This window comes from Amblyomma americanum, chromosome 1 (genome assembly GCF_052857255.1).
Source record: "Amblyomma americanum isolate KBUSLIRL-KWMA chromosome 1, ASM5285725v1, whole genome shotgun sequence".
Lineage (NCBI taxonomy): Eukaryota > Metazoa > Arthropoda > Arachnida > Ixodida > Ixodidae > Amblyomma > Amblyomma americanum.
The window spans coordinates 321,478,420-321,533,964 of NC_135497.1; the positions used below are offsets into that span (position 1 = coordinate 321,478,420).

Sequence of the window (55,545 nt, forward strand, 5' to 3'; positions counted from 1 at the left end):
AGAGTATGTGTATACTTTAATACTTAGGTGTGGGGTGCCACTAGAGAGGAGCGTAACAACCGCTTTAGGAAAGCCCTGGAAAGAGCTCAACTTATGGCCTGTCTCTTAATTCGAAGAAATGTAGCCTTTGCATGCAAGAACTCACTTTACTGGGTGACCAGGCCAATGAACAGGGTGTCAGTCCACATCAAAGCATATTAAAAAGTATTTTAACGATGTCTGAACCTCAGGTTTAAACGAGATGGTCAGCGAGCGGTAACCGTGTTTACGTACTCGGGAAAGTACCTTCCCATGCTGGCTTTGGGAACTGCTGAAAACCAGGGCGGAGTTCGCTTGGAACAGCAGCCTCTCCAACGTCTGGAAGGAACTCACTGGGGAATTTGCGAAGGCACAATTTCTGCCCTTTAACGACCCAAAGCTGGAAACACAGGTGTCTACCGATACATCTAGCTTTGACCTGGTGCCGCCCTCCTTCGGTGTCACAGTCAGGAGTGGAGATCTGCTGCTTATGCATCCCGAGCTTTGAGCGACAATGCCCACGGATAGAACGAGACTCGTTAGGCTGTGTAAACGGGTGAGAACATTTCGACGAGTTTCTTTATGGAAAGCCCGTTTCAATGAAAAGTGACCATCAGCCACTTATTTCAATACCGAAAAAGAATATAGGCGACATGCCTCCACACTTCCATAATGTTTATTCTTCGTGTCATAAAGACTAGCTACGCCTTTAAGTACGTTCTTGGTTGTGCTCGTGCATGCTTTTTCTCGAGCACCTGTGACTGCTTCATCAGCCCCATCACCACATGAAGACGCCGAGGTTCACGCTGCCTCAGTCTATTTTGATATGGTCACAGAGACGACATATTATCGACCATCGCCTGAAACGGCAAAAGGCTCAATCACCCCTTCGGTGATGAAATGTGTTCGGTATAATGAGGCTGCGCAAAGAGTGTTCGAGCTATACGAGTCGGAACTGAATGCTGTGAAAGTTGTGCGCTCCAGGGGCTGTAAAGTCGTTTTATCCTTTAAAACCTTCGGACAGAAATGCTGGCTGAATTGCTTGCCAGCCATATAGGAATGAAAAAATGCACGCAGAAAGCACGCCTGTTCGTGTTTTTGCCTGGGATTGCAGTAGACATTGAAGACATGATGAAAAGGCGCCAACCTGTAAGGATTATGCCTACCGCCAGCCTGCTGAAACATTCATGATGACACCGCCGCCAGGACATCCCTGGTTTCGGGTAGGTGTATATATGTTCCAGTACGCCGACAAATTATACGTCGTCGTGTTTTACGCATTGTTCACCCTACCCAGAAGTTGAATACTTGGAGGATGGCAGTTCTCGAACAGTGCATTTTTGCGCGTCAGGGGATTCTAGTTGAAATTTGCTTTGACAATGGGCCCCAGTCCACTTCCAACTTGTTCATAGCAATTTCAAGAGATTTTAACCATATCACATCTAGCCTGAACATTCCACGTTCTAACGGTCTCGCCAAAAAGGGCATCCGATTTCTAAAATGCATCCTAAAAAAACACAAAGTGCTCTAATGAAACCATATTTTTGGTTCTCTTGAACTACAGAGCTTCTACTACAGTTGATGCGAAATCAACCAATGAGCTGCTCCTGGGCCGACGACAGCGCACTTGTCTTTCAGGCTTCAGTGCCGTGCGAAACGACCAAAGAAAGTTCGAAGGCGTGAGCCAGCCCATTGTGAATCGCCTCTGACTGCACTGCGTCCTGCATACTGTGTCCACATCAGGGATAACGGCTTATGGCACGCCAACGTACAGGTTCAAAGCATGGTCGCGCAACGCTCATACTATGTCGCAGACGATGGCAGGGAACTTCGCAGAAATCGACATCTTCTGCCTTTACAGGAGAGGCATCAGCCAGAACAAGTTCCAGAAGAGACTTAAATTGTCCCGGAAAATACTGGCACAGCAGCGAGTGAATCAGCACTATTGTCCGCACAATCCGAAGCTCCAGATCCTAGACAGCCAATAAATCCACCAGCCAGTGATGCACTATGCCCATTCATGCCACAGTCGGCGCCAGTAGACCCAGGACGTTCAAGGACACGTCGTCACGCCTTGACAACCAGTGTGTGATGTCATTCCTGCAGCCCGCACTGCTGTAGATGATGCACTACACACCAGCTATCAAACACCTCTTATTGAGCAATAAGTCCTTCATTCAGTCATTCATTCCGAAGGTTCCCGGCTTCATTGACTTTGGACCCGCCACCTCTCGCAGTCGCGGCGGGTGGCCTGCCACTGTCGAATGTAACTGCATGTCGAAAAGAAATGGCCACAAAGGGTCACGCACATTAGTAAAAATAAACGACTTAATTTTTGCCGCGAACCAGTGCACTTGTCACATGGCTGTGGAGACGTGGTGTACGAGTGAAGTGGGCGGCTAATTTCGTTTTTGTTATGAAAAAAACATCTGAAATAAAGTGGCCAGCGTCGCGATGGGCACCTGGCCGCCGAGACCTTGACCGCTGCTCGAACCTGAGGCAGAAATAAAGACAGAAAGACAATGTAAGACCTTAACGCACTTTGAAGGAAACTTGAGAGCGGAGTACATGTTCTTTCAGTAACATTCCCGTGGGAACTACTCATCCAAAAAGTGTCGGCTTGTTGCTCGAATCAAGCAGCGTAACTAGCATACAATATATGAGCAGGCTGACCCACAGAAGCATCAGTGGTCGGTGTCTGCAATCTGTAACCTACTTTTGAACGTTTACACTACCTACCTATTTCGTGAGGAATGACTGACGCATGGTAACTGGGGGTCCTTTATACGCCCCTATTACTCTCATTTGGCAAGCATAACTTACCAAAAACATCGTCAGTCCGAATAGCCACGTGCAAATTTAGTCATTGAGCTTGGTGCTTGCTCCACCTGTTCGATTTGCGTATGTATCGTTTACACAACTCCACAGGTCAACGTGCTCGGAGAAAAGGGAGCTCAGCTTGCGCCATAGACAACACAAGCCTCTGTTTGCTGCCTACGCAACTTATTCGAAAACTGACTGGTTGGCGCCAAAAAACATTACCTTCATGAAATAGACTGCGGCTGAGGAGCGAGAAGAAATTGAGAAATAAGAAAGGGGCGATGGGCGAAGAGTACAGTGTCCGCACATGCTGTCCTTTTATCCCTCTTCTGTGCTGGTTTCACGTCTCCTCCGATCGCCACCAAAATGATGTCTGAATCACTACATTTTGACAGAGGAAGAAGCTGAGTGCTTTTTTTTTGTCCCCCTCCATGCAGGGGCGGATTTAAGAGGGCTAGGTTGGGAGGATAGGCAGCTGTTCTCACCAAGCGAGAAATTGAACATGGAAAATGCGAAGTTGGAGAAATTCATTGCGTAAATAGCATTGCTCCGCCCAACCACCCCCTTTCCGAGTTGCCCGTAAATCCGCCACTGTCCGTGCGTGTCATGCACTAAGTCACGGCCAGGGCGAAGTGCTGTACCCGCTCAGTCGAGCAGCTTGATCAGCAGCAGGATGAGCTTGAGGCGCCCCAACGGGGCGTACTGGCCGTCCACGTTGAACTCAGTGGCCTGGTTGGCCAGCGCCGGCACGTTGGGGAAGGCGCGCTCAAAGGCGTCCAGCTCAGCCCTTGCCTCGTCCTGATTTCGAGGGAAGGCCACCGCGATGGTGTTGGTCGTCGGGCCGAATCCCTCGCTCAGGTTCCGCATAAACGGCTGCAGGCTGGTGCTCGGCATGGTGCTGTACATCGCCGCTGAGGTCACCTGGATGTACAAGGAATGGGTGGCTCCGTTCGCACACTCGCCATTAAAAGCGCGAATGGGAACGGCTGCTAAAACTCGACTGGCGGATATTTTCAATTAACAAAGGAGTTCATTATTCAAGACATGCGTAGTTTGCCTCGCGTAGGCGATATAAAATTATCTGTGCACAAGTTTACAGGCAGCGGGTGTAATCGCCGAAACGACTTGAGAACTGACGCACTTAAACAGGTATTATCAGCCTTATTCGACACTATTTCATGAACGTGTCGAAGAGGTTATCCTATTACAGCACATACGCGTTGCGGAGAGTCTGAACTAAATTTGCTATTTGGAGCCTCACAAGTTTCCAACACACTCCCACTACCGTACTATTCGCCTCTAGACCCTGTCAGTACAAAGAAGTCAATCCGCTCAAGCGCTTTTCTTTTTCGCGTCCGCGCACACGTCCATCTCGGCCTACAGAACGCGCCAAAATACAAGCTAACGTACAGTTTTTGGAAGACTTAACAAAGAGGTAAACAATTTTTTTTACAGGAGCTTGTATTTACAAGACTGCAGCGGACTGTGCCAATAGAAGGTGCTTACAGTTCTTACCTCTCAGTTACCTCAGTACTGATCGCTGTTGACCAGATCATATTCATCAAACATAAGGGCCGAAATATTGAGATGCATTCATGCATGCTAAGCTACTCATGAGGAGTGGGTAATAATGAGAGGAGAGGCGCGGGGATACAGCAGGAAAAAACTGGAAATCTGCTGTCAGAAATTCAACTCAAACGAACTAAAAAAAATGGGTACCTGATCTGCAGGTCATTTACGGAGGATAACTTATTCATGACTTTATATTAGGAGCACACCAATTAATACACTCTAATATGGTATGAATGACAGGAGCAATGTACGGACGTGAGCAGGCTTGTTGTCTAGAACGGTAGAGCAATGCGCGCAGTATAGCAACTCCGCTAAGAGCAAGCAGTATTGCTCTTTTGTCGCTTGTGTGTCCATTTTGCCGCAGAGCAATACAATTGCCTGTGAAACACAATAGGTGCTTTAAAAATTCACTTCCTTAGCTCCACAGAAGACTGCTCGAGTGGGATCGACAAGTGTGGCCACACTTCTAGTGTAACACAAGCTTTTACTTTCTTACTTCCTGCAGACGCGGTACAAGAAAACCATCTAGCACAAGTAATTAACCTCTCTTCTGCACGGGACCGTGATATCTGGTTAGATGACCCGATTCTGCAATCCGCAAAAGAATGAGAAAATTACCTTCGTAAAAATTTAATTAGTAGGGCATGGTCTTCTCTGATAAATTGTCCGTTGTTTAGGCTTTGCCTTGCGCAGCAAGCGTCCAATGATGCACGTTCTGCAGACGAGAAATTTAGGCGAAGACGCTTTGTGCGTGGCATTGTCTGAAAAGATTTAAACCGGCCCTGTATTGGACTTATGTTTTGCTTTGGTTTTAAGGGGTCTTACGTCCCAAAGCGACTCGGGCTATGAGGGACGCCGTATTGGAGGGCTCCGGATAATTGCGATCACCGGGCGTTCTTTAACGTGCATTGATACTGCAGAGTACACAGGCCTATGGAATTTCGCCTCCATCGAGATGCGACCGCCGCGGCCGGGACTTCTTTCGCCCCTAACTGCCTTTGAACCCATGCGTAGTTAAGAAGTACTTGCGAAGCTAAAAACCTTCATTTCGGCAGAAAAATTAAAGGAACTTTCTTGGCATTTCAACATGTTCCAAAGTTTTAAAAGCTGGCCACAATTCATTCCTGAACGTACACAATTCCCTACCGGAACGCTCATTGGAGGCTTTTAGCATAACGAAGGTGTACTAGCGTAGACGTATTAACTTTTTCACCGGGCGAGGAGGATGTGGTAACGTCTCTTCCCAGAGCAGCTGCAAAAGCGGTTCCGCTACCGTTTCCACCGCACTAGCGCCAATTGCACACGACCCCCCAGCGAGCAATTTGGAGACGCCCACTGAGCCCTCAACGGAACGGTCTATACCGGCAAACCGGATGCTGGCTGCGCACACGCAGGGGCCCTGCCTGCGGTCCCACCCTTGCCACTAAGCATACGCAGTCGGCGTTAGTACCGGAATGCTAAAAACGTCTGATGGCGCTGAAAGCACACTGTCCGGCCGACACGTTATTCACTACAAAATGTCAGCCTCTGAGTTTTTTTTTCTTGCTTTCACCTATGCGATTATCAAGGGTAATTAATTAGTTTTAGGGAATATGCTGTAATGCTACATATATCTGAAACTTCCTTTATCTCATTTCGTATTGCGAACAGCGAAAATTTTATGCTTTTACAATCGCACTTTTATAGCCTATTTAGCACTGCTTTATTTTCATTCTTATATTTAGAAACTACAATGATCGGTGTTTAGATGTATACCCGGAGTCAAAAGTTTCCAGGACACACGTGTCATTAATGATGGCGATGATGATGATTATGGATTTTTATGGCGCAATTAAGGGCATCTATGGCCAATGAGCTTCATGGCACAAGGTATTTTCGACTTGCCAAGGTGGGTCAGAGACCCATTTCCCAAGCATATCACCCTAAATAAACCGAGCACCAGACCAGGGGAAAGCTTGTACCCATTGTATCACCGGTGAGTACCCAGCGGCGCTGCGGATCGAACCCTGCACCTCCCACATGCGAGGCGGATGCTCAACCACTTGGCCACCGCTTCGGTCACACGTACCGCCTAAAACGCTATTTTCTTGTAGCCTAGGCATTAAGCCTAAAAATGACGGGATCTCTGCTGAGTTCCCAGCCTGAAGGGAGGAAACTTTTGACGCGTAGTGTACAGTATCTTTAGATAATAAAAAAAAATGCACAGGCTATCACACAATGTGATTAGACAAATCTGCGTTATCAGTAATACCCAGAAATTCTCGACAAGCCCATTTTTCAACGAGAAATAGTTTATGGACGCAATTTTTTCACATATCGCGAGAGTACAATATAGCATTATATCGTAGATCTCCGCTCGGCAGGCTTGCATTTTTTTGCTATCGTAGAAAAACGCTCCCCATTGGTTTTCCATTGCAACCTTAACTACGTGATGGGAGAGATACACGAACTTTAATGAAAACATTTTGCTACGCATCCGAGGAATGGCCCTGCAATATTTCCATTAGACTATTTTACAATATTTCACACTAGCCTCACAGTTAAAATCTCCAAAAATGCTCGACTTGTGGAGCTGTGGATTTCGCTCTTCATAGATCGTCTTCCCGTTGCGTCTTTTTATTTGATTTCGCCGTCGCTTTTTCGCTCTGTCGTTCATTGGGCTTCTAGTAGGGTGGAGGCTTCTGGACGATGGCGGTGGGGTAGGTGGTGAGTGAAGGCTTGCATAGAGTGGAGGTGCATTTTTACCGGTGGGTGCCCGGAAAGAACCGCCATCCGCTTGGGGCACACATGCACACAGATGAGCACACACATATGCGCGCGCGCACACACACGCATGCACGCACACGCACTTATCACGGGCTTTTCGCAGAAAGAGGACTGTATATACTGCTGACGCAGTCAAATATTAAACAGTCCTCAGAACCATAGGTGCTCGAAATTAATCCGGACCCTTGGATTCGACACCTGTTTCTATCTCCCTTCTTTAACACAGGAAACGTCATAATTGATTTAATTTCCGGTTTCTTGCGCACCTAGCCTTCTCTTAACGTATATCAGCACGATTTCGCCACCGTCGTTTCTCTGCGTTACCTCAGGCAGTCTGTAGTCGCATACAAGTCAAGACTGAAGCTGTGGGTCTCTCTCAAAAGAGGCCCTCCGGCCAATGGCGTCGCCCGATTTTCATGATGCCATATCACATTCGCAGGTTGAAGGAGATTAACCACGACGTCATGAGAATCGGTCGACGCCATTCGCTGGAGTGCCTCCTCTGAGAGGAATTTGACGCTTTGTTCTTGACTTGTATCCAGCTATACACAGATAGTTAGGAGTATGAGACTGCTGTACTTACGCTCTTAACCGAGATGCCGCAGTCTCAGGGCTGCCGCGATAAATCATTGTCAATGTTGCTTGCTCGGGCCTACTACTTTTGTGTTCGACAAGAGGTCCTGCCACCTAGAAGAGGTATGTGCAGGTAATTGTGATTTACCTCTGCAATTAATCAATGTATCAGGGACGCCGTAATGGACGCCCCTGAATTAATCTCAGCCCCTTGGGTTTGTTCAGCGCTCACTGACATCGCACAGTACATGGACGTCTTTGCATCTTGTCTCCTGCAGAAAATAGGCCCATCCCAGCCGGGATTCAATCCCTTGACCTTGGCCTCAGCTCTTGAACGCCAAAGCCACTGAGCCATGTAGGAGGCCAGTGAGGGTAATGAATGGAAATCGTAGTCCATAAATATTAGAAATGCGGCGTACAAAGGTAATCAAAAGTAAAGCAATACACGGGTCGGACATTTTGACGATAACCGGCCCTTTCACTCGCTCCGAATAGAGAGCGCAGGAAGCGCTTTGCGGCGCGCTTCTGAAGGGTTACAGGATAGTTAAATATAGTGACATGCAGTGCAGTACGCGGAAATATGCGTCCGGCAGCGCTCACATTGCACATGCCTGCACACGATATTTCTCTTGGCAGGTGTTGTTCGATTGTGCAACGCGTTTATTCGTAAATCGAAGCATAAGCGGCTGAGGCGCCAGCTACCGTCCTCCTGATGGAGGTGCCGACGGTGTGAGCGGGGCACATGTAAAGTTTCATGTGTCATGTGGCGTTCTGGTGTTTGGTTTACGCCACTGATTTCCTGTGGCCGTAAACACTCTTCGCCGCTAACACAAGAAGCGTTTTGTAAGTTTCTTTAAACAGCGCTAAAGATGCAGACGAAGACACAAGGGGACCCATACACGGCGCCGACTTTCAAATACGTTGCTAGCAGAAATTACATGCATGTATAACCTACATCGCTTGATGCACGACAGATGGTAAGCAGGCACGATGGAAAAGCAACAAAACTTATGCTAACCGCCTTTCGCACCCCTTTGCCACGTGGGCAACTGCCTTGCCTGATAGCGCAAGGGAAGCGGTGCTGACGCAGAGGTTACCCAGAGCTATGATTCTGTGTGCTTCGATGAATTCCCTTGTGGATGACCTCTGCGTCAGCACCGCTTCCCTTGCGTTATCAGGGAAGGCACTTGCCCACTTGGCAAAGGGGTGCAAAAGGTGATTAGCAAGTCTTCTTTCTCTGGCATAGTACCTGGTCTGGGCATAGTGCATGGTACGGTTACGCGTCTCGAGAAGGCTGGCAAAAATTGCGAATCCAATAATGTCACACGACTGTCAATTAGGTGCAAGCCCTGTCCGAATAATCCTCTTTAAATATTCAGAGACGGCTATCAGTCCGTATTAACTGTTTTTCGAAACGAAATTTCAGGACTTGTGCATATCTGTACTTGTGCAGGCTGAATACCGAATAAGTATACTGAAGCGTATGTCGGTCGGGCGAGGGACGAGCTTTATCGAGCTTGCACAAACGAGAGTCGCGTAAGTAAACTATCACACACTGCAAGCTCCTCGCCACCGCCTTTTCATGAAAACGATGCGTCGGACAGCAGGGCTGCACCTTACACTTTCTCTGTGGGCGCGTTGATTTCATCCAATCAGATCCGGAAGGCATCACACATATTGAGCTCTGCTCAATCGACCACCGACACGCTGTCGCTACCAGCGAAAACTCTGCTTCCTTCCAGTACAAGAGGTCTGCTTCTAAGTCGTGTGTAGCAACCGTGGAAATACCATGTTTCAGAAGGGTAAGGGCGAGAATTCCTCTCATAGTCAAGAGGTTTGCGATGCAGCCGATCTGCAACGAGCCACGCAGCTTGACCGAGAGGCAAACCAGCGTGATGCATCGGCTTTATACCTTTGACGAAGGCTGTACATACGTACCAAGTATATTTTGCTCGCATGGTTACCTGCTAGCTACCACACACTAAATATGCCGCCCACGGCCCCGCAGGTTGAGCGCATGTCCAGGGGACACTGAGTGCAATTCACACAATTGTTGTTCTCAGTAAAATTGATCCCTTGCCTCTTTCTGGGTATGGTGGCGTTTTTCCGGCAGAAAGAGACGCATTCATTGTGGAGAAAATCGGATCTAAAAATTTTCCAGCCAGTCGGTTGAAAGCAGCGACGTCCTTACCGAAAAGAACGTGTTGCTAATGTTTGAAGTGAATGACTTGTTAACATAGCTTCTGAGATCCGTGCCCAAATATCGGTGCCGACGCAGGCTTTTGTTTGCAAAATTGACTGATTATGGCGACGAATGTATTTTGTTTTTTGTTTTGCTGGTATAGCTTATAAGAGCTTCTTTTTCTGTGTGAGAGTGGTCTCTTTCATTACAACGCGGTACCCTACCGGTGCAGGCATTCAGTTTGTCACTAGCTAAGTTGCTTATAGAAATGAAGGGGGCTTTCAGTCATAGAGCTTTCGAGCTAGTGAGAAATATTTCAGTCCCAATATGAGCAGCAACTGTTGCAGCAGCGTAGCCGACAAGGAGTACACGGGTACAGAGGATATTTCACCGCGGCAAGGGGAGTTACTTGGATGGTCTTGCGTGTGGCCTCCTCCATGAAACGAGAGGTGGTTTTGTTTCCCTCTACGCTAGCCTCCGTCACGTGCAACGCCTGGAACATGAGGACGCCAGGTAGCACGTTGTGGAAGACGGCGCCGCCGTTGCTGCCCACGGACGGAAGGCGGGGCCGCGGCCAAACGAGGGGTTCCGGTGCCGCTTCCGCACGGACCAGCTCGCCTGCAGCCGTCTCGGCAGTGGCAGTGGCCGTGGCAGCGGCCGCGGAAGCAGCCGTCGCTGGAGGCTCGTCGTCGTCGGGGCGCCCCTGCAGCTGGGGGGACGACGGTCTGCGCCGGTTTCGCAGCGGTGAAAAACGGGGTTAGCTCACGCAAACGGATGAGTTGAAGCGGGCAAACAATGCAATTGTTACACAATGGAGTAAAGACTCTGCTGGCGCACGTAAAGCGTAAGAGGACATGCCGAACCAAGACGCAATACGGCGCCGACGACAAAAAAATGAACAACACACCTGAGACACACATGAGTATATACGGTATTTAATCGATTCTAACGCCCATCTTTTTTCCGAGAAAAGCGCCTAAAAATGAGTACGAAAATATAACCACGCCGGCAACAGCCTATTGCCATTGGCATCGCAAAATAACGGTTTAGGTTTTCTTGCACAAGGATATTACCGACATCCTCCTAGCCTATATCGCAGTTGTGGATGCCGATAGCCCTCACGAGCGCCTGCAGTGCTCTGTCAGCAAGGCGCCAACTTGGACTTGAGCCAACATGGAAACGTTGGCTTTCAAAGCGCCCTCTAGCTCAGGCGGGCAGCCCAGCGCCGAGCGCACAACTTTTGCCGACGTTCCCGTCCATGCCGCGCAGTGGTTTGGCTCTGCGCCAAGTTCATCAGCGCGTAGCCGCTATCGGAGCTTCCGTCCGAAAACTCGCATAATGCTACCAGAACGCAACATCTTGGCGCGCTGCCCACACTACGGTCACCGACAAATGCGCGAAGATATGGAGGAAGCGAGCGCTATAAATAATGGGATGTTGGTTGTCGAAGCATGAAAATCACGTGCTCATTACAATCGAGTGCGCGGTGCAGTCAAGTAAATACTGCATGTGTTCTTCACGTGTCTTGGTGTTTTCCGTCGTTTTAAATCTTTGTTCATGCGCATTTCTTCCTTCAGATTGGATATTTTCTAAAATGGCGTTTTTTCCAGCAGCTAGGTGGGCTCACTAGGTTAATGGCGATGACGATCGTAACTAACGACGTCACGTGAAGTAGACGGCCTGGCACCTGGCCATCCGTCCAGCTTTAAGGAAGGCGCGGCAAAGGCAATGAACTTTTGACTAACGCTTCGTGTGCCTTTTATGTAGGCGCTTGGTGCATATAGCAACGCTGGTTGAGACGTCACAGGTTCCGTTACCAGTTTCGTCAAACGCGCAGCTTGCAGCAGCAGAAAGCTGAACCCACGAGCTCTCAATTAGAGACCAGTGGATGCTTTCATTTCGCAGGATAGCAATGCATTTTTCTTGAATCGTCTTCCTGTTGCAGGAAAGCAAGGAAGCTGCAGTTTTCTGAAGTTTTCTTGTTGTTTGCTTGAAATATGCGCTTAGGGTAAGCTGAAGACAGTGGTCCTTCGTTCTTCCTTGCACAACTTAATATTTTCCGCGCGTTTCATCAAACTTTCCGTAGCAGCTAGCTCCGGTTCTAACCAATGATGTTCCGTTTTGCTTGACCAATTGCTACTGACTTTCATTCAGAAATTTTATGTATCACGAAAACATAAAAGACAACCACTTCATAAAATATACTTGTGGTGACGGTGGGCTACACGCATTCCGGCTCCAGAGTCGAAATCGTAACCAGTCCAGTCGCGCAGTGCGGCGATGCCTGCGAATGCGGAAAAGGTCACAGACCCGAGAAGCTGCGACGTGTTGAGGTTGAAGATCTCGCCAAGACTATTCCACGAGGTACAAGAGCTGCGAGCGCCTCTCACAGGAAGATACAAAGGAAACTTGAATCAGTGGCATAGGCAGGTGTGCAAGGTAATTATTAAGCGCATCCACCCAAATAAACTGCTGTCACCCTTCTCGCGCCGCCTTTTCGATTTGTTCCTTGACCGCAGTAACTTTGCAAAAGTAAACCGCACCGGTGCAAAGAAACGTCTGCCTACACCATTGTCTCTTCTAGTCCACATAATAGAGTTACGATCGCATTCCAGCCTCCTCCAAAATTCCGCGTAGTACGACTGCAGCAGATTATGCATTCAGGCAGCCCTGAAACGACCCACGCGGCCGAAAGCCGAGAGCTCTGCAATCAACTTGGAAGCTTTGCGACACGCGGCCATCGCACGAAGATCTCAGGCTTCCGGGGAACCGAGACCAGAGGTCGGCCGCTGTCACCGGGGCCCGTACATCGCTCGCTGCAATGCGAACCATGCGCTGCTCGGCTCCTTTGCTTCATCGCCGACGCCAGTACTGAGCGGCCACCGGAGAGCCAGGCGTCGAATGCGGAAAATACCTGCTCACCGAGAGCAGTTTACGCCATAGAGCTGATTCTCCACGTGTCGAATGTTAAGCAGCCAACTACTGGCCAGTTTTATTTTCCTGACCAGCAATGCTCTGTGGCCAGCAAAGTATTTGAAGTATTTGTGTACCATGAAAAGTGAAAAGCGACAGGGTGACCCCGTTTAAACCATGCATTTCTTGCACTTTTTTGGGCAAAAGAAACGGGGTCAGAATATTATTACTGAGCAAAACTTTTCGGTAGGAGGGAGGAGGCGACAGCCTTTCCCCCTCCCCCAAATCCGCCCGGCCTGTGTGGCTGTGCTCCAGTTGTCGAATACAGCTCGACACTGCAATATGCGCCCAGAAAACAGCTGAGTCGGCAGGGCGACTGCTCTCGTACAATGTTCCAGGTTTGGAGCCACGTCTATCGGCAGAAAGATTGGCCAAGCGGCGCGATTTCAGTACATTTTGCTGCCAGTATCAACTACTCACCGAGCTGCTATGGGGGCGTCCGGCGGCTGCTGCTGGCTCTCCGAACCTTCGCTGTCCTCAAGCGAGGGCAGCACTCGAGGGAGCGCTTCGGTGCGGAAGAGGAACTCCCCGAAGACACCCTCGTGCGAGACCGCCTCGCTGTCGGAGTCCGGGCCGCGTACGAGCTCCAATTTGAAGTATACTACCACGCAGTCAGGCGGCAGCAGCTCCCGCAGACACTCCACCACTGCGCGGAATGGGGCAGAAGATGACACGCTATCATCGGCCGTCATTCGGGGGCTGTTATTCCTACAGAATGACCCTCGCTGATTTTTCACTACTTCTTGTTATGGAGAACGTGTGTCTGAATGTTGTAGTCTTTTTTTTCTCCAGAATGCACCGGTACTGGGTAGCTTTAAGGAATGAACTTAAATTACGCGCACCCTTCGGGGTGAAGAGTGCATGTCATAGGCGAAGACTCCTGAGAGATCTTCAGATCCAGTGTGGCCTAATTTTGCAGCTCTTACTGTCTTGTACTTTTCCAACTACCTCTTTTCGGGATGTGTCGGTATGGCTGTAACGGTGCGGTCTACGGGCCATGTAATGAGGTGTGGCCGCACATGAATTCTTCTCTCCAAAAAAAAAATGGCTGCACGTAACCGGCGTTCTGAAGCATGACTTATTTAATGAATTTTTGACGTGGACACCTAGGAGCATTATCGCTCGGAAAATCCGTGACCGTGGGACTGTCGCCCTGACCAATCTATGAACCACAGCCAAACTCTAGCGGGCTCACGCCGCATAGGCGGCACTGGCACAGTCATTAAAAGGCCCGGTATACTGTGATAAAAAATAGAAAATATACCGCGCGATAAAAAGTGAGGATGGTTCGTCGCCCAACGCCGATTTTGCGTCTCAAGCTTTTCACTTTCACCCCGGTGTTTTTGGTTATCCTTGCATGAGGTCTCAAGTGCTAAACGACCTTCCTTCGGGCGTCACTACTTTAATACAGACCTTTCCAAAAAGTGCTTCGTGGGCGTCACCATATTGCCCTTTGGACTGTTGCGTGCACCCATTACGCAAAGACTCAAAAGAAAACATTTGACAGATGTTTGTCTGGTTGAGAAAATTAATTTATTCGAAAGATGACTGACGCCAACCAGGTGAATTTTTGAAAAACACGACGTTTCCGGACCGGCTGGGTCCCTTCTTCACAGGACTGAGGCGCCAAGATGCGCCTCGGTCCCGAAACGTTGTGTTTTTCAAAAATGAATCTGGTTGGCGTCAGCCCTCTTTCTACTAAACCTATAGCGCAAGCACGGATGAAATCGTAGCGCGAGATCTCTGGAGTTGCAGAGCAAGTGCTTTGACGTCTCCGTGTGCCAGTGGAGAGTTCTATAGGTTCCTCGATACCAAGCAACGGATGTACTGGTAACCAACCACACTAACTATATGGCTTAATGTACCATTGTAATGAGAAGACACACATGGCGGAGCGCGTAACAGGCGTTGCAGAGTCAGTGTCGTACAGCTTAATACGCCTAGGCGCCACAGGGCTGAGGGTGAAATGGCATAAACTTTTGTTTGGCGTAAGGTTTAGGGAAGTTTAACGCACCAAAGCTACTCAGGCTATGGAGGAAGCCGTAGTGAAGGGTTCCGGACAATTTCGACCACCTAGGAATCTTTAACGTGCACCGACATCGCACAGTACACGGACCTCTTCAATATTGCGTCCATCGAAATTCGACCGCCGCGGCTTTGATCGCACCCGCTTCTTTCGGGTCAGCAGCCGAGCACTATAACCAGTCACCATCACGGTTGTATTACAGCTGTTGTTGCAGAGACAACCCAGCATTTGTCATTCGTGTGTCTTCGGGCTGCACTCTTTGCCTTGGGTGGCACTCGCGAACGCAACGAACAAAGATCCTAATGGCATGCTAGCTAATTGTTCACTATACTGTACAGGGTGTTTCTCTTAAGACTTTAAACAATTTCTAAAAATAGGGTTGTTGAGTTAGAGGAGCGTTTGTCGACATAGCTTTGCCAGCGGTCGTGACCACTTTTATACAACAGTCTGCAGGCGTACCTCTCTTATCCTCGTTGAGGTCTGCGTGGCACGAAATGAACACTAGGGATGGATGCATGCCGGCCATCCTGGCAATGTTGCGGAATCTGGCGAACTTGGTGCAGAATATATCCACGCATGAGTGCATGCTGGGCTCAGGTGGCATAACGTGCAGCTCTTCCGGGTCCTGCGCACAGAAACACACGTGCATAAGCACAGTACAAGCGACGCTATTCCGAAAACGTCACGCGCATCCAGCATCTTGCGACTGACCGGCACTCGGAACTCGAAGGTTCGCTAACCGTCCCGTCTTTGCGCCATTCGCCCGCCGTCTAGGCGCTTTTGAGGAGAAAAAAAGGCATTTTACAAGGCTCCACAAAGCTCATCTGCCAACCTGCATAAATTTGCCAAAGGTCATCACCAGAGTCCGACTCACATAGTGTCGTGAGCAGAATGCTTAAACAACTGCGTCCTAGACGTAGCACTCCATGTGCAGTATAGTCCCGTGGAAGCCCGCGCCACACAGATACCAGGTCCAAAGTCATGTATGCACACTTCTTGTGCCATCTGACACTGGCAGAAAAAAAAAATCCATGTTCAGAATTAACCCGCCACTGACATTTGAGGGTAACGGGGAATACGATCATCGCTCGTCACACGCATGTCACTTCACGCTGTCCACGTGGAGACGTGCACATAGCACATGAGTACCCCTTCGCGGCGCTGGCTTTGTGTCACATCCGCTGGTACCGCACAGGATGCCGCCCGCGTTCGAACGCGGCGCCTCGTATTTTGATGGAAAAAGCAATGCAAAAAAAGCTCTTGTGAGATTAAGCTCAAGTTAAAGGAGCCTAGGCGACTGGAATTGAGCCCCCTCCCTAAAATGTGGCGTGGCTCAAAGCGACTACCTCGGCTCTAGCGCGGGAAAAGCCATTAATCATATAGGCTGGCGACGAAAACTGGCTACGAAGAGCATGTTGTGTGTAATTAGCGTAGCATCCAGCGTCCATCTTGCATTTGAGATCAAATGGCGCATATATGCGCTGCTGGCACTTGACTGCTTTGCCGCTAAGTGTCAGCTGATAATACTTGATAGGTGCAAGCGAACTGTTTCGTCCTTACAGCTAATTCTTGGAAAAAGCGGCACAGGGAAAGTGTACGCTCCAATCGAGGTTCGCAAAAGAGCCGCCAAAAGCGAAAATTGGTCGCGAAAGCGCGAAAGCAAGGACGGCATTCTTTGGCACTGCTGCACAAGCTACGAGCGCGAGGCGGCGGCTTACACGTTCTCACGCGTTCACAAGTCAACGACAAAAGGCTGCTATTCGAGCTCGCAGCAGTGTCACGTAAGGCTGTACAGCCACAGGTATCTGAAAGGAAGCCACTGAAACAGACATCCTTGTACTTGTTCTCTGGAGCACCAATTCAGCATACATGCTGCTTCAAGCGCTCTAATAACTCTTGCATTGAGAGAGCGACGTTTGGCCACAGTTTAGCCGCTTTAAATTAACGGGGGTCAGTCTGAGGAAGATTTCAAGTAAGACTGTTTCATGACTCTCATAAATGGTTAATGACAGGGCACAAGTGAGAGAAGCCAAAGTGAACAATTTTCATCACCAATCCCCAGTAGTTCTCAGTGGTGATAAAATGCGCGGAAGGAAGCTCATGCTTCTTTGCTTTGTCATGCACAAGAGCTGGCAGAGTTGAGTGCTGGAGAAGCTTCTGTTACGCTTTTACCTGAAAGCATCCTATTTCACATGCACAGGTTCATGTACTTAGCTGCAGTGTGGTTCTCTGGCAAGACGAGATTGCCTACTTAAGGACTATACGCCAGCAGTAGCCTATTCCCTGGGGCGTTACTAATCCACGAGCCCTTCGCCATAAAACCTTGGACACGTACGTACTTTATTCTAGATTGGGCTCGATCAGTAAAGCCTCTCACTGAGCTTTGGACCTCTGTTTTCAATTCATGGTTAGGTACGTAGCAACTAAATCAGCTGGCTTGAAACGGGAACTTAAAGCTTAAATGCTCACCCGCGGCGGTGGCTCAGTGGTTAGGGCGCTCGGCTACTGATCCGGAGCTCCCGGGCTCGAACCCGACCACGGCGGCTGCGTTTTTATGGAAGAAAAACGCTAAGGCGCCCGTGTGCTGTGCGATGTCAGTACACGTTAAAGATCACCAGGTGGTGGAAATTATTCCGGAGCCCTTCACTACGGCACCTGTTTCTTCCTTTCTTCTTACACTCTCTCCTTTATCCCTTGCCTTACGGGGCTGTTCAGGGGTCCAACGATATATGAGACAGATACTGTGCCATTTCCTTTCCGCAAAAACCAAATATTATTATTATTGGCTTAAATGCTCGGCGGGGACCTCTCCTGCCGCCGCAGAAAAGCGCTGTAGTGACAGTCCAAAGAAGACGAGTGGCTCACCCTGGCGCAGCAGACGGATACTGAGATCAGCTTCCTGCGCAACAGTGACAGTGCCACTGACTGCCACTGCCGGCTGACCTCCGCGCACGTGAACAGGTCCTCCGTGTCCAGGTGGTTGAGGACGCTCTCGACCACGAAGTTCTGGGAGACGACGCTGCTGACGTCCATGGTGAGAGCCCGCGGGCCGGTTCCAGCAGGCCTAACCGCAGCGACGGGCTATGGAACGTTCCAGGAGGAGGCCCCCTGACCGCGCCGCTCGTGCACACGCGGTGCTGCGTGCGTCAGCTTGCTTCCTTTTTTCTGCTTCTCTTCCTTGACATAGTGGTCTTAGTGAACTCGACAGAAGTGGACTAAGGAAAAGAATATTTTTAGGCTCATATTCATCCAGTACGTCTCCATCCGGCATGTATAGAAAGGGAATGTTACTGACAAAAATGGGGTTCGTGGGGAACAACGAATGGGGTTCGTGGGGAACACCAAGATGTACTTCAGGTGTCGAGAAGGTTGAGCAAACATTAAGAGAAAAGTTTGATTCTTAGGGAGAACGCAAAAACAGCATATTGGTATATGATTCTGAGCTACTTGGTTTGGCATACAAGTTTGGCATCACAAAGCTTCAACTGTGAACACGAACAAGAAAGAAGAAGAAAGCGCGCTTGTTGCTGCTTTCTTTGCAGAAGAAGAAGAGAAGGGCAATATCAGCTCACTGGGCGGTGACTGTTCGTCCTTTGTGTTTGTCCCTCGCTGCACAGGTTGACGGTCCCATTTTATCAACTTTCTTATCCCTACTTCCTCCGCATTTGAGCCGTGTTCATTTAGTATGGGTTCCCGGCCACAGCAGTGTGACAGTAAATGAGATTGCTGATAATCTCGCAAAGGCTTCCCTCAGCGGCCCCGTGTTGCCAATCATCCCGGCTACAGGCTACATTACAGCATCTAGATTTCGGCGACGTGCCTTTTTAAGCACGCAAGACACATCACTTTTAACATCGGCGGATTATGAGCACCTTAAATATTATTGGAACAGGAAAATTTGTTGCTCTCGGCAGCTTGAAGTATCACTGACGAGGCTGCGCTGCCGCATCCCCCCTCTAAATTTTTTTTTACACAAGTCGGGTTTGGCGCTCTCTCCCCTTTGTGCATTTTGCCGTGAGCCAGAATCTATTGAACCTTTTTGGCTCTATTGTCGCCGATTCAACTCACTGAGAAAAAGGTTGCTGGAGGAGCCCTTGCAGCATCTTGGCCTTAGTTCGAGCAGCCCGCTCTTGCTATCATTTGGCGCCACCACATTTGGGTTCAGCCACAGATCTGTTTGCACCGCTGTTCAACATTTCCTGATAGAATCTCACCGACTGCCTTGCTAAGTGTTCCAACCTTTTCTTTTCTATAAATTATTACATTTTGACTAAATCATTAATATTTAATCCCTCTCTTTATTATTATTCTTAAAACTTTAAAATCAAAACACTCATCCCTTTTCTCTTCATGACGGAAAATTCACCGGTGTTGCGCTCCCACGTGCTTTTCCTTTTTGTTAACTGCGTTCAGGTGAATAGCCACCCGATTCTTGGCCGATCCCCCAGTGTGGGTATGTGCCATCTTTTGATAGGCTAACAACAACAACAACAACGACTGTTCGTATCACTAGCTTCTGATTGCTTGATTGTCTTTCGCTTTTGCAGGGCGCTTGCAGGTCGCTAGGGGCGCATGTCGACGTCCTCTCCTGGCCAGGGGAACTCCCCCTGGTCGGCCAGCCTTCCACCTAACCAACTCCCCCTGGACGCCTTCTTTCGGGGTGGCGTCGGCACTATTCACGTGGCCTTGGTTCCATCGGGTGGTGGCGCCATGCGACTCAATAACCCGGATGCGGTTCAGACTGCGCTACAGGCGATTACGCCTCACTTCTTAAAAATCTGTGATGTCCGGCAGAACGCCAGAGGAGGCGTGGTGCGCAGTTCGGCCGACCAGGCCTGCATCATGGATTTGTTAACGTGCACAGCTTTTGGAAGCCAGTCGGTAAGCGCATTTATACCGCCGCACTTGGCATGCTCTAAAGGTCTGGTGCGAGAGGTTGACCCACGCCTTAGCCCTAAGGAAACGCTAGAAAAACTCTCCTCCGCAGGGGTGATTTCTGTACATCGGTGCACTCGGGTCGTCGAGGAAACAAAACTTCCAACTGAAACGGTAATTGCCACTTTTGCGGGTTTCTCCTGTCCATCTGAGTTGAAGGTGTGGCCCCTGGTTTTCAGGGTCGATCCGTATTCTTCAAGGCCACTTCAATGCCGCAACTGCTGGAGGTTTGGACACAGCGCGAACGCCTGCAAGTCGAGCTCAAGGTGCAGTGTGTGTGGTGGTAATCATGACCGTGAAGGAAGGTGTTCAAAAGATGAGATGTGTTGCTTGTGCAGCGGTAGTCACTCCGCCACATATTCTAATTGTCCTGCAAGGGCTGAGGAGGTTAAGGTGCTGGAAGTGTTAGAAAAGCGCCGGTGCTCAAGGCGCGAGGCTATGGCTATTGTTAAGGAAAGGACGTACGGGTACTCAAGTGTGGCAGCACGGCAGACGACTGCGGTCGTGGATTCAAGCCTGTCAGATGCGATTGCTACAGCGGTTGAAAAGGCAATGGCCAAGGTCATGGATCGGCTAGTGAATTCAGTAACAGAGTGCATATCGCAATTCATGGTGGCGCAAATGACCTCTTCAATAATGACCTACAATGCTGCGTTGAAGTCATCCGTGGATCCTGCAGTACCTACTGAACTCAGTGCGGAGACGCCTTCCCTTGTTTCAATGCAGCCGCAAAAAGAGCGCACGCCTCCAACTTTTGTACCTGAAGTCACGACCGGAGCAATTGATGGGTGTGTTGAGCTGATGGAGCTCGATGCTCGAGTTCAGAAACGTAGCCGGTCTCCTTTGGCCGTTGCTGGTCCGTCTAGCTCCCTTCAATCCAAAACAAAAAAGAGTAATTCAGGAAAAACTGGTCACCACAGCATTTTGGAAAAGGCAGTTGCTGCTGCAGATCTCTCGGCAGAATAGGGTCTCTGAGAGTGCTGCAGTGGAACTGCCGTTCCATTCAATCAGCCTTCACTGATTTAGTAACTCTTTCAAATCAATTTTCTCCTCATGTCATTGCGCTTCAAGAAACCTGGTTGTCGAAAGAGTTTTCATTTCAAATGGAACATTATCGAATTTTTAGAATGGACCGCCCATCAAGGGGGGGGGGGGGGGGGGGTTTGCTTCTGCTGGTTTCATCCAGATTCTGTCACAACGCACGATTGGTGTTTCAGCGTGTGGACGCTCATTGCGAAATTCAGGTAGTGGATCTTTCAGTTCCTGGTTTCCATCCCATTATTGTCGCAAATGTATATTTTTCATCTGGGGTTCATGACACACGGCCATTAGATTCCTTACTCTCTGTCAGCAGATCACATCTGTTGCTTGTTGGGGATTTCAATTCGCATCACTTGACTTGGGGTTATCGAACAGACCAGTGCGGTTTGCGTTTATGGGATTGGGCTTGTGTGAATAACCTAAACTGTCATAACTCGGGTTTTCCGACCTTTCTCCGTGGGCACTCCCGATCAGCATTGGATTTAACGTTTTCAACCCCAGGGGTAGCAGTTTCCTCCTGGACTCCGGTTGACTCTGCAACAAACAGTGACCATTTCCCACTCACTTTTGACATTGTGTGTCCGATGACTTCTATCGGCGGATTCAGTTGCACCCTAGTCGATTACAACAAGTTCAAAAGTTCACTCAGTTCAGAACTACACTCTTTGCCGAATTTGTCTCAGGAGAGCAGGGTGTTAGGCTTATGCTCTATTTTAGATCGGGTACGGAGGCAATCAGAGTTTACAGTGTGCGATAGCATAGGCACTTCTCTGGGCCCTTGGTGGAATGCAGAATGTTCAAAGGATTATAGGCGGCGCAAGGCAGCCTGGAAGAAACTTATTCATAATCAATATCCCCGGAATTGGATCGATTATAAGTTTCTTCCAGCTTCCTTCAAGCGCACAGTCGCTAGGGCAAAAGAAAAATATCATGAAGAGAATTATGACCATCTATCAAAATCTAATGACAGACAAGCCTTGTTTCGCTTTCTGAGGTCAAGGAACAGGCTGCCACCGCCTCACAACATTCCCTCTAATGTGCTGACTCCAGTAGAGCTTGCCAGGTCATTAGAAGAAATTGGCAAAGGCTTGGAACACCGTTTTTCGGCTGCGCTCTCTCGCCCACAACTGCTTGGGAATCACTATGATGATTTCCTTAATGTCTCGGTTTCTGAGCTCTCCCAGGTGATAAATCGGTTAGCTTCTGCAGCTCCTGGTCCTGACATTGTCACCTCTGCGATGATTAAAATACTGTTCGACGAATCCCCCAATGCTATATTGGAGCTGGTAAATTACTCTATTAGAACCCCATGGATCCCGGATGTATGGCGTGTTTCCAAAATTATCCCGGTGCTTAAAAAGCCAAGCGAAGGGTTGGTCTTAGACAACATTCGACCAATTTCATTGACATCGAATGTGGTGAAATTGGTTGAACGCGTGCTGTATGGACGAATCATGCCCATTATTACTGAAAAGGGACTACTTAACAACCGTCAGATTGGTTTCAAGCCTGGGTGCTCTATATGGTATGCGCATACTGACCTCGAAAGCCGTGTCCGACTAGCGCGCCGGCGTCGACAGTATGCTGCGCTGGTAACTCTAGACATCTCGAAAGCATATGACAGTGTCGAACATGGGCCTCTGATGTACAGGCTACGGGCTCTGGGCTTGCCAAGTTATTTTGTGGAATGGGTGTCAGCTTTCCTGGCTGACAGAGAATTTTATTGTTGTCAACGCCCAGTTTCTACAAGGAAATTTCATCAATCTAGAGGTGCGCCTCAAGGTGCAGTTCTCTCCCCTGTTCTATTCAACCTCTTACTCAGTTCGATTCCGACTTCCCCTGACGTGACTACGTACGTGTATGCAGACGATATAGTTTTCTTTGCTTCTGCGAGTGATTTACATTCTGTGTATATGGTTTTACAGTCACATTTAAATTCCCTTGACCGATGGTTATCTGAATTACACTCAAGTCTTAATGTAAACAAGTGCGCTTTGTTACCTTTTCCGGTTACTCAACAGGCACACATTTCATTGTCTTATCGTCATCATGTCATTCCTCAGGTATGTTCCCTAAAGTATCTCGGGGTAACTTATGACTCCTCTCTCTCTTGGCGGTCACATATAGATCAGATTGCTGCGAAAGGGATTCGGGCGGTAGGTCTTCTGCGAAGGATGAGTAGCCCTCGCTGCGGTATGCGCAGACATGCTCTTCTGCTGATTTACAAAATGTATATCCGGCCAATCTTGGAATTCGGTTGCGTTTTGTTTTCTGGAGCAGCTGCATACAAACTGCGCCCTCTTCTGCTCTTAGAGCGAGAAGCTCTGCGCCTGTGTTTGGGTCTCCCTAAATACGTGGCAAACAATGTTTTGTATCTGGAAGCGCGGGTGCCGTGTCTTACTGCAAGGTTTTGCCTTTTGACAGTACAAACGTTTTTAAAGGTTTGGGACTCGGAGCAGCATGCATCCGAGTTGATCTTCCTAGGGCAGCGAGCGGAGTTCTTGGGTGTCGGATGGTCTCGCCTTCAAACTCCCCAAATCTGTTTCGTTGAATCTTTGCTGGGCCCACTCATCGTGCGAATACCTGAAATTGTTCCGGTGCGGTCCATCCCCACAACTGTGTCTATCATCTACGATGACATTTATCCATGTAATGCAAAATTACTGCCTTTCTCATGGTTAAATGGTATGTTGCAGGGTTATTTGTCGACCTTCAGCTCACATGTTGCAATTGCGACTGATGGCTCTGTGTGTGCAGAAAAGGCACGTGTAGGTATTTACTCCCAGTCCCTTGACTGGTCTCTTTCTCTCCGTCTCCAAGATATCACTCCTATCTATCTGGCTGAGTTTCTCGCAGTGGTTCTCGCTCTGCGCAAGGTACCAATTTCTTTATCAGCAGTAATAATAATTACGGACTCGTTATCTTTATGCACTTCCCTCTCGGCGTCCACTGAATCGCAGCTCTTTCGGATACTAAAATTCCTGATCCCTCCACACATCACATCAATTCGATTTCTTTGGGTTCCTGGGCACAGGGGTCTTCTATTAAATGAATCAGCTGATGCTTTAGCGAAGGCAGCCCTGAGTGGACCGATTGTTGACCCGCTTCCAACAACTGCTTACATCACGGCGGCACGCTTTCGACGGTACACTGTAATGAACGAATTGGGCGCATCAGCGCTTACTTCCTTGGGCGACTTCCAGCACCTACTGTTCCCTTGGAGAAGCTCAGTCTGGCGATCGCGCAATCTTGAAGTTTCTTTCACGAGGCTTCGTTGCCGGGTGCCGCAACTAAATTTTTACCTCTACAGGCCCGGTCTGGCGATCTCCCCATTGTGTCCGTATTGTGCGGAGCCGGAAACAATAGAGCACATTCTTCTTTTTTGCCGTCGCTACTCATCGATTAGGAGGCCACTATTAGAAGTTCCAATACAAAATCTCAGTTTGCGCCTGTCTTCTGCGGTTGTTCTGTCTCTTGGCGCTTCTATGCTTGGCCATACCAATGGGAATGTTTGCTCTGCCGTTCAAAATTATCTCCTAGAATCAAAACGTCTACCATCATGAGCTTTCGTCCTGCCCATCCCATTATCAGCTTCTGTATTTCGATTTTTACAACCACTTATAGTAATTCCTACCCCTTCTTTGCCTAAATTTTAGTTTGTATGACCCCCCTAACCTCCTGCAACCACCTCGGCTACGGAAACTGTGCGATCCAAATTTTGGTAGGTCATTCCATGCTTGCCACATGCAACTGGTCATTTAAATAGTCACCGCCTGGTTATGGCCAATCCCCCTTGTGGGTATGTGCCATTGTGTGAGGACAACAACAACAACAACAACTTTGTTGTCCGTGTTTATAGCTTCTATGTGTATATTCAGTAATTCAAAGTGCTCATTTAGCTCTCCGGAGCAAGTTATGGGTTTCAAAATATTCCCTATGACAAAAACAAAGGATTCATGTCGAACATGGCTTCGCAGAGGCGCTTTCCGGATCCCATGTTCCAGCGCATGTTAAATGGCTTGTAGTCTGTGTTGGTGATTACAGAGAGATGTGTATACTCTTATGAAGTAACTTACTGTGAATTCTGCGGTCGGCACCCGATATGTCCTTAATTTTGTTTTACTCTCTTCTGCACTGACGTGTGAAATCCATGTGAGCGCTCGTGTCAGTGGGCGTTTTATATACTATCTAATAAGGCGGTTGAGAGAAAAGGACGCGGATGAAAGAGAATAGTAGCTGGAGCTCAGGACGTGACCAGACTGTGTCTTGGTTGTCAGGCCAATCTGCGCAGGGCGCATACCTGAGTGGTTTTGCAAAAGACGGGATATGGTGTAGGCAGTAGGGTGTTAATAAATAGATGGTCTCAACCGACTATGTATTCTGCCTTTGTGGTGCATAAGAAAGTGATGTGAGGTGCTGTGATCTTCACCAGCTTGCAGCAACCTAGCTGTACAGTCCGTCACAGAGCATTTACGATCGTCACCTGACGAAGGCACTTGTGCCGGTCAGCGACCGTCCTCGCTTGCAGAGTGAGCGCCTCTTTTACTTTCGATTTCGTGCAACCGTCCTCGTATTCGTGAAGGACTCACTGCAAAGCACTCATTTGAACCCTCTCATAACATAAACACAATCGTCCTGCTGTGACGAGGGACGCCATCTTTAAGTATATCATGTCGTCGACTTGGACCCTTGGTGTAAGCGGCAGTAATTGTTTAATGCATTAGCATTACAACCCTCACATTGGCAGAATCTGTCCGTCTGTTGGGCAACGCCGCCACCACCCTCCAGGAGGCCTCTGCCCATTACCCACCCACATTTTCCCTCCACCCATCTCCACATTCCAGATTGATCGCCCAGCACCAAGCAAGCAATCTTCAGCTCTAGAAGCTTCACCCACCACCACCCACGCACCTGCACCCTCCAGAAGGCCTCCACCCTCCTTTGCCTTCCACCAGTGGAGTGGAGAGGGGAGCGGAGGAGAGGAAAGCGCAGCCCACGCGCTCTATCACACGTCAGCGGCAGCGTCCGCTCCTTCTGTCTGTCTGAGACATAACTACAGCGCGAAAAAAACAACCACACAGGGAATAAGGCGCCAAAGACACGGACAAACACTGCTTTTTTTTCGTGCTGCATTTATTTCTACGATAAGCAACCAACTTGCCCAAATCTCGTTTTACTAAAGCAAATGTCTGTCTGTGTCTGTCTGTCTGTCTGTCTGTCTGTCTGTCCGTCCGTCCGTCCGTCCGTCCGTCCGTCCGTCCGTCCGTCCGTCCGTCCGTTTGTCTGTCTGTCTGTCTGTCTGTCTGTCTGTCTGTCTGTCTGTCTGTCTGTCTGTCTGTCGGTCTGTCTGTCGTGACGACAGTAACTTTATATTGCAGTAGCTACAGAAGCCTAATCGGCAAAAAATTGCGGTGACCATCTTCAATCACTTAATTTCTATTGGCTGAGGGGAGCGTGACGTTGCACACCACGTTATCAGTGGAGGCTCGGGGCGAGAGAGGCGGCGCTTGGCCATCTGCGGACGTGCCAAGCTCTCTGTTGGCATGCAGCCGGCATGGCCGTTGCGCGCTGTGAAGAATCCCCGCAAGTAGACAGGGCGTTCATATGTGTGCATTGCATTTATGTATCGTATGGTGCATTGGCAGCACAGGAACAGTAGCATGGAGGGACAATGCTATCGCAGTGTCACACGTAATGATAATTAAGTGTTCCACTAATTTCTCTTCGTTTACTTCCTTTTTTCTTTGGGAAAGTGACGTTTTTCATTCCTTACTCCCTTTATCCGAGGTCTGCGGTGAGGACATATTCCCACCAAACGAACGGACACTGCAAGAAATTTTCTAGCGCCTCTAGGAGAAGCGAAAGGTACTATTGCTACATGCAGGGACCGCAAATTGACAATAATCCTGCGCAGGAAAAGGGATATAGCACCAACCAGAGCCGATGTCAGTAGAGGTCACAAAATCTCTCCGGTGCTATTCAACGCGTATTTACACTAGATGTTCAAAGGGCTCAGTTCGGCATATCTGGGGATGAAAATATTGAACACCTAAACAATCTTCCATTTTCAGAGAATACTGCCCTGCTAATTAAGTCAGACGACGAATTGTACCGTTGGGATGAATGTAAGAATATGATTTTCTTATCTTTAAAATAATATTGGATACTCTAGAGAACAACCAACAATTTCCGCTTATCCTGCGAGGTTACGGAAGAGGTAACAGAAAACCCAGGGAAAGCATTACAGGGCAAATAGTAGATCTAGGGCAAGTAGTAATTACAGATCCGGGCCATGAAGTGGAACTAGAAAAATATGAACGGGGCGGAGCGCATTTGGCACGCACTTTTAGGGTTATGAACACCCTTTAACCAGTATCATTCAAGAGGAAAGTATGTAATAGTTCCATTTTGTCAGTGCTCACCTATGATGCTTGCACTTGAAGGCTAGCGGAAAGGCTTGAGACCAAACTGACGAAAGCGCATTGAACTATGATAGAGAAAGGATGCAGGCGGTCGTTTAGAGACTCGGGCGGGATTTGTGATATGGAGAGCAGATGTAACCGAGGGTCGGTTAGGGCAGATAAGTGGATTCCAATAGGAACAGAGCGTAACAGGGGACGTGGAGAGGGCGTGGTGCGAAAGCGAGATTAAAGGGACACTGAGGAGAAATTAAAGTTGTCTTGTATCGTTAGAATACCAGCTCCTGATCACAAAACCGCCACTCTTACTGAAAACAAAGCTCTTGTAAGGTAAAAAATAGCAAGAAGAAAAATGCAGGCATTGCCGCCACAGGCCAATCAGTTGTAAGTCCAGCGTTGTGGTGTGTGCCTCCTTTGTTCTTGTCTTGCGTCTATTTTCGCTGGTTCCTTTTCTATGCAATATGAACCAACTAGCCCAGCAGTATGCACTCCTCGCAAGTACAAGCGTGATTAAATCATGGGACAAGAGACGCCACCTTGCAGGAATTTTCCTTACTCCATGGACACCACCAATCTCTGAGGCTGACAAGAAAAGGTTGAGCGGTTCAATAATGAACTATGTTTGGTTTTTTAGCCGATAGGGTACTTTTATCACGCAAGGAAGAGACACAAAAGACAACCTGAAGGTTGGAAGCTAAGAAAACCGATGCTTGGTGGCGCCACAGGCAGCCAGGAGAACTTCGGTTTGTTATAGCGCTTCGCGTCTATGAGCTTTGCGTGCCCCGTCGTTTTGTTTTTGACGCGCCTCGATTTACAAGCACTGAGCAGCAGAGGAACACCAAGTGCCGCTTCAAGTGATATTTAAAATTTGAAGAAGCCTTTGTCCGGAAGCAGCTCTGAGGGGCCTTAATTGTTGAACAGTCGTGTAATGACGCTTGTTAACTCGCGAAGTTCGTATCTTCATGGCATCACTGCCGGCATTCGGAGGGCTTATTCACAATGACGACCCAGTGACGGGAAATACGCAGTTAACGCCGCCGCGGTGGCTCAGTGGTTACGGTGCACTGCTGCTGGCCCAAATGACGCGGGTTTGGTTCCGCCCGTGGCGGTCGCATTTCGGTGTAGGCGAAATGCTAGAGGCCCATGAACTGTGCGATATCAGTACAGGTTAAAAAAGCCCAGGTGGCCGACATTCCAGGAGCCCTCCACTACGGCGTCCCTCATAGCCTGAGTCGCTTTGGGACGTTAAATCCTATGAAAGCAAACCAAAGCCAAACCTATACGGTGTTGGGGGAGCAGCGCAAGCGTACCGCGAATTTCCTCTCTGGCTACGGGCTTACTTACAACTAGTACACCGCCCGGGAGACATCACATAGGGACAGACACGGACAAGCGCTCGTCCATGTCTCTCACAGTGTCCCGTCTCGCTTTATTACGCCAACTAGCTCAAAGCGCCATGTTATATGAACAGATCTATGCTTCCTTGCCGATAGGTAGTAGCTCTGCATGGTTTTATAATGGCATCAATTCTGATTTTTCTGGTTTGGTTCTGCTCGTTTTGCGGCACTGTTGCCGTATTTTTGTCTCGTACCTCTGGACTGAGCCGCGATGTGAGAAACGGGCTCGCGTAACCTAAACTAATCTTTACTTCCGCTCTACCTTTCTGCGTACGTAATGGGTCAAAGAAACCGACGCAGCGGCTCCGCTCTTCTCAGATCTCACAACAGCGAAATCGGTGCGTCGGTTCAAACCCGGGTCATTGAATGGGCTACCCAGGTCGCTGTCAGTCGTGGACTGATAGCCACCGAGCACGGATCGTCTGCATTCTGCCTTTTCTGACGAATTAAATGTTTTCCAATCCAATCCAATCCTCTCGCATACGCGCAGGCGAAGAGCGTAAATGAACATCAGTTCAAATTGCACGAGCTCGTTTTTCAACACTGCAGGTCTGTGTCGTGGCAAGTGGCGCAAAAGCGGTGGCACTGCAACGATTGGCTCATACCCAGCTGGAGCAAGAACGGGCGTACGATTGCGTTCCTAGCAACAGCAGACCAAAAAAGGTTGATCGCATTATGATGCATGGAGTGAATTTAACCCACGTAATACACGGAACGGGAAGTATCTGCCCGGTTTCGCGGACGTGGCCCCGGTATTTAGGTTTGCCGTGGTTTAATGCGTCATTCCCGGCAGGGATGAGGATGAGGAGATCAGAGAGAAGTTGTTTGGGTTGAGATAAAAGCAAAACATCTCTAACTATTTACATTGGCGGAACGGAAATGTACAGAGGAAGTGTACAATTAGAAGGACAGACTCCGGTAAGGAGCTCTGAATTTCATGGGCTGGGACACTTTATTTTTAAATCTATTCCCCTGTACTGTTTGTCTTAAAAGGTTCCTAACATCTTCGCACGTTTTGCGTTCAATCAGCACGGGTCGTCCTTGGATGCTGCCATCACGTTATCTGCCGGGCTCCTCTTTACCCATCTCCGAAACAGCAGCCGTGATGCTATAGCGCCGGGGACAAGCATGACGCGACGAAACAGTCCTGGCTTTGCCCAGCCGCTAGACGAGCATTGAGGCGAAACCGGAAGTTGTTACGCTGCACCATTGCGCACGCGCAGAACACAAGATCGCGCGTCAGCGAATGGCAGGTCTTGCCGACAGCCTTCCTCGTTGCGTGTTGGGCTGGACTCCTTTGTTCGCGGCATCATGCACAGAACTGACTCAGTTATGCACTTTGCGCGCAGCCGGTAGTTGAGAAAACGGCAGGGAGCCTCTATGCCTATAGCGTAGCGCTCGGTGCCGTGCTATAGTATAGATACAGCTCCAAAAGCAGCAGTTATTAACACCGGCCATGGTCTGCGGCGCACTGTATTACTCCACTGGCTCAATACAACTGTAAACAAAATAAGCTTTCTTATGTTTGGCTTTATCAAACAAACCCGATGCATCAAAATTTTTGAGCACATAACTTGACTCGTGATTAGCTTCTTGTTTAGGTAACAAGAAGTGCTTTAACAACAGACTACTTTCTCTCACGCAGGAATTCTGTTCAGAGGCCTCAAATGTGGGTGAAGTTTCATTGCAGGACTGAGTTGTAAACTATAGCAGAACATTTTTCCAGAAAAGCAGCGGAGGAGCGTCCTGTAGGCTCGAGTAGAAGTAACATTCCGGCGGAGCCACCGACACCTATATAAGTGCGGGATGCGGCATCTGGACTCTAGAAAGGGAACGGAGACAAAACAAGAAAAAGAAGACACCTCCCTCAAGCCATTCCTCCAGCTGGAAGAAAAGACGATATCGCAGGTGCAAACTGTACGGCTTTTACGGGTGTGGTTGCAATCCAAGGGAGAGCAAACCACACCTTGAAATTTTTGTGCAGCTCTGCTGGACGGGTCGCCTACCGTAGGCGAGGACTTAAAGACGAAAACGTTGTTAAGCTAGCAGCGGTCCTAGTTGTCAGTAAAGCGACATACATCAGACAATATCAAGACCTTAACAACACAGAGCTAGATCAAGTGGACAGAATCGTACGTAAAGCAAACAAGACAGCTCTAGGTCTTCCACCTAACGCCTCAAACAGCAAAATAACGGGCCTAGGTATCTCCAACCCCCTCCTTAATTCAAAGAGGTCTAAGATATTGCTCATAAACACCCATTCCGAACTACTACAGGACGCATTCGTCTCGCCATACTTGGGTACTCGGACTGTGCGAGCAAGATCAACGAGACCACATATGTTCCTGATCATATAAGGGTCGCCTACATGGTCTCTAAATTCCTCGACGTATGCATCCTAACGTCCATTAAGGCAGGTGGGCAGGCCGAACAAAAACGATCGAAAAATTGGCAGTGGCTTAGCTCGGCTATGCCAGGATATACGTAGCGAAAGCAAGACATAGCATGGTTAGCCTTGGTAAATCTAGATTGCAAGTCCAGGTTAGTCTGGTTCTCTAGCTATGTTGTCGCATTAACGACGACACAACTGTGGTTGCGGCGCACGCGAGCTCTCTTTTTCAATCCTCTGACATGTTATCAGACATGCGACGCAGCTGGCGAAGCGAGCGGAGGCGAGCGCAGCGACCAGGAACGAGGTGTGACGTCATACCAAATGGTGGCGGCGGCGATCCGCGCGGAGTGGCATCTTGACAGATGGCACGGCGAGCGCGCAAAGCACAGGAGGGAGCATCCGAGGAGGGAGCATCCGGCTAGAAACTTGAATCCTAGTCGTAAAAAGTAAAAACGCATTAAAAAGTAGCGAGTCGGTCGACCCCCCCCCCCACCCCCCGTGACCACGCCACGTGATAGCGTGCGGTGATATCTAACGCCGCTGGGCGCGCGCATGCGCGGAATAGCGCGGCAGACTGACTGTAGATCAACCTCCTTGCTGTAGACGGCCGCGGCACGGACCGAGCAGAAGCGCACAGTAAAATATACAAACACCAAAATACTAAGGACTGACTGGGAGAGCGGAAAAACGGGGGAGAGAGCGGCTTCACGAGCGCTTGTCTTGCGAAGGCTGGCCGCTTGGCGTCGCACTTCATCTTAAGTTTTTTTTTTTCCTCCATGACAGTAACCGTCTCACATATCTCGGTGGGCACCCGAACCGCGCCGTAAAGGAAGGGATAAAGGAGGGAAGGAAAGAAGAAAGAGAAAACTGAAAATTGAAAGTTGCACTTTGAGGAAAGGCGCGGTGCTGCGCAGCGGCGGAACTCCTGAGGTTCGGTGCTACAAGTGGCGCATGCGCAGTTGTCACTAGGGATTGAGAGAGAGAGATAAATATCCATGGTGAGGCGCGCGTTGTGACGTCATGTGCCTCCTCGGAGTGCGGCCACGGCGAAATCGCAAGTTCGCGGCCAGTAAACCTTTCGCTTTAAAATCGGAGTGCTGGAGTCTAAGACAACAGCTACATGGACTTTTCCAGCAATCTCAACCTTACACCAATAGCGGCCACAATGGTTGATGCTTACCCATAAAGACCTCGTCAGCGCCACATTCAATAACTGCAAAGTGACAGAAGCCAAGAAGATAGCGATTATTCTCGCCATCGCCGAACGCAACAGACTTCACATATCTCTCGCAATTATTTCCGACTCCCAAACGGCCTTCGGTAATTACGCGGACGGCACAATTTACAGAAGAACATTGACTACGCTGAGCATCAGGAGGAGTACCATATCATTATATGACCTCAAGAAACGCTGGCCTGACTGAAAACTAAGTAGCCGACACTATAACTCTTGGAGATACCGATTGAGCACCTAACGGAGAGCGGAAGTTCAAACTGGTCTTTGTGACATACGGCAAAATCTTGAAGCATCTTCGAGGAGCCCGCCAACCTTACTCCAAACCTTATTCAAAACTTAGCAGGAAGCAGTCGGTCCGCTGGAGATAATTACAAAGCAACACATTTCAAAACCTTCTTATTTTACACAAAATTCATCCCACCCAGTACCAGCGCACCTGCCCTTGGTGTGTGGGTATCGACCAACCCGTTATCTCACAACATGGGGCCGCTAACGCATAGCGGGATGGCACAACCAACTTTAACCGCTGTGATCTTGGATACGATAAACCGAAACTATGCCACCATTTCGTCCCTTGACATCATACTCACATAGTTCCGCCTTTATCCACCATAATGGACCGTGACATCATCACTGGCACGCGGCAGGTTGTTTCCAAAAAGCTATTGTAGATGGCGCTACAAATCTCAATGCGAGATGCGTTGTTTTCTAGCTGCTGCCACAGATGGCGCTGTGATTTCGGGGTGGTTAAAGGTCCTTGCTAGTATAAAGTACCGACACTCTCCTCCGCGCGACACGTTTCTCCTCGTTTCACCTCGCGCGCCGGCTCCCAACGCTGCGCACGGCAGGCCTTTTGTCCAGGCGGCCATAGGCCATCCACAGCATTAAATGCTGGCGCGTGTTCTGGGGCTGGTCGGGGTCCTCACTGAGTTAGCAAATCTTCATAGATGGTGGTGAAAGTATTGGCATCGATGAAAGTTACTTTGTGGGCAGTTTTGGTTTCTGTTTATGCCGTCTGAATAGGACGTTCTTGTGCGAAACAAATTCTTTTGTGGATTTGAAGCTTCATATACTTTCTGTGCCACGAAATAAGATGTTGAAGTACGTGAATCTAACTTTGTATTGCCGTTGGATATATCTATCTGTGCTAGGGTTGGCTCATTCCATGAGCGGATATAAAGAGCTTGTATTATGTCTGATAGGGCCTCCTGATAAAATAGTCGCGAGTGCAGAGCAAGACCAAGCGTTCGGTTTCCTAATGAGGACGTGGCTCTAGTGAATTGCATCTCAACCATATGACAGAGTGTCGTATGGAACAGTGCCAGCGGCACCGGCCACCACTCATCGGCTGCAATAATAGGAGGTGGCACACATGACCTGCTGAATTTTAATGCGAAATCGGTTTATGGACCGTTGAGTGGAAAAACAAGCGCCGTGCTTCCGATCGCGTTGGTTGAGTGCGGTGGTACCATGGCGAGTGTGATGTGATAAGTAGGAGAGAAGCATAAGAGCAGTACTGATTAACAGTGCATAGGCATTGAGTGAATGATTAGTGACTGCTAATTAGTGGCTGTTAATTTCTTAAGTGTAATTGGCGAATAAAAACGAAAAGAACGCCAAAAATGCACTGAGTGTAAATGAAATTGCTAGTACTTGAGTTGGAGAAGTTAAAGTTGTTACCCTTAATTAGTTAATAAAAAGGCTAAATATTCTCCGTAATAAAAGACCAAACAGTAGTACCTAATTCCGCCCCTAATTAGTGTACGAAAGGGCTAAAAATATTTGAACGTAATCAAATAGTGTCTGAACTTGGAGTTGTAAAATACTAAATACTGATATCTGATTATTGACCGCTAATTAGTGAGAAGTGATTAGTGAGTAAAACAGTTGAAATGTCCCCACTGAAATCAAATGAACAGCACCTGATCTAGAGGTAATTAAAGGGTAAATAGTGACACCTAATAAATTACCTTAATTAGTGAGAATTGGTAAATAAAATTACCAAACATGCTCAAAATGTTGTCAAATTAGCGGTACTTGAGCTCGACGTAATGAATGCCCAAAATGAGGACCTAATAAGTGACCGATAAATAGGTAATAATAAATAGTTTCCTAAATATTTAAAATTATCTGAATGTAATCACATTAACGGTACTTCAAGTTATCTCCGCGCTTCCTTCCTGCTGTGGAATTCGGCGAAGTTGGGTATGGGGAGGATTCCCTGAAGACCACCGCGAGGGTGGGTGAGCCCTCTGGGGGAGACGTGACTGCAGGACTGCCAGAGGGAACGACGACAATAGCGTCCCAACGTGTTCGAACAGGAATGCCGGAAACAACGACGACAATAGCGTCCCCAGGTGTTCAACAGGAGGGCCAGCGACTACCATAAGCGTATGCGTTCCGGTCCTTGCCACGACGAAGTGCGGTATCAGAGTGGTCCCCTTCAGTCACGCTGGATTTGAACAATTGCCTGAGTGCCCCACCTTCCAGAGCTTCCGCGTTCCGGTCACCAGCACAAGCTCTTTCGACACCTGCTGGGATACAGCCTGCATTCCTGTGTCATGCAGGTGCCCTCCGGGTCAACATAGGCGCGGTCCGGAAGCACGTGCGCGGCCACCTGGAGACCGCGGGGACAACAGTGAGACCGACTCCTGTTCCCTTTCCCTCAACCGAGCTGCGAAGAAGCATCACGACCGCCCTGCTGTGGGTGGTATCTTCAGTGCCATCGTGCGATTGGACATCATTCTTCGAGCTGTATTCCCCAGCTAGGGATCTGGGGAATACGAAGAGTATTTAAGGAGCTGCTCGTTTGATGCCAAGAGAGCCTCCTTCTTGAGAGGTATCAGAGACTCCCGACTCCTAAGAAGCTCTCTTTACTGAGAAGCACTTTCAGTTGCCCGTACTTGTACATAATATAAATAGTCCTTGTATAAAGTTTTCCAAGTTTTCTTCCTCTGATCGTCCTCGTCTCTTCTCCGGCCCAGTCACGCTACCTGAATCCCAACAATGTGCAGATAGTAAAGGACTAAATAGTTCCACCTATTTACCGCTCCTTATAAGTGAAAAGTGACTAATGAATGAGCGGACATGAACTGAAGGCCACAGTGCACTGATCACTGAATTTTGGAAGTGGTCCGGCCGAAATTTGGGTGCGGCCATCGAACTGGGTGTGCTACATTATATTTCGATATCAATTTTGGCCCAGTTTTGCCTAATTCCATTTTTGGGTGAGCGGTGCCAAATTCTGGGGATGCCCCGGTGCAAATCTCGCTTGGACCTTCGGAATGGGCGTGTTTATTACGCGTTTACATCAATTTTGGTGCAGTTTCGCCAAGGTCAATTTTTGGGTGAAACGTGCTGAATCTTGGGGGTGGCCCGGGCCACCAAAGACCAAGTCATGGTGGAGTCATGACTGACCCAATTTGTGTCTATCATGTGTAGGCAAAGTGTCATCACTATACTTGGCTAATTGTTTTATTGTTCCTATGCAACTGCTACTATGCAGCTACTTTACAAGTAAGCAAGACAAGATTATGCTCGGGGTAGCAGCCTCCGGATTCGTGCTTTCGCACCCAAAAACGGACATAAAAGCTTTCACAACCTGAGTGGAAGGCTCCGGGCCACTCCATAGTAATAGATATCAACTTAAAGAATTCACGATCACTTAGCAACCATGTCAACAGAGCCTGTAACTCTGCCAAAAGCAAACTGAAATCAACGCCCACTAATGCACGGACGCGGTATTCAAAGCAAATATAGCAATAGGAGAAGTACAACGTCGAATAGTTAGCATTGATCAATTGATCATCCCTTTACTTCGCGTGAGGGATGCAGATATCAGAGAACAAGGCACTGTTTGGGATTTAGTAAAAAACGCCCTTTAGCATGTACAGGAAAGGTGTGTTGAGGCTCATGTATTCAGATGCATACTGTTCACAGTGCAAATCAGAATCTACGATGATGCTACGTTGTTCGTTGTCGGAACGAATTCCTTTTTGTGAGTGTTGTGGAGCCACTGCTTCATCCGCAAGTAATCGCGCTTTCTTTGCGGGATCATAAAAGCGGCGAAGCTATCCTCACGCCTCTTACTGCAGTTAAATGCACAGCAGCACGGCATAACGCGAGCGCACAGCACAGAAAACAATGCGCGCTACGTCAACACCTCCTATACTTGTAGGAGGTGTTGGCTACGTCCGCTGCGCCCAGGCAAGGCAGAAAATGGCGCGAGCCGAAAAGAAAATCACGAACAAAAACACAAGCGGCGCGTGATTCCATAGGCAACAGCAGGGAGACCAATCGGCGTGAAGCAAAACCTGGCGCGCAGCCAATGCGTGCGGCCCGGCAGTGCAGAGGCGAGCAGGAAGCGAGGAAGCGGCGAAGTTCTAAGAGTGGCGGTACTTTCAAATTCTCAAGGGACTTTAGGGGTGGTACAAGACCCCAAAAAATCTCTAAACATGATGAGTAAGAGCTAACGCTCTTAAAAGGCAACATTTTGTGTGGAGGCTTTCAAAGCACTTACTGGCGGAGCTGGGCAGCTCCGTGCCGCGCGTAGCAGCCACCGACGGTTCCCATCAGGGCGCACGTCTTGGCGCTTTTCCTTGCTCGCCATGCGCGCCACAGCCGCCGGAGCTCCCGCGCAGCACCTTAGCGCGCTGCCAAGGTCCGCACTGCGGGCGCCAGACAGGGCGCGAGAATGCAATACGAATGCAGTGAAGATATGCTCTTTCAAGTGAAACAAAATCATTTCTTTATCGAAGCATGAAAATCAGGCGCGGGTTACAGCCGAGTAAATACGATAATAGTAGGGAAAGAAGACTGCCACAACAGAGTGTGTATAGATCCGCGGCACGTGACTGAATCACTTAAGCGTTAACATTTTGAACTGCCGAAGGGGAAAGAATTTGAGACGGAGCTCGCTAATGCACACTTCCTAACACCTAGGCACTAAAGCTGGTTTTCCCCAGATCCCTCTGACTGAAAAAACGTCCCGGATCTGAACTTTCAGGATGCCCTTTGGGCGCTCTCGATTTCTACCCCTGCCTTTTGGAATAAGCTGCGCACCATGGGTTTTCCAAACGGCGATGTCCCATATTTTTGACGGCCGCAAAAGATTATGTGTATGCTTTAATGCTTAGGTTTGGGATGCCACTGGAGAGGAGCGTAACAACCACTTTAGGAAAGCCCTGGAAAGAGCTCTTGGTATGGCCTATCTCTTAATTCGAAGAGATGAAGCCTTGGCATGCAAGAACTCCTTTTACTGGGTGATCAGATCAATGAACAGGGTGCGAGACCACATCAAAGCATATTGAAAGGTATTTTAATGTTGTTAGAACCTCAGGTTTAAACGAGATGGTCAGCGAGCGGTGACCGTGTTTACGTACTCGAGAAAGCACCTTCCCATGCTGGCTTTGGGAACTGCTGAAAACCAAGGCGGAGCTCGCTTGGAACAGCAGACTCTCCAACATCTGGAAGGACCTCACTGGAGAATTTGCGAAGGCACCATTACTGCCCTTTAACGACCCAAAGCTGGAGACACAGGTAGCTACTCATACATCATGCTTTGACCTGGTGCCGCCCTCCTTCGGTGTCACAGGCAGGAGTCGAGATCTGCTGCTTATGCATCCGGAGCTTTGACTATCACTGTGAGCGACAATGCCCGCAGATAGAAACAGACTCGTTAGGTTGTGTAAACGGGTGTGAACACTTCGACGAGTTTATTTATGGAAAGCCCGTTTCAATGGAAAGTGACCATCAGCCACTAATTTCAATATCGAAAAAGAATATAGGCGACATGCCTCCACCCCTCCATAATGTGTATTCTTCGCCTCATGAAGTGTAGCTACGAATTTAATTAAGTTCTTGGTTGTGCTCGTGCATGCTTTTTTCTCGAGCACCTTTGACTGCTTCATCAGCCCCATCTCCACATGAAGACGCCGAGGTTCACGCTGCCTCAGTCTAATTTGATATGGTCACAGAGACGACATATTATCGACTATCGCCAGAAACGGCAAAAGACCCAATCACCTCCTCGGTGATGAACAGTCTTCGGTATAATGAGGCTGTGCAAAGAGTGTTCGAGCTATACGATTCGGAACTGAGTGCTGTGAAAGTTGTGCGCTCCAGGGGCTGTAAAGTCTTTTTTATCCTTTAAAACCTTCGGACATAAATGCTGGCTGAGTTGCTTGGCAGCCATATAGGAATGAAAAAACGCAAGCAGAAAGCACGCCTGTTCATGTTTCTGCCTGGGATTGCAGTGGACATTGAAGGCATGATTAAAAGGCGCCAACCTGTAAGGATTATGCCCACCGCCAGCCTGCTGAAACATTCATTATGACATCGCCGCCAGGACATCCCTGGTTTCGGGTCGGTGTATATCTGTTCCAGTACGCCGGCAAATTATATGTCGTCATGTTTTACCTATCTTCACCCTACCCCGAAGTTGAATACTTGGAGGATGGCAGTTCTCGAACAGCACCATTTTTGTACGCCAGGAGATTCCAGTTGAAGCGCGCTCTGACAATGGGCCCTAGTTCACATCCAACTTGTTCATAGCTTTTTCGGGAGACTTATTTTAGCCACATCAGATCTAGCCCGAACTTTCCAAGTTCTAACGGTCTCGCCAAAAAGGGCATCCGAATTCTAAAATGCATCCTAAAGAAACAGTGCTCCAATGAAACCATATTTTTGGTTCTCTTTAACTACAGAGCTTCTACTACAGTTGATGCGAAATCACCCAATGAGCTGCTCCTGGGCCGACGAGAGCGCACGTGTCTTTCAGGCTTCAGTGTCGTGCGACCCGACCAAAGAAAGTTCGATGGCGTGAGCCAGCCCATTCTTAATCGCCTCTGACCGCACTGCGTCCTGCATACTGTGTCCACATCAGGGATAACGGCTTATGGCACGCCAAGGAATATGGCCAGGATTCTGGTTCATGCGCCGCTAGGTCACAAAGCCGCCACCACGCGCCGCATGAAGTTGAGCGCCTCCTTCATCTTTTACGTTCTCCCTTCCTGGTTTGGGAGAGAGACGCCGATAAGCTTCGCGCACTGTCCACTTCGTGTGTCCTCTCCTCACGCCCAGCTTCTCGGAGAGGGGGGGGGGGGGGGGGCTTTGAATTTCTGTTTCTTTTTTTCTTTTCTCACCCAGCGTGTTCAAGGGAGACAGACTGTTGGCGCCCCTACTCATTTCCTTGGCTGGGTTGCAAGAAAAGGAAAAAAGTCGGGTCGCGGCTAACACGGCGTTCCCGCGCCGTCTTTGCCGGACGTTGAGCGGTCATCTGTCAAAAAAGATGCCGGCCCGTCACTGTCTGGAAGACGTTGAAGGGTCAAGTTCGAACTCCAAGGGTCGTTCCTGGGCGTACGCGTCCAGCTTCGGTGCTCTTATGCCCTCTTTACACGGGCAGCCTTAACCGTGGTTAAGCTTAACTGCAGTTAAGGCGTTTAACCGCGGTTAGAGTTAACCGCAGTTTGCCGCACTTACACACAGTTTAGCCATCTCGGTTAGTGCGACGAAACAGATCACGTGATACTCGCCTCATTGAAGTTAAAACGTCGCCCACTGAGGCCCATTATTAAACAGGGCTACGTTGAAAAGAACACATAAGAGGAAAAACGTTGCTTCTTGTGCTAAGGCCTGCTTAAAAACATTTTTCGCTGTGCTTGTGGCTGTCGTTAGCCGAAATCTAAAAACCAGTTCTAAACAATTATCTCAGTCCACTTCGTAGCCGACTGCGCGTTCTACTTTGGCTACTTTAGCATCTTTTCTCCGTGACTGCTCGCTGCGACGCATCACTGCTCACTGCTATCGTTGTTTATTTTCGTGGCTTTTCTTTCACACTGATTGCTAAGCTTGTGTAGTTAAGATCCTTCGGACGTCTTGTGTGTTAAGCTTACGTTGGTCCTTAGCAAGCCTGTCGTGAACGAGGGCGACGCTCAATTTGGGCAGCGTTCGTGGCGCATCAGGCAGCGCTTCAACGCCTGCGCGTACAGATGCTGGCGCTGAGCGCTGATATTGTCATGCTTGAAGAGACGAGGAAGTGACATTGGGGGCGGCCAAAGCTCTTTTTGTTGGCGGCGGCGCACCTCTCCGTCCGTGAGAGAAATCTGTCGGCGTACCCGCGCCCAGACTCGTGGTACGAGACCACGCTTCCGCACCTTCCGGACAGCGGACTCCGAGAACACTTTCGGATCAACCGCGGCATATTCCGGTACATGGTGGCTGGTTGTGGAAGCATGAGCCGGCAAGATACCAACATGCGGAAAGCGATTCCGCTGGAGAAACGCGTGGCGATCGGCTTGTACCGCCTCGCAACATCAGCAGGATAGCGGACTACTGCCAACTTGTTTGGCGTGAGCACTGCGTCAGTTAATTTAATATTTCACGAATTTTGCAGCATGGTTGTGGAGTAGTTTGAAGCACGATTTGTGCATTTCCAAACACCAGCTGAGCTTTACGAGCACATGTGTAAATGCACAGCAGTCTGTGGTATCTATCAAGGTGTCGGTGCAGTGGATGGCTGTCATATCGAGGTGTGCCCCCCAAAGCAAGAAGCTGCTGAATAATACAACCATAAGGGGTGGTACAGTGTCGCTCTACTTGCTGTCGTCGACAACACATACAGGTTCCTATGCACGAATGTTGGGAGCCCTGGCAGGAACAATGACCCGGCACTGTTTCAGAAGTCTCGACTGCCAGCTACTCTGGCTAGTGAGATGTTGCGTCAAGAAACATAGCTCATTGAAGGTGTGGGAGTTGGCACAATTCTTGGTGATCAAGCTTTCCCCTTGTAGACACACCTGATGAAGCTGTACCTCTTCCAGGTGCCTCTGGGTCCCCCTCACAGACCTTTAACTACCGGCTGCCGAGTGCCAGACGTGTTGTCGAAAATGCTTTTGGACGTGTCAAGGCACGCTTTAGAATGGTGCTGAAGGGCCTTGAGTGTGACATCCACAATGTCAGTCAAGTGATCCATGCAGCTTGTGTGCTGTACAACATTTGTGATCAGCTCAGTGACCGCTGTGATTCAAGCTAGTTTGGTGTGGCGCAGAGCGCTGATGAAAGGTGGCTTCAGCCAGTGTGCACAAGCAACCGGGAAGAGACGTCAGGTGTGGCCATCGGGACGCCCTGGCCAAGCACCTTGCCTTGAGCTTGAACCCAGTCCTTGGGAAACTCAAGAGCAGCTCAGAAGGACACATCTACCAAGAGGGAACTGCCCTGAACAGAGCTACACACACATTATTGAAGGAGCAGACACTGGGTTCGGCTCACCTTAAATGGCTACCATTGCATGCACATGATGCATACTGCCTACTGTGGTGAAGGTTATGAGGGTTACAACTAGTGTAATTTTCGTAACTTACATGTTCTACATAAAAAAGGTTTGGTTTATGGAGTTTAACGTTCCAAAGCGGCTTGGGTTATGAGTGATGCCGTAGTGAAGGGCTGCAGAATTTTCGACCACATCGGGTTCATTAACATGCACTGACATTGCACAGTACACGAGTGTCTTGCTTTACACCTCCATTGAAAAGCCGCCGTCGTGGCCAGACTTTCAGAAAATAGCCTTGCATTAAAAAACTAATGTTAGTTATTGGTTCTTGTTAAACTACAAAACGAAGTGGTTCGTACCAACTACTAGTACTCCTTATGACAAACAAGCCTTCACCTCCATCTCTAATGAACTAATAATGAAGATTTCATTACTTCCTGTAAACAAATCTCTTTTTTCAAGCAGTTTTGCTCACAGACGATAGTAAAATGCCAGCATGAGCTTTAAATTCTTATATGATTCATTCTTGTCTAGCACTACTGTTTATGTTGCTGTTTAATTGCTATTGTACTACCTTTTTCATTGTGTTTGTGTCACATGGTCTGCGTATTTGCAGCTATTCTATCACTTGCTGTTTGCTTATAATTTTTGTGTATAACGGGCCATCGCCCTGCCGCATTGCCAATCAGCAACTTGTTGGTACCTTGTCATGCAGTACAAGCTTTTAGTCTTGCACTCCTACTTCTGAAAGCAGATGTACTTGCTGAGGCGTTAGTTGGTTCTTCATATAGTTGAATGGCACAAAGGAACAAACACAGGAAGACACAGCAGTGGCGCTTTTTCTGTCTCTGTGTGTTCCTGTGTTCGTTCCGTTGCGCCCTTCAACTGTATTCTGAAAGCAGTATAGTGAATGAAATGCTTTCACTATAAAGACCTTTCCAATATGGGCACCCTGGGTATCACCATATTTTTTCGGTAGGCTGTTGCATGCACCTGATGCTAGCCCAATGGAAGCGGATACCTCTGACCAAAAAAGCTGTTGGTACTTACAGTCATATTACAATGAACATTTTATATCTAGTCGAAGATTAAACAATAGTTGCGAGAAATTTTTTCCTTTTGCTCATGAAGGTAACGAAGTCATGTCGGTCACAGGTGGAAGCTTCATATTTTTGCACACATCATCCACACACAAAGCAAACACAAAAATTTGACGTAAATGCGACCGAATGGTGTGAGCTTTGAAAGACTTAAAGTTTGATAAATTTCATTACATTCCCATCCCATCTCGTTAAACCAAAGTACGCTTTCTGTGAACAATTTCATGTCATTACTATTTTGCTGTTGTCAAAATTGCCCACTGTTCTATAACTTGCCCCCCCCCCCAAAAAAAAAACAGTTATGTTGCAAGAAAAACATCAACCTTGTAGCAAACAGTTCCTGGTGAAAATGCAACAGCCATTGGTTCTCAGTGGAGAAGCAGGTGGAGTGTTACTGCGAGAGCAGCAGCAATGTACTTGCAACAGACTTGTTTGATTACTGCACTTGTGTACCCCTGCAGTGTATGCATGTGCTCTGTTAATAACTAATACTGCAAACTACTACGGTATAGCCAGCCCGCACAATACAATTCACTGTTTAAAAACAATACAAAACTTTCACCAGTAAAAGATCTTTCATCTCATCACATGCTGTAATATCAAATAACTTCCAGCTGGTTTGATCACTCTTTATTTAGAGAGTCATTATTTTCTTTGTTGCTATAAATTTAGCAAGCAGTTGCACCATGCTTGCATTTTGGCATTCGCTTCCTTCAGAAGGCGCACCATTATCTTGCGCATTTTGTGTGCATTGCGGTCGGCCTTTGCTGCTGCCTCGCTTTCTTTTTTATGGATGGCAACTAGATGCTCTATAGCAGATCCTTGTCGCTTGTGGCGGCTCTTTTGGGGTTCCCTTCATTTGGCGCTTGTGCCGGCACTGCTGCTTGCTCCTGCTGTGGCACTGGTGCTTACGCCAGCACTGGCTCGTCTTGTGTCGCCGCTGCTGTTGCCTGTGCTTTGCACTACAGGTACTACAGCACTGGCACTGCAAATGGGGGAGCTGGCCGCAAGTTGTGAGAGGTCGTCTCTTCTGCTTCCTTCAGGCAGGCTGTCCTCCCATGACAGGAGCACTTCCGAGCCGTCTGGTGCCTCATTGACAACTGGCAGCTGCACATGATGAAACATACAAGACAACATGTTATCATCTCAGAAAAGAGGTTAAATGTGTCCTAATGTAATGCAATCATCCGCTTCCACAATATATTACAAAACACTAACTTATGATGGCCAAACTGGAAAGATGGCAGCGGTTCAAATTTTTGTTTTCCTGAACATAACTAAATAGATATATGAAGATCCAGACATGTTCATCAGCATTCCCTAGCCCCAACTTTCACATAAACCAATGGGTTCAGTTCAGTTTTTTCCTGAATACTGTTGCGGATTGCAATCGCCTTCCTTTAGGTTTATGTTACTCGAAATATTTTGTGAAGGAGTTGCAGGATTTTTGTACGGCTCCTAGTGTTGGTGTTGTGATGAATGTTGGATTCTATGTCCTTTAAATGACTTGCGGCTGTTGCAGCTAATGGTTTTATGGCTTTTATAATTGTGTGCCCTCCTGCTTGGGCCAAAGTTATGGCTCGCAGTATGTACAAATAAATAAATGAATGAACAGCTAAACAAGACAGTATACCAAGCTGATCGAAGTCAATAACAAGCAATGTGTTAAACATCTGCAAGCATGTGGGGCATGCTTGATCAAGGGTAAACCCTGCTGATGAGGTTGAGTTGAATAGAAGTACATGGAAGGTGAGGTGCGAACTCTGGCACGACAAGGCGCTGCGATTTGAAGACGCATGTGCCATTTCCGCTCCCCATTGCCATTAATGCCATTAATGCCCATGATTGTGGGAGTAGCTTACTCTACATCCCCCCCCCCCCCGAGTCTGTCCAATGGTTCCAAAGGAAGGATTGCTGGGTCAGTTGGTTCATCATTCAAGGCTTAAAAACAGCACGAAAAATGGGATGATACAGAAAGAATAGGCAGCACTGAACCTGCAATTGAGTGTATTTTATGTGAAATGGCAATAAATACAGAAATCATGCACAAAGAGCTTATAGCCAAAAATACAATACAGTACAGATATTACTTGTATACTTCAAACGAAGACGGCGCAAAAAAGTACAACCACAGAAGAGGACGCGACACAAAGAACGCTTCTCTTCTGTGGTTGTCCTTTTTTACGCTGTCGTTCATTGCAAGTATGAATCACCAACTAGCCCACCACTTTGTTTTATTGAATCACTTGGACATTACAGATATCACATAGAAATTTATTATCTACTTTGCTACTCCCTTCAGTGTCCCTGTAGAGAAACAACAGTTCGCAATAACAGCTTATGATCCACAGGTTGCTGTATTACTTCACTGTATTCAAGCCCAGTTGCTAGTAGAATCAGTGGATGAAGATGAGTGTCTACAAGAGAGAAGGATGAAGGTGAAGCTGCATGTGCACAGGTGTGAAAGTTGAATTATAATACAGCACTAGCACTATTAATAAATCATGCAAATAAAGGCACCGAAATTCTGGTGCGTACCATAACTTCATCTTACTAAAGGCTTAAGTCGTATCCATCCGCAGTGTGTGCCTTTTGACATATGATTCTCACCTGAAAAAAAAAAGACGTGACCTAAATCAGCAATGCACATTGAACTCCCTGTACAACAAAGCGGTCTTTGCTCTGGCATAGTAACATTAAGTATATGGGGAGATAACCAGCTAACTACCGATATGTAGAATTGCTAGGAAGAAAACAAGGATTTATGGACGAGCAGTGGGAGTTGCTCGGCTAGTTGGTTTATGTTTCATGACAAAGAACAGCACAAGGCAAAATGTAGACGTGGAGGCCAGTGCCTATGATTGTGGGAGTGGTTTACACAACTGCTTGAGTCTGTTCTTTATTATCTATTGTTGGCCAGAATTTTATAATGAGTATAAGTTCTGCACTGAGAAATGAGCAGCAATAGAATTTTGAAGTGATCTGAACGACAGATCACACGCAATGGTACAAATAACAAATTACCTCTAAACTTTCCTTGACTCGCCCATCATCGTTGATGGGAAGGTAGCCGCGGAAACTGGAGCTGCCAGTAGAAGATCCATAGGACACCAGGCGACCCAGTTGAAGTGCCTGTCCTTCTCAGCTGCCTGGACAAATAAAAATGATGTGAGCCATTAAATGTGTTGCTAAAAAACATTTGAAGATTGTGATCACAGCATTTCTCTCAGTCGATTAAGCTTCAGAATAAAATTTAATAGATAAGTGTCTAATGAATATGCACAGGTACTGGTGAAATTAATGCATGCAATTTACATTTGCAATGTGGCTAAACTACATCCTGCTAGTTGCTGCTTTGCAATTGAAGCCACGACTGTGCATTATGGTTCAACTATTGTCATTCTAACAATATCTTACTTGGTTAATTTCTAGATTTATTTCTTTCATATGTCTGGTAAAGAAATATGAAATAAATCTAGAAATTCAATTAACTACATTGTTGCTCTAGCAGGTGGTTAGAAATAGCGACGCGTACAGCAATGCTCTCAGTGCTGCAGCTCGCAATTTGCAAATAGAAACGACGAACAACACGTGTGTAACGAGGGGAAGAAGTTTGCATGCAGCAACGTGCACGCGTGCACGAGCGAAAATTCTAAGCGCTGCGTATGCTGCTCCTGCCTGAGGACGTTACTCTCGAGTTCTTACTACCTGAACAATGCATTCTCAAGATCGTCTTCGACACTCCAGAACTGTGCGACGACGGCGAAGAGAATCGACGCGTTGCTCCAGCGACAACACATGCTACTCTCGCACATGCGAGGCTGACTTAAGCAGTTCAGCTGCACTATGAAAACAGCGCCAAGAACTCGATGGCACGAGCATCTTTCGGTAAAGGTCGCACTTACCGTATTTCTTGTTGAGGTTTTTCATTTTCAGCTTCACTTGTTTGCTGGAGTATGCGCCTTGTCCCGGCGGCAGCCCGGCGTTCAGTTCCGCTACAATCGCAACGTATGTCCGAGCGTTGCGCGTGTTACCGTATCAGATCCGTATCAGATGCGTATCAGGGCCGCGGTTGTTGAATAAAGCCAGATGACACAACTCTGGGAGGACGAGTCGTTCGATGTTGCTGCTGCCACGGGCGCCGCCATCTTGTCGGTTAAGGTAGCAAACGGTTGTCAGCAAGCTCGGTTTGGGTAACTCTGGTTAGGTGGCGTAACTGCAGTTTCGTCTGCCGTGTGAGCGCGGCTAACTATAGTTACGGGGAACCGTAGTTACCTTAACTGTGGTTAAGGTCGCCCGTGTAAATGCGGTATTAGCGTGCGCCGGAATTGGCGTCGAAAAGTGGCATGCATCTCCATGTTCCTGGCGCTGGCTCGCTTCTACTTTCGAGCCGAGGGAGAGAATTTCAAGCCGTGAAGAGAAGGGGTTGGGGGGTGATGAAAGGACAACTTAAACCGGAAATAAACTTCGGGGAACCTGGAAGACCTTCAAGCCACGAAGAAAAGAGTCACCGAGATCCCCGCGATCCTGCCATTGATAAAAACCCGACCCCTCTTCCGACGCGTACGTGAGCACCCGTGCGCTGACGCCGATATCTAGCAAGGACAGATATCGGCGCCTCGCCGCGGCTCGCTGGCGTCTTCTGCAGTGCACATGCGCAGACCGGCTTTGGCGTACGCCAAGAGCGCCGAGGCTGAGCGCGTACCCCAAGGAAGGGCGCTTGGAGTTGGCGCTTTAGCTGTGTGGTTTACTAGAATTGATATGAATGAGATTAAAGTGAGGGGACACCAATGGAAATACAAATTTGACATCTTGCGTTTTTAATTGACGTAATCAATCAATCACCAATTCGATATACTCATGATGTTGTCAGTTAATCGCAAAATGGGTTGCAAAATCGATTTACTATTCAGGCTGCCATCTTGAATTCCTCAGACTTAGAAAATTTCCCAAGCAATCGAGAAACGCGATGAGTAAGAGCTAACGCTCTTAAATCTACTGCAATTATGCACGTCACACAAGAAATGGTTCGCTTCTCGCCTTTATTTTACGGCTACATAAAAGCTGTTGTGGGTGACAAAGACGAGTCATACTTTATCGTTAATCCCTCGTACGCTTTCACTGCACGACCCCTGCGAACCAGAGAACGAAGCGATGAAAGATGAATATGATATAGGTAACTCCTACCAACAAGCACTTATCATAGCGCGGGATGCCACGGCTGTGGCTCAGTGGTATGAAGCGTACGGAAACAAAGAATGCCCATTTTTGGCAGCGTCGGTTACAATCCCTCTCTGCGCTCTTGGTTGCAAAGTTTACTTTTTTTTAGTACCGTCAAACGAATTTCGGAAGGTTTCGCTTCAGTCTGCTGAATGTGGGAGCTAGATGAGCTAGATGAGATGAGGAGCTAAAACTGTATTCGGAAGCTCAATACGGTCATTGTTAAAAAAATAATGAAATATCTGGACGCTGTAAGACTAGGACGCTTTTTTCGACAAAATTTGCGAGGCAGAAAGCGCCGCGACGCGTCGACGCTCAGCTGGTGGTACATAAAGCAAAAAAGGGATGTGCTGTATCGCTCAATGCTAAAGCTAAATGTCATCAACGAGGGGCAAGCACTGCTAACCGAGAAGGCCTGCCAAAGCAGCGACGGTGATCCTTCTGTTAAAGTGGCAAAAGTTGATTTCGGCACCGCTGCACTAACTGTATAGATGCGAGCATAGTTATCTAAAAGAATTAGCGTGTTCGATTGACCGAAGCAGGCCTAAATTGGGTTGCCCGCCCACCGAAAACACCACGAGGGAGGCGGTTTTCCTCCGACGCCGACACCTCGAGGAAACACGACGATTTCGATCCGACGTTAGGTCATGTCCTCATAAAAAAAGAGACATTTTATGCTTGATGAATCGGTTATCTTCAAGAAAGTCACGCTTCCGTGCACGGCGATACACTTCCTAGTTTTGTTCTCCAGGAAGCCACACTGTTACATACCTGCACATGAGAATGAGTCAACCTGTGTACACGCACATGATGTGTCCAATCCTTTCCTTTAGGTTTTTAAAACGCCTCATTTTCTTGCATAAATCCTAACCTAACAAGATAACAAGTCTGTATCCTTGTTCGAACATTGGTCAGCGCGGTTCCGATTGCACATGTACTTTCAGGAAGACCTTCAACCGGTCTAAACAACGCGACGTCAAGGGATGGCAACTGAAGGTGCAAAAGTGCTCTCTCCACGGAGCCGGTTAGGAAACACTCCTCCACCACCTCTGTTCTCTCATTTAAAGGAACCTCTTTATGCATTGCAGCCTTTCTTCTTTTGCTATGCGGAATTCACAGAGCAAAAATTCCAGCAATCTCGAGGGCACGTTGTTCACACGCCCCAAACGCTTCCTGCCTCCACAAGAAGTAAGCTCGGGGACGCAGTCAGCGCAGGGGAACAAAGCGATGGGGTCACACCTCTCGGCCATGTTAGCGTGGTTTCATAAATTGTTAACACTTCTCTCGGTATAGCTCCATGCACATGCTCGTGCGCCCCAACCATTCTTATTTTCTTAAAATGAAAAAAAGATCGAAAAATTGCCTCCCTTCTACCGATGCAGACACCCTAGCTGCGCCTTCGAAGCTGAGTTCCAGGGAGATGTTTAGGATCACCGATTAATTTTCTTTGTGAGTTCACTAAACTAGCCCAGACAACCAAAAAAGATTTAGGTCCAAGTTATAAATCTGTGGCTTGAACCCCAGCAGAACTCTTCCTGAATTACCACTTGTCCTCGAAGAGTTCTAGAACACATGCTAGATTTTTATCTTCGCGCTATAGCTTCGTCACCGTAGACAGGCATGCTTCAGTGAAGACTATAGACAACACACAAGCAGCGCCAACTTCCTTTATTGCAAGACTGCCGTATAGACTACAGGCTTTTCCATAAAACACGTAGGAGTCAGGGACGATTAACAAAAAACAGCAGCTCAGCAGATACGAATCAACATGAGCACAAGCTCTCGGTCAAAATTATGCACAGATGCGAAGGTGCCTAACCGCCACAGCCAAGTGCACTTAAAAGGTGAAAATACAACATTAAGAAGACAAAAATAAATTGATACAAACGATAACCGACGCAACCGAGGCATGCTCCATGCAAACACCCGGGAGAATGCCCGACGCGTCAAGAAAAGAAAAGGGTGGTGATAAAGTAGGGGCCTCAATGCAGAGCCGTGCCAGAAAACTGGGAGAAACGCGCAGTAACACTGACAAAAGAGAAAACAAATACCACGCCCATATAATATATAAAATAGAACCGAAGCGGAAAACGTGAGAAGATTAAAACATTATTGGCTACATGTCTTTCAGGTCTGTGCTTACGGTTTAGTATGCGCTTAGATGCCTACTGGATCTGAAAAGCGAAAACAGGTTCCTTTTTAGTGGTTTCCTTTCCAGTAACCACCAGCCATCAAAACGATTGCTATGAATTATTTCAATATTTTTGAATGGTTTGCTTGCTGCTGCTTACTGGAGATGTAGATCTTCGCCAAGGGCCTACCACCCGCTCCGTGTCTTCACTCTAACAGATGAAATCATTTCATCTGCAACTATCAATTTTGGTCGGCTCTTGATAAAATGGATGTCACATCTTGGTAACAGTTTTCTTTGACACTGTGAGTCATAGCAATCCTGCAAAAAACTGAAATATACTGAAACCTGTAATAATTTGTCTTCCCTTTTTCCGCCGAACACATTCAGGTTGGCAGGGCTCAGACGCAACCGCGTCGTAATAAACTACGCTCATTAGTAGCTAAATTATAGAACTTTAAAACAAAAAGAAATGCTATGGCTACATCAGCAGTTTGATTCGATTACATCATACGTAACGACAAGTTATTCGTGAATCGATCAACCCTAAAATAAACTAGTTAACTTCGCTTGCAGTCAACCACAGGTGCCTCGTTTTCAGCCTCGTTACAACTAAATTATATCAACAAGGAATGCAGCATATGTAACTCTATCGCCCATAAGGAGCAGGGAATTAAGGTACTTTGTTACAAATGCATGCTTAGTTAGAGCTGTCCTTTGGGCTGTCTAAAATTATTCTGTCGGCATGTATAAGTGCAAAAGCACTAATCCGCAGGTTCAAACCCTAGAAAGACCGTCTCTTGCCGATATTTGTCCACTCTGTCCCAATCATACGAAAAAAATGGGAAGAAAAGGAAATAAAAAATATCCAAGAATCGGAGTAGAGCTCGCGGAGACACGAACAAAGGCCGCTGCGCAAGACTACGTGGATATCCGCTTTTTTTTCATCATGGCACATACTGCACGAGGTTATGCATGTATGGAAAGGGGCTATATGCAGATTATTTGCTAAGCACTCAGCTAGTGGCTACCCAACACTAGTTTGATAAAAGGCAACACAACTAAAAGGGCGGCAAAGATAGACACGCCCTCAAGAGCTGAAACCAGTCCGGTAGGAAGTCTGTTCTGTCATAACCTCTTCGCTACCAGTGTACACGTTCGTGGACATCCACATTTATGCACCCTACTTCAAAAAAATATGTTTGGCGGAATTCAAATTCAGCGCGTTTAGAAGAGGTGCTTGTAGTTGCCACTACGCCCAAGAGGCGGCACCACCAGTCGAGTCAAAGCGCCGTCAGGAAAAGTTGAAATGGCGGCATCCAGCTCCAGAGTCGGACAGCGACCGAGAGGTATGTTTTGTCCTATTCTTTCCCTTTTTTTCTTCTTCCTTGCGAAAAGAGTCATTTGGTAATGAAGTTTATAACATCCGAAGGCGCCATAAAATATTTCTAGGCCAAAAAACACGGCGATTGATTTCAACCGCATCTTTTTACAATGTGTCACATTTGTGTACAAAAGTTGTGAACATGGGCACTGCTCTCTCTGGCTTGTCCTCAACAGCCAGATTCTTGACCGATGAAGAGATCGCTGCCATGCTGGAAGAGAGCGACGCGGACCTTTCAGAGTCTGATAATGAGGATGATCGTGCTTCGCCGCCTTCGGCAAGTGGTCATGACATATCCGAAGATGACGATGAAAATGAACCGGACATCGTCAACCTGCCCAAAAAGCAAAAAAAAAAAGCTGCTGGAAGCCAGGAACGTAAGTTCTTGCTCTTTGTGGCGCTAAATTTTCTCGCGCGTCTACTCACAGCACTTTTCTGTTAAAATATTTCTAGTTTGATGTGCGCTTAACCTAGATAACATTTCGTTTTCCAGATTCACAAACTCTGACACGACAGACAGTCACAGTCAAGCAGACGTCGGTTTTCGGGAGCTTCTGTCCCCACATCAGTATTTCGCCAAATATTTTCCAACGGATTTTTGGAGGGAACTCGCTGAACAAACGAATTTGTATTCCGTTCAAAAACGGAATCACCGATCAGTGAGAACAGACGTACTTGAGGTGAGGAAGCTCGCTGGCATACATCTACTCATGGGAATTATGAGCCTTCCTCAAGTCCAGCTGTACTGGTCACGAGCAACACGAACCCCTTTTGTTGCTGACCACATGACCCGGAACAGATTCTACGAGCTGCGTAATAACCTGCACTTTGTGGACCTCTCCGTGGTTACAGCACAGCAGAAAGAAGACAGGTTACGCCTTGTGCGGCCAATAGTTAACAGCTTTCAAAGTGCTTGCCGCTCATTGCCGCGCAGAAATGAATGCTCAATAGATGAGCAAATGATTCCTTTTTCGGGAAGGTGTGCATTTAGGCAATATCTTCCTTCTAAGCCCAATCCACTTGGTTTAAAGAATTTTGTCTTGGCTTCCCCAGATGGCCTTGTTTTAGACTTCCTGGTTTATACTGGCAAAAATACAGTGACTCCTGAAGACATGAAATTATATGGCCTTGGTGGCGCAGTCGTGAAGCATCTTTCGACAACCGTAAGTGACCAGAAGGCGCATCTGTTCACTGACAGATTTTTCACGGGGCTGTCAGTTATAGACTACCTCACTGAAAAGCAAATGTATTTGACTGGCACTGTGAACGCTAACCGCACGCAAGGGGCAGTCGGAAATTTGCCGAGTGACAGGTCAATGAAACGTGGAGAAAATGCTTGCCTCGTGCGCGAGGACGGAAAAGTCTGTCTTGTGAAATGGAAAGACAACAAAGGAGTTCTTTTCTTGTCGAGCGCGGTTGGGTGTGACCCACTTGGTATGTGCAAGCGGTGGTCAAAGGAAGACAAAAAGAAGATACCTGTTCCTCAGCCAGCTATTGTTGCACTCTACAACAAGTGCATGGGCGGTGTGGACTTGGCTGACAGGTATGTGTCATACTACAGAATTAAGATAAAAACAAGAAAATGGACGATTCGATTCTTCACACACTTCCTTGACCTGGCCGTGTCCAATGCGTGGATTGAGTACCGGCGGGACGCCCAAGAATTGGGCATTCCAAAAAAAGAAGTCCTGCCCTTACTTCAGTTCAAGCAAGATATAGCAGAAACCATGATCAAGGCCAATTTAACAAAGAACAGCAGGACTGAAAGAGCAAGCAACGAGCCCACAATCAACCAAAAGAGGCCTGTGCAACTCCCCAATAATGACACCCGTAGGGACCACATTGATCACTTTCCGGAATATTGCCAGCTTGAAAATGCAATGCGGTGCAAGAAAAAGAACTGTAAGGGAAGGACAAGGGTGAGGTGCATGAAATGCAATATATTTTTGTGCCTTCAGAAGCAAAACTGCTTCGCTGAATTTCACAACGCTGGGCACTGATTCCCACATTTGTGTTCGACCCGTCCATTGTGTACACAACCTATGTCCACGTTTGTGTACATACTTGTTTCAGCTAAAATAAACCAAATTTCTTGACTAAATGTTTTCTATGCATTGTTCAGAGGATGCTTAATAAAAATAGCAAAAAATATTCAGTTGTTTTTTATTGTTTCTTAGGTCGGTAGTGAAGAGGATAAACGTCCTAAGTTATAGCCTGTGATGCTACAACTGAGGCTATCGCCACAGCCGAACACGCCTCGTATTAAACTTCACCGCACTCTTGCTCTGTACATTGCAGAGCGTCGTCTTCGCCAACTTCTATCCGCTCCGTCCCGCGGCACTGCCCGCTCATTCTCGTCTTCTGAGTAGCACAAATCCTTGCTTTCGCAATGATGGGGATGTAAACAATCTCTGCAGATTTTTCTTGTCAGCTGTAGGCTGGGCATCACCAGGCGTTTCGAATTATTGCTTAGCATAAAATAGTTTCCAACCGTTTGCTATTTTTGCTGACTTTGAAAGGATCTTCATGTCAATATTAACGAAATCGTTTGGCGGCTTTCCTCATCTCCTGTGTATTTGTTTGATGAATTTCATTTTTCCGACGTTATCTGCAATCCTGAGCCGGCTTTATTTGATCCTTTTCTCTATCGAGCACGACAGCTTCTATGCCTGAGTTCCACATTCACATTCTCACAGCTAACCAGCTATTAGATTTCACACCTGCCTCAGACAGAAAGAGTAAGTTAACATTACCCTAACCATAGCTTATACATAGCACATCGTGATTGCAACGCATACGTGACCGCTTGTTACTTAACCTGGAGAAATGGCGTTTGCTTTCGTTTCTTTAAAAGAATCTTCTTTAGTCGGTGAAGTGGCTGGCGATATGCACAACACCGTTTATGTGGTGTGTCTCGAAAATCCGACTTAGACTTGACGATGTACAAAATGTGCTGTCTCGGTGGACGTCACCTGTCACTTGATGCATAGGGTGGCATGCGACGTGGCGCCACACGGCTATGTGTCATGCCTGCGCGCAGTCACGCCTGACTGAATTTGTCGACACTCATTCAATGCTAGGATTCCCAGAAATAGCTCTAGCTATGCAAGAAGTACCTTTTCAAATAAATTTTACCTTTAAAGATGATGTTTTGGAAACATGTAGTTTCGTCCCTCTGAGGCTATGACAACTGGCAGCACATTGAGCCGATGTCAGTGGATAGATAACAGGCCAGAGAAAGAGAATGCCGGAAGTGATAGATATTGGAGTTGGGAGGTGAGCCAAAAAGAAATTGGGCATAGTAGTTGCGTGGTTTGCTTTTTCACTTTTGTCGCAGGCGTGGAGGTGGTCGATTACAGATAAGGGTCGTAGGGGAGCGTCGAGGGAATGGTTCTGTCCGCGTTCTGACCGCAATTTTGTTTTCTTTATTTTCAGAGGCATGTTTTTGCGTTTTGTCGTGCTGTTCAGGTAGCACCATTTGACGTCGCTTCGTCAGTAAGAAATTATTTCAGCACCTTACAATGCTTTCTCAACATTAAGTCCATAATAGTAGCTCAGCATTCCGTGAGCTTTGTGATGTAGGCATTATTTGAACAGGACGGTGTAAATTTTAAACTGAACCGAGTAATTTTATCCAACGAGTTGTTTTTATAGCAGTGCCACATAAATTAAAGTTTATTGCTGCCATTACTCAAACCATCCCGGAGCCGCCGCGGTAGCTGAGCAGTTGTGGTGCTCGGCAGCTGGCCCGAAAAACGAGGCTTTGATCCCGGATGCGTTGGTCCCATTTCGATAGACACAAAATTCTAGAGGCCTGTGTACTGTGCAATGTCAGTGCACGTGAAAGAATCCCAGATACCCCAAAATATTCGGAGCTCTGCACTGCGACGTCCCTCATAGCCTGAGTTGCTTTGGGACGTTAAACCCCGTAAAACCAAGCGAGTGTAACCCCCCACCACAATAACGAGTGAAGTAAAGTTATGGTCCGATACATATTTTCTTTCGTGGTTCTGTTGTGGAAAAACTTTTTTAAGACTCGATATTTCGTTCAATGAAGAGGGCTAAGTCGGGCTGGTTGGTGGATGTTGATG

General features: G+C 47.8%; 1 protein-coding gene and 1 long non-coding RNA gene across 2 annotated transcripts; both read right to left on the reverse strand.

The window, feature by feature from the left end:
• Positions 1 to 1,544: 1,544 nt before the first annotated feature.
• LOC144098946 (uncharacterized) lies at positions 1,545 to 18,068 on the reverse strand. The gene is made up of 6 exons (XM_077631935.1): positions 17,796 to 18,068; positions 15,390 to 15,555; positions 13,325 to 13,550; positions 10,341 to 10,656; positions 3,480 to 3,759; positions 1,545 to 2,512 (listed from the first exon to the last, which is right to left on the reverse strand). Exons 1-5 carry the CDS (start codon positions 17,961 to 17,963, stop codon positions 3,484 to 3,486), a joined length of 1,152 nt encoding a protein of 383 aa, XP_077488061.1. The 5' UTR covers positions 17,964 to 18,068; the 3' UTR covers positions 1,545 to 2,512; positions 3,480 to 3,483.
• Positions 18,069 to 43,339: 25,271 nt separating this feature from the next.
• On the reverse strand, positions 43,340 to 47,079 carry LOC144098955 (uncharacterized). The gene is made up of 3 exons (XR_013307276.1): positions 46,625 to 47,079; positions 45,744 to 45,868; positions 43,340 to 43,826 (listed from the first exon to the last, which is right to left on the reverse strand). It is a non-coding gene; the product is annotated as an uncharacterized LOC144098955 (long non-coding RNA).
• Between the last annotated feature and the right edge of the window lie 8,466 nt (positions 47,080 to 55,545).

Coding starts and splice junctions, on each gene's coding strand:
- LOC144098946 (XM_077631935.1), bottom strand. CDS start 17,963: ATGGACGTCAGCAGCGTCGTCTCCCAGAACTTCGTGGTCGAGAGCGTC. Junction 13,551..15,389: donor CCTCAACGAGGATAAGAGAG/GTACGCCTGCAG, acceptor CATTCCGCGCAG/TGGTGGAGTGTCTGCGGGAG. Junction 10,657..13,324: donor GACGCCCCCATAGCAGCTCG/GTGAGTAGTTGA, acceptor AAACCGGCGCAG/ACCGTCGTCCCCCCAGCTGC.